Source organism: Vigna umbellata, chromosome 7, assembly GCF_029865625.1.
Source record: "Vigna umbellata cultivar VRB3 chromosome 7, Vumbellata_1.0, whole genome shotgun sequence".
In the NCBI taxonomy this organism is placed as follows: Eukaryota; Viridiplantae; Streptophyta; class Magnoliopsida; order Fabales; family Fabaceae; genus Vigna; species Vigna umbellata.
The window spans coordinates 5900939-5973027 of record NC_142171.1 but is presented as its reverse complement, the minus strand read 5'-3'; the positions used below and the strand labels follow the sequence as shown (position 1 = coordinate 5973027).

Sequence of the window (72089 nt, the reverse complement as noted above, 5' to 3'; positions counted from 1 at the left end):
AAAAGCATCACTTATAAGAATTAGACTTTTATCAAAGGATGTCTTTATTTCATTATGTTGTAGAATGATGACGTCATGAATTGTATCCCAACACGAACAAAGATCTCCCATATTGCTTTACAATACCTTTTTTAGGCTCTAGTGAACAAACTCAACCCTAACATAAATCCCACGAACAAAATGATAAAATATCTAATGAAAACAACTAAATAAAATAAGATTAAAGCATACTTGTTTGATGTTGAATTTCCTAAATGCAGTACTTGACTTGTCCACTTTAAAAAATATTTCTTATACAAAATTATCCAAGACTCAATGAAATATTTAATGAATAAAGGCCATGAAATACAAGCATGATAAAGGCGATCAATACAATCAATCAACATTGACTCATGTTCACAATCCATGACGTTTTCTCATGCTTCCATGACCACATTTTATGCCTCAACAGAATTGACTAACATTTTGCAATTGGCTTGTACATTTTTCTGAATGTAGAAATGACATAGGAGATGATAAAATTCAAGGAATACACTATTAATGGCATTCATCAAAGTTAGATCTCTATCGCTAATGATAACATGTGGATTGTCCTCAGAAATAAAACATAATTCTTTTAGCCTTTTTGGAGCTCAAGTGAAATTATTTTTCGGTTTACTTAATAAGAATATCAATCTTGTTGATATGACCCAAACTATCTCAAGAAATGGCAACCAATATTTTTGTTGATTTTGTATGTGTAATTGATAAGTGTGATATTTACCTTATATTCACACTTAATTTAATCTCTTTTTCATGTGTTTGTGTAATTTGTCTCACGAAAAGATGTAAAAATTGTGTTTCATAGTTCATAAATTAGTTTAATTCTTTTTGTGTGTTTATTTTGCAGATGAATAAAGATTGGAGAAGATAAAAAAAAAACTCCATAAAAATTTCACTGTGCATTATTCATCCGTTGACCGGAACTATTCATCTGTTAACCAGGTACTGTTCACACCTTGACTTTACTGTTCACGTATTGACTTTTTTGCTTGAGCAAGAACTCGCTCCAACGAGTCCCAAAAGTCGCTCGAGCGAGTTGACTTATTGCAGAGCTCATTTAATAGCTCTCAAACGCAAACAGAAGGTAGTTTTGGAAGGGGAAATGCTCCCAAAACTCAAGGACAAAGGTGTGGAGGCACAATTTCACTACAGGAGCTCATGGAGGCCACTTGAAGCTTGTGGGAACATCTCTTTTCTCCTCCTTGGGTATCCTTCTTCTTTCATCCACCATGTTTGTAAGCTTATCGTTCTCCATGAAAGTGGAGTACTAGATTCATATTGTTAGGGATTGTTGTAGCCTATGAATTCTTGTGTAATGGATGATTAATTTGAATATATATATATATATATATATATATATATATATATATATATATATATATATATATTTGTGTGTGTATGTGTGTGTGTGTCTTTGCTATCAATTGCTAGTATTCTTGTTTCCAATCTTAAAGCTTGCATGTAATAGAAATATTTAATGGCGTGATCTGTTATTCATGGGTATGGAAACATATTTTGCATGATCTAGAACTAAATCAGGAGTCCTTGTTAGATTGTCCAAGAAATTAGGGTTTAATAGGAAAAAGCACTTTTACCTAAGAAATTGGAGATTGAGTAAATTTGTGGGTTGACTTTAGATAATTGATGGAAAGAAGATGAAATTGTGTAAGCACAAGAGTGAAATAGGTGAAAAATAACCTTAACAATGTCATTTCATATAATTTCTAGTCTATGTCATATCTATATGCCTTAAATACCAAAGTTCAATCATGTAATTATGTATAATTTTATCTTTCTACACTTATTTGTAAATTGATGTTATGTTCTTGAGTCTAGATGATTTGTTAATCGCACAATTCTTTAGTATTACGAGTCTTTTGGGAAAACCATACTTGGTTTTACCATTTTATATTACTTGAAATGATTCGGTACACTTGCCGATTCTATTGTATCATCCCAACAGTAATCCATGAGGAAAATAATATTACATGCATTCAACAATTTTTATTGCATTAAGATGTCATTAAAAGAGGTCACTACCACCTCAAACTCATCAACACATATACTTTAATAGATGTATTTATCACGTTTAAACATCATTATTTATCACTGTAATTCAGTTCCTGAAGCTCTTAATGATCATCTGTAATGTATCTTGCACTATATACTTGCTTGAATGTTGTCACATTACAGTCATTATTTTCTTTAAGGGTATGAAAATTGGATTACGAATTCGAGAGCCAGTTACGTTTAGGGAAGGTATTAGCACCCTACAACGTTTGTCAAATGGCAGTACCTTTAATCAAATGCGCAAAGTTGATGTGATTTTCGAAATGATTATTTTTCCGAAAAAAAAACAATACAATATAATTGAGATTTTATGATTTTTTTTAGTATTTTTGAATTACGTAAAAAAAGTGTCATGACATAAACAATAAGCTAGATACGAAACAAGTGAAAGATAAAATTATTTTTGTGATTTTTGAAGAGTTTTGTATTTTTTATGATCTTTGACTTGATTATGAAAACTTAAGATGACAAAAGACAATCACACAAATATTTTACACTTATTTGCAAGATAATTATCTTTTCACTTTTTTATTTAATTATCAAGTAAATCCGAGACTTGACATGATAATCAACATTTTTAATTATTATAAAAAAAATCAATTATCAAGCAAATCCGAGACTTTACATGACACTCAAAATAATTATAAATTATGTAATTATCAAGCAAGTCCGAGATTTGACATGACAATCAAAATTATTATTATGAAACAAATTCAATTATCAAGCAAATCTGATATTTTATATGACAATCGAAATTATTGTGATTTTTTATTAAAAATAATAAAATGGGCTATAAGTGAAAATGTAGAATAGAATACAGTAAAACAATTAAGAAAATGTAGAAGTATAAAAAACAAAATTTAACAAGATAATTCAATATTAAGAAAAATAAAAGTGGGGGAATAAAATCTTGGATGGAGAAAACAAAAATAGTCCAAGTGAGATGTAGGTGAAAAATAGAAGCTTTAAGATATGAAGATGGTGATATGGAGGGGAAGAGATGTGTTGAAGTGTTTGATGATTGTGGAGTATGAAGAAGGAAAAGAGGAATGAGGATAATATGGTAAGAGTGATGAAAGTAAGGTGAGAATAGAAGATAATAATGGTGTGAAGGAAAAGGGATATGTTGTTGAAGAATGATGGAGTGGGAGAAAAACGATGTATGTGAAGATATGATGTGTGTAAAAATGGAGTGAAGAGTATATGTGTATTTATATAGTTATGGATAGAGAAAGTGGATGAATAAAAATAATATAATAAGTGGGTGGAAAAATTAGATGAAGTAAAATATAATAAAAAAGTTAATAGTAAAAGTTAGTGTGGAAAATGAGTGAAAGAAATAATATAAAAAGTGAATGGAAAAATGAGATGAAATAAAATATAATAAAAAAAGTTAATAGTAAAAGTTAGTGTGGAAAATGAGTGAAAGAATTAATATAAAAAGTGAGTGAAGAAATTAGATGAAGAAAGTGGATGAAGGAAATAATAAAAAATGTTAATGGAGAAATTAGGTGGAGAAAGTTGGTGAAGGAAAATAATATAAAATGTGAGTGGAAATAGTAGAGTAAGAACAAAGATGAAGGAAAAAATAAAAAAAATGTTGGTGGAGAATATGGTGGATAAAATATGATTTAGAAAAGTGAATGAAATAAAAAAAAAAAGTTAGTGTGAGAAATTAATATAAAAGTGGGATGAAAAAGTAGATGGAAAAAGTGGGTGAAGGAAATTATAAAAAAGATTGGTGGAGAATGTGATGAATAAAATATAATTTAAAAAGTTAAATGGAATAAATAAAAGTTAATAAGAAAAATTAATATAAAATTGGAGTAAGAAGAGTAGATGGCATGGAAGGTGATATGAAAAGTGGGGTGTGAGAAGAAAAATAGGATGGCGAGAAAGTAAAAAACTGTTAGATTATTTTGGATAATTGGACTAAGGCTAAAAAAATGGAATTTGGTGGTATAAACAGTAAAACAAAGTATTTTTTATTTTTACTTTTATTTTTATCTATTTATTTGTGTGATGTATTTTATTTATTTATACAAAATTGGGTGTTCAGAAAGTTCGAAGAAATTATTTAAACAAAACTGGTAAAACAATTTAAAAAAAAAAGTAAAAATTAAAAATATAAGAAAGAAAAAAAATAATAAAAAAATCAATACTGGGCTTCGAAATCCAGAATAAATAAACATTAAATTTTGAAATAAAAAGAATCTTCACTGAATTTTAAAATTCAGTAAGTTTTCAAAATAGATTTCGATATCCGATGAATTTCCTAAATCAAACTTCAAAATCCAATTAATATAAAATATAATAAAAATAAATATAAACTTTTTAAATGAAATAAATATAAAATTTCAAACCAAACTAAAAAAACGCAGATAAAATAAAAGCAAAATGAAGTAAGACTCTTAAACGAAGAAAAAAAACCGAAAAAGACGATAGACAAGAAAAAATGCGTTCAAAAATGACTTGGGGATGAATGGTGGTTTAGTAAACATAGACACCACAATAAATATATTTGATATGAAATAATTACTATTTATCTAATTTATTTTTTATTTTATATATGTATATTTACAAAAGTTAAATTTATCTTCACGGTAAAACTTGAAGGTAAAAGAAAGTCCTTATTTTTTCTTAAATTGATAAGCAATAAAAGTCCATTTTTATTTTGTAATGGTTGTTGAACTCCTTTGGGCTTTGTGATTGTGATGTTCATTTTTTTGTCTAAATACTTTGTTCATAGCTTAAGCCTTTCATCTGTGAAATTGTTAGTCATAATAAAATAATTTGATGAATCTTTAAAACGTTGGAATGACATGTTTGGTAGTTACTTATTGATTTTTTAGTCATGTTCTTTGATTATGTAAAACTAATAAATTATGTGTTTTTCTTCCCTTCTACCTTCATTTCTTTCATGTGATTAAGAGAGTTCATGTGTTAATTAATTTTACGTGAATTACTTTAGTAAAATTTTACCCTAAACTTAAGCAGCGTAAGATGGTATGAATTACATGAAATTGAAGAATCTATAGAAGCACTCATGAAATTTATCTTACCAGATAACAGGTTGGTGGAATAGCATTTCAGATTTTGTCTCACAATACGATCCTATTACAAAAATAAATATATGTCTAAATTGAAAAATATAAAACAGAAAACATCACACATAGATAAAGGAATATTCAAAAAATATTATGTAAATGATAATGTTTAACTTCTATATTTATCCTCATTGAAAAATATAACTTCTAAATTTATATTATTAAGGGATAAACTAATAATTTTAAAAATTTCAATGTAATATAATGAAAAATCATTTTCTATATTATCTCAGAATTGAATCTAAGGAAAAAAGATTGACTGCATGTTGAAAAAGTATAATATGAATTATACAAAAAGTAAATTAATTTAGTCACATTATATGAGCCATATACCATGCAATCAATAAGAATACATTTATCGTTCTTCAATCCACATTTTCAAAACAGGACGGACCAGTCTGATCTAATGTCATTCCTATTTCTCAGATGGTCTTATTAAACAAATATAGTAATTATTTATCCATATATATTTTTTCCCTAATCTTATCATAACTTTAGAATGATAGTGAGGTTATTATAATCTAAAAAATACAAATTGTGCAAAAAAAACTTAATTGTTAGATTTAACCAAGGTACAACTACACTTTACACTCATCTAGATTTAACCAAGCTACTAAAAGTTTTTTTTAAAAAACACTTCAGAACTAATGACTATACCATTCCATATATTTCTTTAAAAGAGTTTCAAAGACGACCTTTAACCAAATGGCAAGTCAAATCATCACCTATAACCCCATTTGTTCACGCTATAGAAGCAATTATAGCAAAGAGACATGACAATTAACACATGGGTAAGTAAAAGAAAATTTTGAGAAATTATAAAATTAAATGAGTTCAATCATAATATAATCAAGCACATATTTTGTACTTTAAGTCACATTCATACATAGATAACTTTAGACTCAATTTGTTTAGATCTATGCATTGACTTAGACAAAAAAGTCTTGTTATAAGTGGATTAATGCAAAGGCCCTCACTCTACTTGGCCTAACCAATCATAAATCAATTTCCTTTGGACATGGTAAGTTACTTATGGCATTTCCAGATTAGTGGTCTCACCCCTAATCTTGCCATAAGAACCTTCTTTAACTCTCACCAACACTTATCTCTAGTTAATGCATAACACTACACTATAAATGTTTGTACCTCTTCCTTAGAACCACATCCCTCAAACAAACATACAATTCCATTAACTTTCATTTCTCCAAAACATTGAATCCCTTTGATACTCTTAAACATGTCACATTTCTATAAATCACAATTCTCATCATCAAACATTTCAATTCCATTCAAAGATTTCAAAAACCAAAAATTGCTCAGCTTATACTCTCTAAAGCCAAGCAACACCGCGCAACGAAATCATGGCAAAAGCCCCCTAGGAGAAAGTTCAAACTTGTGACTAGCGGTTTGAAGCTTCTGCCCAACGGTGAGCTTTTGTGCTTAGCTTCCCAAGCCCTAGAGCTCTCTAAAATTTAAATTCTAGAATAGCGCCCAACAGTGCTAGTGACGTCCAACACACTGGTCATTGGAGCTCTCTGACTTGACTCTATTAAAGGTGGCACCCAAGGGTATCTACTTGACGCTTAGTGTCATACTAGTTCAAAAAAAATGTGATGATTGGTTTGCACTATGACTCAATCTTTTTTTTTTTTTGTAATTTATTCTAATTAAATTTAACCACTTTAAGACTTGCTTATGAACCAATTGCTTAACCCAATTACCAAATTATCAACAATCCACAAATAAATATCAACTCAAATTAATTATCATGTTTATACACAATTTACGACAACCCTCAATTTCAAACAATTGAATTCACCAGTTCCAATCATCTCAATCCACAATCACAATTATACAAGAGAGAATTTTCAAATTCTCAGATAAGTTTGCATTCTAAAATCAATCAACACTTATGAAATAGAATTATAGAAATTATAAGATAGTTAAATCAACTTCCCTCACCTATAAATGAGACCTTAAATTCTTCCACACTTTTCCACAACTTCAACTCATAAGAAAACCTAACTACACCCACAAAAGATCAAATTAATGATCTAAGGACTACACTGAAATGATCTACATGGAAGAACTGAATTGGTATGGAATTAGACTACATGCAACTCAAAACACCCAAGGAAAAAAAATTACAATTTGACTCTAGAAGAAGAGGTAGAAGAGAAACTTACTTTGTTTTAAGTTTCGATTGGTGGGTTTCGTAGAGTTCTTCGTAATGATTTCATTAACACCCTTGCAAATTACTGAAGAAATGTATCTTATTGATCTAAAGGAGTGCAAAAATCATTTATATAGGCGTATTTTCCTAACAAAAATAAATAAATCTCTAATGCATTTACATCTTTGTAAGAATCTTGTCAGAAACATTTGGATAAATGCAAAACAATTCCTCTTCACAAAATATTTTATGAATTTGTTTTCTCTTTCTTTGAAGATATAGAATTGTTTTAGTAGTTGAAGTTTGAAATTTGTTTCTAAGAATCCTTATGATGGAAACTACTCCCAGCTGGACTCACGCAAGCAGAAGCTCCAAACCAGAGTAGTACAACAATGAAGGTAGGTGCAGCGGAATAGTGAAGATAATGAGGTGTTTGAAGTGTTTAAGGTGAAGAGAAGTGTGTGGGTGAGGCTTCGTAGCTCAGAGGGCCTTCCTATGGAGGAAGGAAGCTAGAGGAAGGGTGAAGAAGTCAAAATTCAAGAGTGACTTAAGAGCAATAGGCCTAGAAAACAATTTCAGCAGCATATCACTAAGCTCAAAAGTGAAGTTTTACATAGGCATGGCTCTCTTATTTATAGGTGAAGATGAGCCATGTTTCTGACCAAAATTCCCTCCTAAATTCAAATTATTTCGTGTAGAAGGCACTCTCTATTCGAACAAGCAAGATCCATGACGCATTCCAAGTCAGCCAAGTCACATGGAAGAAAACCACTCGTAGATGATGGGCCACACAGGGTTTGGGTTGGGCACGAGCTTCAATCCAGAAGCCAAAAAGCTTTGTGTTTCCATTTCGGAAGCTAAACTATCCAATCCGTAAGCAACTTCATTTTCTCCCTTTTTTAGCTCCTTTACTTTCCTTGGCTTATTTAGCTTCTTGGATGGCTCAACCATGGTCTCCAAGCTTTATTTAGACCCTACAAAACAACATATGAACATATTAAAAGATAATCCTTCTAAGACTTATAGAAAGAAAATCAAGAAAGCCTTTAAGAGTTCTTTTTCAACTTCCCTTTCTTGGTCTTAGCTTGAGTTGCTACTTCTTTGAATGGCTTCCCTAGTTAGGTTTCCATCATACCCTCCCTCTTGAAAAATGATTTGTCCTCAAATCGGAAGGTATAAAGAAGCACAACTTAGGAGCTATTTCTTCCCTCCTATATCAAAAGTATATCTACAATAAACAAAGATGAATATTATTAAAAGGATGTATGCAAGGAAAATAATATAGAATGAAGGCCTTTTATCTTTGAAAAAGACTTTCTTATAAGCATCTTTGGCCTTTATTTTATTTTTTTGTCACTTTGTTTTGAGCATTCCCCTTCATTATATGATGAAACAAAGTGATTTTTTTGAGAAGAAGATTCAAGGTATTTACCTTTGTTGGAAGAATTTAAAAGATGCATACATTCTTCTCCTTTCTCTTTTCTCCTTTAGAAGGTTGCTTATCCAACCTTTCTTCTTCTTTTCTTTATTTTTCAATTTTCATTTTTATTTTTATTTCATCCTCTTTCACTTGTTGAGGTGTAAGAGGAATCAAAGTTATTTTATTTCCTTTGTGGAGAAAAGTTATCTTATTGTTGTAGCCATCATGAGTGGAGTTATGATCATATTGTCATGGCCTACCTAGTAGAACATGCCCAACATCCATTGGCACAACATCACATAAAATTGTTTCTTCATTGTCAACACTCAATTTTGTCCGAGTTGTAAAAAATGGATTTTTATTGGTTTTTTATTTTATTTTACCTTTTTTTGTTTTATTTTTTTTATGTATTTAGATTCTTGCTTTTAATTCAATTTTTATTTCTTATCTTCAATTTGTTTGAGTAGAGTTAATTAATCAAAATAATTAAAAAATTGAAAAATAAAATTAAAACTAAAATTAAAAATAAAATAAAAAAATTAAAATAAAAATTAAAAGAAAAAAGGAAATAAAAAACGTGTGGAGGGGTATGCGAGAGGCGTGTTGGAGGAGGGGGGACCAGGTGGTTAGAAGGGGATTTTGCCAAGATTTTGGGGAGCAGAATTTGGTTGGATCAGAGAGAGAAAAAAAGAAAAGAGGGTGCACACGAGAAACCATCATCTGGGATCATCACCCAGAATCATCATCGGCACTGGCACTGGCAAGAGGAGGTCACCGGATACGCAGCTAGCAGTAGCAGCAGCCATAGCAGCAGGTAGGTCTTTGTTCACTTGTACATTCAGATTCATCATATATGCTTACTGCATAAGCTCCATTCACCCTATCTCGCCAGCCCATACACCATTATCACTGAATCATCTATCCCACTCATTCTCATATGCACACTACACACTCATCGTTTCCAAAACCAAATGGACAAGGTTCAACCAACATTAAACCAATCAGTAAACATTAAAAAATTAGGGGAGGTAGAGAAGGAAAATTGGTGTTGCAGGGGAGCATTCGGCATTCGAGAAAATCCTCGAATGGGGAGGAAGAGAGTGGCTGATTATTTCGTGGTTGGCGGTTTGGAAGTAGTAGTCTGCTGTGTGGTGGTGGCAGTGGCATCGCTAAGGTTGTCCTGGTAGGTGGTGATGACCGTGTAGGTGGCCGAGGAGGTGGACGAGTATAGGCACGGGGAGGGACATTATCGTGACAGTGATCGTGTTCGTCGTGGAGGTTTTAGCAATGGTGAAGTTGATGTTGATGGATGATGATAGCACGAGCGGATCGGAGATGAAGACGGAGGAAAACCATCCCTGAGAATCTCTGGTTTTCGAAGAGAGAGAAGTGGAGACGGTGGTGTCTTGGCTGACGGTGGTTCTGGTGGTGCGAGGGGTAGCCGGAGAGGCCAAGGCGCGTTCTGTTTGAGGTGACGGTGGCCGGCTAAGGCAGAGGTGGTGATCAGTTGTGGTGCTGAACAAGAAACCTTGAATCTCTGGAGAAGGTGCGAACTGGCGTGAAGGAGTGGGAATGAGGATGAACCTTCTGAACCCCTAGAAAATTCTAGGTTAGAAATCATTCCACTGGGCCTGGCCCAGAAATGAGCGTACGTCCGGGAGCCTTGGGCCTCTTTTGGAACGCTCGTTATATAGCGTCCGTTCGCCATCTCCCCAACACGAACGCTCGTTATCAAAATGAACGAGCGCTCGTTAAACTTAAGCCTTTTCGACCGTCCGCTCATCCTTCTCCCTAACGAACGTTCATTATCCAAACGAATGAGCGCTCGTTAGCTAAAGGAATGAGCGTTCGTTAACCTTAAGCCTTTACGTCCGTTCGCCATTTCAATAACGAACGTTCGTCCTTAAGCTTCCATTTTTGAACGTCCGTTCGTCATGTCAATAACGAACGTTCGTCCTTAAGCTTCCATTTTTGAACGTCCGTTCGTCGTTTCAAACAACGAGTGTTCGTCCTTAAGCTTCCATATCTGAACGTCCGTTCGTCATGTCAATAACGAACGTTCGTCCTTAAGCTTCCATTTTGAACGTCCGTTCGTCGTTTCAAACAACGAGCGTTCGTCCTTAAGCTTCCATATCTGAACGTCCGTTCGTCATGTCAATAACGAACGTTCGTCCTTAAGCTTCCATTTTTGAACGTCCGTTCGTCGTTTCAAACAACGAACGTTCGTCCTTAAGCTTCCATATCTGAACGTCCGTTCGTCATGTCAATAACGAACGTTCGTCCTTAAGCTTCCATTTTTGAACGTCCGTTCGTCGTTTCAAACAACGAGCGTTCGTCCTTAAGCTTCCATATCTGAACGTCAGTTCGTCATGTCAATAACGAACGTTCGTCCTTAAGCTTCCATTTTTGAACGACCGTTCATCATGTCAATAACTAACGTTCGTCCTTAGGCTCCCATTTTTTTGAACGTCCGTTCGTCTTTTCAAATAACGAGCGTTCGTCATTAAGCTTCATTTTTGAACGTCCGTTCGTTATTTCAATAACGAACGTTCGTCCTTAAGCTTCAATTTTTCAACGTTCGTTCGTCATCTCTTCAACGAGCGTTCGTCATTCAGCCTTCGCTCTCAACGTCCGTTCGTCATATCTCTTGACGAACGCTCGTCATTCAGCTCACATTTCTAAACGTCCGTCTGTTATATTCCACAACGGACGTTCGTCCTCTCCCCAACGAACGTTCGTTCTCTACCTAACGAACGCTCATTATTCTGAATCTCTTCCCAACATCCGTTCGGCAGTTCCATTTCTTTTGTTTGTTCATTTTATTGTCTAATTTTATTTTGTTTTATCTATTTATTTTAGACATTTACTTATCCTAAATATATATTTAATAATACAATATTGATAGTTTAAATAAAAAGAATTTACAAGAAAAGTTTTAAAGGTTTAAGCGCACGTGTGACCGCTCGCGTCGTCCTTGTGCTAAAAAACCTTTTCTTCTTCCTTAAATAAAATTTCAAAAATACGTTTTGAAGGTTAAGCACACGTGTGACCGCTCGCGTCGTCCTTGTGCTAAAAACCTTTTCTTCTCCTTAAATAAATTTACAAAAATATGTTTTAAAGGTTTAAGCACACGTGTGACCGCTCGCGTCGTCCTTGTGCTAAAAACCTTTTTCTTCTTCCTTAAATAAATTTACATAAAAAATACGTTTTGAAGGTTAAGTACACGTGTGACCGCTCGCGTCGTCCTTGTGCTAAAAACCTTTTTTCTTCTTTTCTTAAATAAAATTTCAAAAATACGTTTAAAGGTTGAACACTCGTGTGATCGTTCGCATCGTCCTAGTGTTCAATACTTTTTCTCTCTTATTTACGTAATATTAAACGAGGATATGAGTGCTCGTGCGATCGTCCGCATCAGCCTAGCACTCAATACTCTTAAGTTTTCCTAAATAAGTAAATAATGGTATGTGTGCTCGTGCGATCATCCGCATCAGCCTAGCACTCAATACTCTCAGGTCTTCCTAAATAAGTAAATAACGATATGAGTGCTCGTGTGATCGTCCGCATCGTCCTAGTGCTTAATATCGTTATTTCTCTTTTTTAAAAAAAGATGATTAAAAATATTTAAATATCATTTTAAAGGTATGAGTACTCGTGCGACCGTTCGCGTTGGCCTAGTACTCAATACCTTCTTTTTCTCAAAAATATTAAAAAACATAAAATCTCCAAAAATTAAAAACATCTGCTTTTCCAAACAACAAACAATCTCTTAACTAGAACTACGTAACCCTGATTTCTCATTTTGAATGAGAATACGTAGGAGCAAGGTCAATCCTTGTCGGGTCCAAAAAACTAAAAAAATATGTTTTGTTTATTTAGAATTTTATTTTAGGGGTAATTAAACATTTTGAAAAACCACATCATATTCGTGCATTTAGTTAAAGGTACTGCCTTAGGGCAGGTGTTGTGGGGTGCTAACACCTTCCCCACGCGTAACCGACTCCCGAACCCAATCTTTGGTTTTCGTGGACCGTGCTTTATCGTTTTGAGGTTTTTCCATAGTTTTCCATAATAAACTATGGTGGCGACTCCAAATCTCTTTTTAAAACCCGTTTCTTATTTGGATCGTCGTCCCGTCGCGATTCCGGTTGCGACATTCATAGTTTCCAATGGAGATAAGTATGTTTACTTGTGTTTTGACTACTATTTCTTCATCCTCTTTTATCCATTGAAGCTTGTAAGGCTTGGGATGCGGAGTAGTAGTTAAGGCTAACTTTTCCATCATTCTAGAACTACAACAATTACAAGAAGACCCACTATCCACAATCAATGAACAAGTATTTTCAAAAACTTTGCATCTTGTGCATAATAGATTCTCCCTTTGTGATTGTTATAGTTCTATATGTTGACTTCCAAGAAGTCTTCTTACCAATAACAACTCTCCTTCACAAGGTAAGGCTTCTTCCTCAGATATGGAAGTATTTGAATCATTAGAAGAATCTTCATCTTCATTTTGATGTTCTAGGATATAAGTAGACATTTTATTAGGACACTCAGAAGCATAGTTCCCTTTGTAACCACATCTAAAACACTTGGTCTCTTTTACCCTATCATTTTTAGAAGATTCTTTAGAGGGATATTTTTCCTTTTCCTTTTCCCTAGGTCCCTCTTCTTTTGATTTAGAGGGTTCACACTCCCTCTTGGAATCTTTCCTAGGGTAAGAAGAATCAGAGTAGTCTCTTTTAGAGGAAGTTTTCCTCTTCAATTGTTGCTCTACTCTAACACAAAGTTGAACTAACTCATTGAGATCATTATAAGGTAAAAGTTCTACCTTATCTCTTATGTCATAGTTGAGTTCACTTTGGAACCTAATGATTGTTATGATTGGCTTTTCTCTTATACCAGCTCTCAACATGAGTAATTCCATTTTTTGCCTATATTCCTCAAAACTCATGTTTTTCTGTTGGAGTTTATGGAGTTTGTCCATTAACTCCCTATCATAATATGCTGGTACATGCCTTCTTCTTAAGGCATACCTCAACTCATTCCAATACCTAATGAAAGGTAGGTGTCTCAATCTCAGGTCTTTTACCAAGGCAGTCCACCAATATAAGGCATAGCCTTGAAAGCTCAAAGAGGCCATTGTTACTCTCCTCTCATCATCTATTTGGTGACACTCAAACAACTGCTCAACTTTCATCTCCCATTCCAAAATATTCTTCAATATCATCTTTACCATGGAAGGGAGGAAGATCTATTCTAGTTTCCCTTGGGTAATGTTCTCTCTCTCTATGATTTCTCCTAGGAGGAATTTTATAGTGGTAATCATTGTGATGACGACTATATTGTTCATGCTCACTAGGTGGAGAGGATGTATCTCCATGATATTCTATTCTTCTATGTGAAGTCCCTTCTTTCTTTTTACCTTTGTTTTGATTGACCAAAAGTTGACCAATCATTTCTTTGAGCTCACTAATCTCTTTATCCCTTTGTTGGAACTTTTTGCTCAAATTCCTCTCTTAGTTGTGAGCTCTCATTGTTGGGTTTCATACTCCCTTGGACACTAGATTGACTCATCTTTGTCAAGTATGGAGAAAAGGTTTTCATAAGGTTTTCAAAAATTTGACAAGTAATGAGTGAAAAGATTTTCACAAACTTTCTATGTTTTTGGTGAAAGATTTCTAAAGAGATTCTAGAGGCAAAAAATGTTTCCAAGTAGCTCCTAGGAAGAAGAGGTGAGTCACAATTGGACAAGCTTAAAAACCAAGTTCCTCCAAGTCAGAGTTTCCTTAGATTTATCTTTTACCTTAGTTTCTAGGTAGAAATCTTTCAAAATATTTTCAAATGTTAATGAAATGCTCCTAAAAACCAAAAGAAGGTTTAGCTAGATGTTATGTTATCCTATATACCACAGAGACTTAAAACAAAAAGATCAAACAAGCAATTTAAAGAAAGCAATAAAGATGCAAAATGTAAATGCTAGACGGTCCTAAGTGAAAGTGAAAGTGACACTTCGAGCTCCTTGACACACTTTCACACTAAGGAAACGAAATTACACTATTAAGAGGTTCAAATGTGATCTTGGAATTGCTTCAAGCGCATTTTCCCAAGTCACTTAACCAAAAACCAAAAATCAACTTTAAATAGCAAAGATTCCGTGATATGTGACTTAAACAAGCTTAAAATAATGTCTAAAACTAATGAAACTTCAATCTTTGGCTGTTGTTGTTTGCCACTCCAAATCAGGTTGCAAAGTAAGCTTTTCTGGTGTATTTTAGCTGCTGGAACAGCTGCTCAAAAGCAACTTTTCTTTTTCCACTTCAGCCCCCTTTCCACTTCCTAAGATGCTACCTCAGTAGGTGAAGGTTTCTGCTTCTGGATGCCTCACAATAGCTAACACAACACTTCAAGATTCAACTCAAAACACACCAAACAGAATTAGCAAACTGCACCAGAATTTCAAACTAGTTTTCTGGATTTTTTTGACAACTTGGAAGCTAATAATGAGGAAATCAAATGGAAACAAGGATGGAATAACAACAAGCACTCAATAGGAACCTAATAATGGAATTAGAACAGATTAAGAAAGCAATAAAAAATGAAATCGTAGATCACAAACTCATTCAGACCAAACTGTTTGATATTTTACCAAAGTGTTTGATTAAATGCCCCAACGAATTTCAGATTTTGGGATTTTGAGTTTTTGAGTTTTTGGGCTTCTAATCTGGATTGCAAGGTTCTATATGCTCTTTATCATTGGATTTTACTTCTTTTGATCATTTAATATCATTTTTAAACATTGAACCAGCTTTTTCCACAATACAGAAATGACTTTGAACAAAAAAAAAATACCAAAACAGTGGTTGGAAAATGTTTTCTGCACGAGAAAAAGTGGACTGAAATGGTGGTTTTAAACCCAAAAATGAGTGGAAGTGATTCAACAGCTCATGTGAATGACCAAACAACTTTGCTAAATGATTTTAAGCATGTTCAAACTCTTAAACAACTCAAAAACTGTTTACAACTCAAAATCACTGGTTCACTTCCCTTTTAACACAAAAAGTGATGGTTTAAAGACCAAATATGCATATAGGCTAAAATTTGACCAAATGAACAGTACTAGAAACTTTCAAACATCAATTTAAACTTGTTCAAGCTTTCCAAAAGCATAGAAACAACAAGATTTGAAAATCACCCTTGTTATAACCAATTTATGCAGGAAAATACACCATTATACCACCAAAAATTAGTTTTCAAAGAATCAAAAGGCTGGACAACAATTAAAATGACTCAAGAAGATGTAAGTCTACTGAACTAAGCTAAAATTGAGATGCTTAGCATGACCAAACTCAGATTACACAATTCAAATAAATTGAGCACAGTGAAAAGCCAGAATTCAAATCTGAAACAATGAATTGCTAAGGATTTTGAGCAACCAAGCTATGCATATTGCATTTCATTGCTTATTGTGGTTTGTCACACCTTAAGACACATCAACAACACTAAACAATGTTGTACCAAGCTTCAGAATCAAACGAAAACCAACTGAAACAGATTTAAGGATTTAAACCAAAATTGAATTTCTTGAGCAAATTTGAAACCAGAATCAGTTTCTAGTGCTTTTGCTTATATCACCAAGGCTATAACATGTTCTTATTGCCTTATTTGGTTGATTGAAAGCTTTTCCAGCACTCCAAACTCAAGCAAACCGAAAAACACAGCAGAACAGATTAATATTGGAATAAAAAGAATTAAAACTGCATCAGAATGTGCACGTGACCTATGACAAACTTGAAATTAAAAAATAAGGCTGAAAATGACTCAAGCAAAGAAGATTCACCGTTTAAAATGAAAGATAAACATGATTACACAATGGAAACAAAACAATAGTGATTGGAAATAGCAAAATAGACTAAAAAGAAATTCAAAACAGAAGCTGGAAATTTGAAATAGAAAGCATAACAGAATGCAGAAATGAAATAGAAAATGGAGGAAATAGCTTAGCTCCTTGTGCGTCGACGACCTAAGCTCTGATACCACTTGATGGAAACTACTCCCGGCTGGATTCACGCAAGCAAAAGCTCCAATCCAGAGTAGTACAACAATGGAGGTAGGTGCAGTGGAATAGTGAAGATAATAAGGTGTTTGAAGTGTTTAAGGTGAAGAGAATTGTGTGGGTGATGCCTCACAGCTCAGAGGGCCTTCCTACGGAGGAAGGAAGCTAGAGGAAGGGTGAAGAAGTTGAAAATCAAGAGTGACTTAAGAGCAATAGGGCTGGAAAACAATTTCAGCAACATATCACTAAGCTCAAAAGTGAAGTTTTACATAGGCATGACTCTCTTATTTATAGGTGAAGATGAGTCATGTTTCTGACCCAAATTCCCTTCTAAATTCAAATTATTTAGTGTAGAAAGCGCTCTCTATTCGAACAAGCAAGATCCATGCTGCATTCCAAGTCAGCCAAGTCACATGGAAGAAACCCACTTGCTGACACTGGGCCACGTAGGGTTTGGGTTTGATGCGAGCTTCAATCTAGAAGCCAAACAGCTTTGTGTTTCCATTCCGGAAGCTAAACTGTCCAATCCATAAGCAACTTCATTTTCTCCCTTTTTTAGCTCCTTTGCTTTCCTTGACTTATTTAGCTTCTTGGATGGCTCAACCATGGTCTCCAAGCTTTATTTAGACCCTACAAAACAACATATGAACATATTAAAAGATAATCCTTCTAAGACTTATAGAAAGAAAATCAAGAAAGCCTTTAAAGTCTTTTTTCAACTTCTCTTTCCTGGCCTTAACTTGAGTTGCTACTTCTTTGAATGACTTCCCTAGTTAGGTTTTCATCACTTTAGTGTTTTTATTTTAAAATTATTTTAACGTAAACAAATTTATCAATCAAATTAAAATTGTAAAAAAAAATACAAAAACACAAGGAATAATTCAAAGATTTTAGATTTAAATTTGTTTATGTCTCAAAGTATATTCAAAGTTTTCTTTTAATCCTTACTTTATATTTCTAATTTTTATTTTCAGTTCATCTTGCTTGTTAGATTAACTTTGTTGACTTGAAATATCCATATAAGAGCAAACATGTTTTATGTGATAAAGAATTTCATGAACAAAAATAAAGTTTTTAAATATTTTAATAAAAAATCCATAAATATTTTAGAAATAACTTAGCAAAAAAACATATAAAAAATAATTTAAATAAAATTTCAGAAAATAAGTGATTTTTTTAGTAGAGACCAAGTGAAAATCATAACGTTGAAGATGAAAAAAAAATCTAAAACCAAAATTCGTATAGACGTAACACGCAAATACTTTTTATATTAATATATTATAACGATCGTTGTTGATTTTCAAGATATTATTTAGCTAAAATAAATAAATGAATAAAAAATATCGAATGTTAACATGGCATTCACCGTTTATTATCATATTTCTTAAGAGAATAACAATTATACCTAGATTCATTGTTTTAATAGATAAAAAAATCCTATTAAAAGAGTAAGGATATAATTGTAAATTACAACATTTTGAATTGAGATGCTAATAAATAAGAATATTACTAAGATAATAATTAATGTCTAAGAATAGTAAAACAATTAAAAATCTTTGGTATATTTTTTTTTCAGTCTCTTCTTGTTTTTGTTCATCGCCTCCCATTTTGGCTCATCTCTCAAAATCTGGATTATGATTGTGAAGTAGCATGTGGAAAAGTAGAAATGTGGTTGAAAGGGTAGCAATGTAGAAAGGAAATCAAAGAACAGAGCAGACAGAACTGAGGAAGGTTTTTCTACACATTTATTTTCTTTTAAAACAAATTATTTTTTGTGCATTTTTATTTTGTAATGGGTTCTTATTGATGATATGGATTTGTTCCTTTCTGTCTTGATCTATTCTATGTAATTAAAAGGGTTCATATGTTAATTAATTTAATGTGAATTATTTTAGTAAAACTTTACCTCAAATAGGAGTAAAGTGGTTTCAATTACATGAAAGTGAGAATAGATTATAAGTGAAAAATTTATAAAAGAAACCCCTTGAATTTATTTTATCATTTGTTAAATAATCAATATCAACTATTAAATTTCTTAATTCATTTTACTGTTAAAGTTATATTCAAATTTTAATTTCATAAATTCATCTGCAATTTTTAATATCATTCCAATGAGGTGTCAAATTTTCTCCTCAATAAATAATATTTTATTGCCATCGCAATTTATTCGTCATACTCACAATGGATCGAAATTTATCCAATAAAAGAATGACTTAATGGACTATTATTTTGACTTTTTTTATGTTTTAATATATATATATATATATATATATATATATAATACAAGAAGCAAACTTAACCATATAAACATATTTTAAGTTTTTAACAAGTTAACTAAAGTTTCCAATTTGATAAACCGAGAAAATTACTAATATTATATGTTAAATTGTTTAATTAAAACTTATTATCTATGTATTTCTAATCAAAATTATATTTTTATTATATATTGATATCTTTCAAATAATTCAATATAAAATTTCAACTTTTAATTAATTTTCATTTTAATTTAATTATAAAAATGTTATAACAAACCAAAAATAAACTAAATATTAATTGAAGAAAAGTGGACATAAAATAATGGTTTAATACCTATTTTGGTCCCTCTTTTGGGAGGGTTTGTTCAAAGTGGTCCTTCCTTTTTTCAAAAATTCACTTTAGTCCTACCTTTCGCAAAAACTGTTCAAGTTGGTCCTTTTTGGTAACGGCGTTAAGTTCACTAACGGTAGAACTGCCAGGTGTGCAATGTTTGATGACTTGGAACCTTTTATATGTGTTGGCAGTGTCACTTCATTATATGGGTTAAAAAAATTAATTTCTCAACCAGAAACCCTAGGGAGAGTTTGCTTCCCACTGCCTCTCACTGATTTGCCGCTGCAACAGGCCTCCACCCAACCAGCCACCGCGAGTTGTGGCACAAGGCGTCGCCGGCGCTGACGTTCGTTGCCGATCGAGGTGAGAGTTCCCCTCTTCCGCCGCTCGTCGCACGATCGCTGCCACAATCTCTGCTGGCCACCGCACCAAGGTGCCTCTTCCTTCTCCTCTTCGCGCGAGGTTCTCCCTGCGCCTCGTCTTAAGATGTTGATGCCAGAAAGGGTCGCCACTCCAATGCCGGCGATAAAACTCCTCTTCCTCTGTTATGCGAAGTCGAAGGTGAAATAAATCGTCATGGTTGCACCGCTTCTACTCGGAATTCACACCCGCCATCGGCAATCACCTTCTTGTTTGTACTGTATTGTGTTGGGCGTGAGTCTTGGGGCGTGAAAAATTGATTTTCTGATTGGTGTAGTGAATGTTTTCTGTTAAGCATTGGGTTGGGGAAAAAATGGGTTTATGTTTGGGTTGAAAATCTGGAGATGAAGGAGAGGGTGTTCAGAATTCTCAGGTTGTGATGGTAAGGCGTTTTGCTTCAGAAATTGATTTGTTGTTTGATTTTCTTTCGGCGGTGGTTGATTTGGGTGATGGTGGAAGATGAGGGATATGAGTTGTTTCAAAAGATAAGCTTTAAACCTATCGGCATGGGATTTGTGATTTGGGTCTGTTCATTCTGGAAATGCATTTGATTCTGCTACCATTTTCTATAGTGTTTTCTGGGTGCAAGCAGAGGAGTATCGAAGCCTTGATGCTGGTGGAATATACACTATTTTTTTATTTTACCCTATTTACACGTCATTATTAATTATTTTTTAAAACAAATTATAATGCCACATGATCAAACATTGCACACCTGGCAGTTCTACCGTTAGTGAACTTAACGCCGTTACCAAAAAGGACCAACTTGAACAGTTTTTGCGAAAGGTAGGACTAAAGTGAATTTTTGAAAAAAGGAAGGACCACTTTGAACAAACCCTCCCAAAAGAGGGACCAAAATAGGTATTAAACCTAAAATAATAAAGCCACTTCAAGAAGGTCATGCTCCCAAGACTCTGTGGAGCTTCTTCCTAAGACAAATTTGAGAACAAATCTTTTTTTTAAGAAAGTATAATGGAATCCTACAGGTACCTTATTCAGTGTTATTTTTATATTCTATTGTATATGCATTTTAGCTTTCTTGGAACATAAATTACTATAAATATCCATTTCATTAATATATTTAGGACTTTTGAGTTTAATAAAAATTTAATTTTTTGACTTTTAGAATTAATTGAAGAGACTTCCTTTGGCCACCTTCTAAACACACTGACAGTTTCATTTTCCATTATGCTTCTGTCTCATCATACACCGTCACCATTACTCCAATCCACTTCAGCACAGTGGCGTCAACACTTCTTGTCCACGCGTCCTCCTTTGTCTCGCGCACCGTTCCCCCACATCTTCGTTTGGTTTCTCCATAAACCACATCTCATTCCTCCTTCGCGCAACCGAGAGCATTTCTCTCTAGAGCGCCTCGTCGCCAGCCAATGTCCATCACAGATCTGTCATTCTCCTCGTCTCCAACCGTTCTTCCTCCTAGGTTTGCATCATTATCATTCGTTTCATCCTTGCTACCCACTCGATCTCGCGTTTCTCCTCACATCTTCCATCCTTTGCCTTTTCCTTTGAATTTCACTCATTAAAACCTTATTTTCACCATTAGAAACCTTTTCCACCGAATTCAACTTTGATTTACACCGGTCAATCGGTCCAGAATAGGATTCCTTCTTCTTCTAGGGTTTCTATCGAGTTGATTCTCTGTTTCGAGCTTTTCTCTCGGTTTCCTTCAAATTAGTCTTCGATCTCGTGTTCTCGTCGTTATTTTCATCATTCCGCTGCGTCTTTCTTCGTCGAGGAATCTTCGAGGAGTAGGCATCGCGCCTTCAATCACTTCTCGGAGCCGCTCTTCCATCATATTTACCAATTGGTTGATATAACTAGCTTTTCATTTCGGTACTCTGGATCCTTGGTATTCATCAAATGGTAAGATATTGCATATACTAAATTTTCTTCAATATAATTGTCGAGTACGATAGTATCTGAATGGCAGATTGCGTTCAAGTCATCACATTCAATGCCATTTGCTGCTAGTACTTTAGCAATGTGGTTTCTGTTATCTTGGAACTGAATAGCTTTCATATCCTCTTCCAGTGATCCTTTCCAATTGCCAGAATGAGTTTCATCTTCAGGAGCTTTGATTTCAATGTTGTAGGGGAATAGCGTAGTGAGCCTTTCATCAACTTCTTTGCAATCGTCATCTGAATCTAATATCTGGGACCCAAGTATGAACACCGAGCCTGATAGTTTTATTTATCATTTTTTTGAAGTAAATTATATAACCTTGATTGAAGAACGAGCTTCTCAACATCCCTTATGTATAAATTGATGGAACTAGTTTCTGTGATAGAAACCAAAAGCTGAAAAAAGGAAAGCGATCTTGTTATTAGAGTGAAAACTCTGTAATGAAAATTCGTAATATATGACTATCGTCTTATGGAAATGTTGCCTATAAAGGTTGTCACTAGACATAGTTTTAAAATGAACTTTCAGTAATTAAATCATCTTGTAAAGTGCTTGCACAAAGAGCATTCATAACATGGATATTCATATATCATATTAGTTCTTGTTAGCACTCATTCAAAACTTCTATAAACATCCTTGGAAATAGTATCTGCACCCTTCCTCTTCGCAGATGAACAAACAGATTGACAGGTTGATTTACTATATACAGTAGTGTGTTAAAAAGAAGCTTACGGATTACACAACTGAATTCAAAGTAGATATTCACATTAATCGTTTAGCTGGATTAGCATCTTCATTATTGTTTATTAAGGTAATCTATATTTCTAAAGTATAACCTGGAAGTGTTGGACCACCCTGGGAAGTAGTGCTACTTATATCAGATGTAGCAGAAGTATTCCTCCTAAGCTTTGGAGGATTGAAACTTTCAGCAGCACTGCTTTGTTGACGCACAATTCCTTCAAAAGAAAGTACCAATCAAAATCAATGATGCAATAGTTATATATATTAAGTTAGCAACATAAATATTACAGCCAATACAGGTATCTAAAAAAATGAGAAGAGATAATATGGAGTATTCGGTTTTTGCACGAAAATGGGCAAATTTGCCTATAATATTACCAAAATGGGCAAATTCAACCAAAATTACGAAAATGGGGAAGTCGTGGGGGGCCCAGACGACTTCAAATGAAGAAGTCGTGCCCCCCTGCACGACTTCATACTGTACATAAGTACAGTGATGAAGTCGTGCACCCTAAAAACGACTTCTGATGACCGTAATCGATTACAATGTAATGGTAATCGATTACAGAGTGTTGAAATCGTGACCACCCTGCACGACTTCAAATAAGTATGGCAAAAACGCACTGGTAATCGATTACAACAGTTGTGTAATCGATTACCAGGTTGTTTTTGGTGCAAGATTCATTCTGGTAAGCGATTACAGGGTTGTGGTAATCGATTACCAGTGTGTTTTTGGTTGGTTTTTGAAATTTAGTATTGTAATTGTGGTGGATATTTTGAAGTTTATTAAGTGTGTTGATATGAATTTGTGTAAGCACGCATTGTTATTGATTACATTGTGATGTATTGTTTTGTATAGGAAGTGTATATGATTTTATGTAATAGAAATAAGAGAATATCATAAGATGAAATGAGAAACGAAAATTGTAGTATTTTATTGAATTAAAAGTGCATTACACAAGGAACAACCTAAAATTAAAAGAAAATGACACTACAAATTGAAAGGCATCTAGGAAGATGATCCACCGAGTGGACAAAAATGACGACGCAGATACTGAATGTCGTGCTCCACATTCTCAACTCGAGCATCAATAGTATCGAAGCGGTCACCCATATTCAGCTCCAATTGTTCAAATCTTGCATTCATCGTTTCATTAAGTGTATTGAAGCTGTCCCTAACAAATGTTCGGAGATCGTTTATCCCCCTCATGACGTCATCAAATCTACTAGTTTGTTGTTGACGAACTGGTGGTAGTTGTAGTTGACTCCTCCTGATATTACCCAATGCCTAGTTGGTGAGACCGATATTTCATCCTCAAGTGGAACTTGAAAATGTTCCAAGATGCAGGTGACCAATGTTGGATATGGTAGTGGAGCACCGTCCCTCAAAGCCTTCTTCATCCTATGTCGGATGAGATGGGTCCAGTTGATCTGCTTTGCCGTCATTATAATCCACATTATCAGAAGATCTTCCTCGGTTGCCTGTGCAAAGTTAGAAACACGAGGAAACAAAACACGACATATAGTATAATGTAATACTCTAGCCTCAGCTGTCATATTCCCTGCTAGAATTCTACTGGTAGGGCGATTGTGTGGCAAACAAATTAATTGTCTGGCTACGTTCATATTGTAATCATTGGCCCAATCCCCAAATAATTTCCCCTCAAAGGGCAACCCAACAGAGGGAAGATCGGCTATAGAAGCAAAAATGCTGGGTTTGATAATAATTTGGACATTGTTCACCTCAGTTTTCATTGTGTCATTTTCAGAAAATTTGAGGTTACTATAAAATAGACGTACCAAATGAGGATAATATGGAGTAAAATCGCAGCAAAATTCATCCAATCCCAAATTTTTGAGCATGCCAAAAAATTCAAAACTATGGCTCTCAAAATAATCGTCATCTAGATATTTTGGCTCAATGATTGGGCGGTCTTTGTATAGGGAGAAATACCTTTGGGCTAGTGCAGGAGTTGAAAACTGAAGATTGTGGTGTTGAGCGGTGGGTGACGATGGTGGTGAGGGTGGCGGAGAGTTTTCTGCCGGTGAAGGTTGACGGCAGCGACGTCCTTACTCTTTGCCTTTTTGAAGAAGATTCCGCCATTTCAAAATCCAATCAGTGTAAAGTGAAGAGAATTGAGAGGGGAGTGAAATTATGGTGTTTTGAAGTCAAAATGGTGGAAGGAAAGATGATTTTTGGAGGTTGGAGAGGGTGGAAAACGTTGGGTGTCGTTGCTGCTGGAGTGGGAGTGGTGTTGGTGCGTGAAGAGAGAGAAAAAGTTGAATTTATAGAGTAGGGTTGGGCTGGTAATCGATTACAAGTTTTCTGTAATTGATTACAACAGCGCACTGGTAATCGATTACAGAAACCCTGTAATCGATTACCAGTGTATTTGTTTATGAATCACAGAAAGTGCTGTACAGCCCTGACAGTAAGGTCCTGGTAATCGATTACCAAAACGATGTAATCGATTACCAGCAGTCTGGGAATGCACAGTTCAATAAATCCTGTAAGTCCTATCAGTGGTTATCTGGTAATCGATTACGGAGAGCATGTAATCGATTACCAGTCAGTTTGGTAATGCACAGTTCAATAAATCCTGTAAGTCCTAACAGTGGTTATCTGGTAATCGATTACGGACAGCATGTAATCGATTACCAGTCAGTCTGGGCAGTGGATTACACCAATTTTTGACCTCTTACCTTAAAAATCCGAATTGAATGCATTATGTATTAAAATTCATTTGTATATAAAGTTTAATGCAATAATGTAATATGAGGATAAAAGCTTATGATGATATAAATGTTTTTCATTAATTAAAAATTGTAAACAAATTACATATTTTTAAATAAAGAAGGCAAGCAGTCTATCTATGTCCTCCAGTCCCACACGGTGGTCGTCGTCGTCGTCGTTGGCCTCGCCTTTGTGATTGTTGTTGTAGTGTGGGACTCTACGTGTGTTGGTCTTCATCCGTCGGATCAATTTCATTGCACTGTTGAAGGCTTTGAAAGACATATGGCGGTCGATACACGTTATGTGAGGATGAAGCGTGTACGTATGACGATGGTGGAGTCATTGTGGTGGTTCCAAAATAATTGGAAGGACCTCCACTGAACGGTGTTGATGGTGGAAAGGCAAAATAAGCGCTCTCAACCCCAGGATATGTTGATGTCGGTGGAATGTTTTGTTGAAACCTTGAATTTACAACTGGATGTTGATAGTTGCCATGGTCAGAGGCAGACCTTTGTGGCTCATGATATGAAGAAGATGCACAGTGTTAAGATGGCGGGTGGAACTGTTCGTCGTGGTCCATGTCATACTGCCAAACACAATGTGTGATGTGAAGAACACAAGATATTAACACTATCATAATTTTTATGGAGGGAATATTGTAGTACCTCATCGTCCGTTGAATCTTGTATTATACCAATGTAGCGGATGGTATGAGTTATATACCACTGCATATACTCCGATTCATCTCGCAAGTGACCATTTTTCTGGAAATGAATCTCGTTGAACACACGATTATGCCGGTCATTCCACAATGCAATCCACTGGTGATGGTGTTCATGCCAATTCCAATCAGCGCGTCCTCTCATATCTTGTTTATGTTCCTCATCTAGATTCATCGGTGGATGGGGAACATTTTGTCTAAAACCAAATTGTCGCATGACACGGTCTGATTGTTGGTATTCTACCACAGAGAAACATATAAGTGGCACAACTGCCCGACATGTCGGGGGCACTTCTACTTGAATGAGATGAGAAATTTCAGGACGTCTGTACGGTGTCTATAGCAACTGCAGTATTGAAGTTTTTGGTTTAGGGTGTTAGTAATTAAGCCATCAAATGTTAAATAATTTTATAACACAAATGTTAAATAATTTTATCTCCATACTTGATGCTTGCAAAATATGGATAAAACCTGCTCCATGTAAAATATTCTTTATTCTTTCATCAATTTCGTGGACATGCTTTGCTAACCAAATTGCATGTCTTCGAGGGCAAATGACACGTTCATTGTCTTCCCAAATAGAATTGACGATGTGTTTATCTTGTAGACGTAGAAGGGACATATCAACGGGAAGTTGATGGGCAGAAGCCATATTAAATTTTGTGGGTGAAAGTGGGTTATTCAAGCAATGACAAAGGAGAAGTACTTTGGGTATTGGAACTCACAATTGAAATGGGTAGACTACTGGGATATGGAAGCAAAGACCATGCTTAAGGGGTTTGGCTATTGGAACTCAGAACACGTTGGGAGAAATGAAATGCACCCTCCACCAATTTAACTTGAAGCATTGATGGCCAAGAATCTTCAAAGTCACGGGAGAGAGGATATGGAAATGACAATTCATATAACTTGTAATGAGTGCTCTTCAAAGATTCTTCAAACCTGCAAAAAATAAGAGAGCCATGTGAATAAGTAGAGTAGCATTGAAGGTGATCTATTCAGCACATGTAGGCATGCAAATGAATACGAAGATGAATAGGAAAGTTGGTGAGCAAAATTCCATACCATTATTGGTGGTCAGAGGCAAATGTGGACCATGCATGTGTACTATCTCTTGTCCCGTAGCACATACTATTCATGCATCCATAAATATCATTTACAAATTTATAATTAATATTATTAAATTTATGTAATAAATTTTTATGAATTGTAAAAATAATACACAATATTAAAGCAATTTAGTACAGTGCAGAAAATTTTTTTCAAATTGCAAAATTGATACAAATAGTATTTTCAAAAAAAAAAAAAAAAAAGGAAGTTGTGGGGGGGGGGCACGACTTCAATAGGTGAAGTCGTGTACCCCCTACAAGACTTCAACCATTGAAGTCGTGTAGGGGGTGCACGACTTCACCTATTGAAGTCGTGTCCCACCCCCACAACTTCCCTTTTTTTATTTTTTTTTCAAAAGTCCTATTTCTATAATTTATGTATTTCAAATTTAATTAATTTATAAACTATATTATTATTATAATTTTAAATTCTACTTTAATATTTCTTAACAAAAATTAAAGTAAATATTTTATAAATCACTACTTAAAAAAGGAGGGGAAATATAAATATGACAGTGCTATAGTCACAGTCATATTCAAATCACTTTATACGAAAAGCCAATAAATGTAATACTATATGTACCTTATAATTGCATCCAAGTCTATGTATATATATGACAGTGTCCAGTGCTATATTGACAGTGCTATATTATTGTTTAGTACTTCCTATTTTAGACCATAACACCCACTATATTCATGAATGTATTATACGCTCTATAAGAACTCCATCTTCACATCCAAACTCCACGTCCAAGAGCTCTCCTACTACACCAATCTTACAAACTCTTCCGAACATTTATTCAAAAATGGCATCATGGAACTTACCAACATCTTCATCATCGCAGTTGATCGATGAACAACCTTTAATATTGGATAACGTTGATGCCTTCAGCACCGATGATGAATTAGACAACATACTCGAAGATGACAACAACGACGACGACCACATCACACAATCATCTGCACATCTCGTTCCAGAGTTGAATCAAGGTATGCAATTCCAGTCAAAGGAGGAAACGATTCTTGCAATCAAACATTATCACATAACGAACGGTTACAAATATACCGTCGTTGAGTCCAAACCCAACATTTATGTTATTCGTTGTCTGGAATATAACAACGGTTGTCAATGGCGTTTGAGGGCAGCTTATAGCAAAGTCCGTAAATATTGGGAAATCAAAAATATAGACGAACAACATTCGTGTTTCTCAACAATACTATCTCAAGATCATACAAATCTTGATAGTACTCACATTGCCACGATCATATCCAATTCAATCCGGACAAACCCATCCATTCCAATCAAGAGTTTGATTGCAGATACTAAGGGTCGATTCGGATATTCTGTGTCGTACAGAAAAGCTTGGATCGCTAAACAGAAGGCCCTTGCTATGGAGTTTGGAGACTGGGAAGACTCTTATAACCACATGTCGAGGTGGTTGCATGCCGTCAAGAAAGCAAACCCAGGTACAATTTTACAATGCACTGGTTCTCCTGTGCATATTGATGGACAAACCGACAATAATTGCTATATTATGGAAAGAGTTTTCTGGTCTTTCGGTCCTTGCATAGAAGGATTCAAATACTGTAAACCCATTCTCCAAGTTGATGGTACATTTCTAACGGGTAAATATCATTGAACTTTGCTAACCGCCATAGGTCAAGATGACAATAGAAATATTTTCCCACTAGCCTTTGCCATTGTAGAAGGTGAGACAAAGGAGGCCTTGATATGGCTTTTTCAACTACTTCGAGAACATGTTTGCCATCAACAAAATATTTGCATCATCATTGACAGAGGAAAGGGTATACTATCCGCCTTAAGATCAGATGAAGTTGGTTGAGAACAAGATGGTTTGAACTCTGTTTATTGCATACGTCATCTAGCATCCAACTTCAACAACAAATTCAAAAATCACGACTTAAAAAAATAATTCATCAATTTAGGTACTCATACAAAAATTCTTCTAACACTTATACTTTTATAATTTTGTTAACATTATTATTCTTTAATTTATTTATTTTTATTACCTTATTACAGCTTACGAGGTCAAGCAACCAACTGTCACGGCAAAACTTGCTGCATTGAGAAACCAATACCCACAACAAGTTCAATGGATAGATAAAATTCCATTACAAAAATGGTATCAGGCTTTTGATGGAGGGAGAAGATATAGACATATGACGACTAATCTTGCTGAGTGCACCAACTCCATTTTAAAGGGAGCACGTTCATTACCAATATGTGCTCTCATTAGAACAACATTTGAGAGGACACAATCATGGTTTGTTGAACGCGGATTAAAGGCAAACTGTATGCTACAAGCAGGACACCAATATCCTGAACAAATCGTCGACATCATTAGGAAAAATCAACAACAATCCGCATATTGTCATGTTCATCGCTACAACCGTGAAAATTCTGAATTTGATGTTCAAGAAATTTCAACACCTCACCACTACCGCCATGTTCCACTTTCCTACAAGGTCAGCCTAAATGAATGGTGGTGTGATTGTGGACACTTCCAGGCTACTCGTCTCCCATGTCATCATGTCATTGTTGTTTGTGCATTTTCGCATATCCCACTAACCCAAGTAATCGATCCAGTATACAGTCTTAACAACATTTTCAAGGCATACGAAGTACAATTTCACCGAATCCAAAATCAAGACTATTGGTCTCTGTATACAGGTCCAAACTGCATACCAGATCCTAAAATGTGACACAAGGCATCAGAAAGACCATCTACAAATAGGCTTCAAAATGAAATGGATCAATCCAATCCAGATAAGCCAAAAAAATGCTCTTACTACCGCAACGAAGGTCATCATAGGGGAAATTGTCCTTTTCGCCATTAGTTATTTCTTAATCTTACCAAATTGTAATCAAATCCATGATTGATATATTACTATTAATATTTTCTATTTATATTTATTTTCTCTTTTCCTATAACATAACCAATACATAACATATGTCAAATGCAAAATCATTTTCATAAACCAAACAAAAACACACTGGTAATCGATTACCCAAGCCCTGTAATCGATTACCAGAGTGCTTCTTGCTACACAACCAACTTGATAATCGATTACCCACATGGCGTAATCGATTACCAGTACGTTTTCTGTCTACACATTTCAAGTCCTGCAGGGTCTCCATTTCAAGACTCTGTAATCGATTACCATATCATTGTAATTGATCATAGGACCCAGAAGTCGTTTTTGGGGTGCACGACTTCAACACTCTAGCTATGCACAGTGTGAAGTCGTGCAGGGGGCACAACTTCTTCCTTTGAAGTCGTTTTCACCCCCACGACTTCACTTTTGGTCAAATTTTGCCTATTTCGGTAATAAATAGGACATTTTTGTCTACTTTGGTGCAAAAACCGGAGTATTCATATCCGTTTGCAATGTCTGAACTATGATCACTGTTCGTTATAATAACGTTAAAAACAAAACCTATTACCATATGTCAAAGCAATACATGCATTGTAAAATCTTTCATATCTTGAATCTTTAACTACTAAACTCTATAAAAGGTAATTATAAAATAAAACAAATTATACTTTGAACATTGACTTTTATTTCCTTAGTACTTGTTTCGGGTTTACGTGGAGAATCTTCACAAATCACACTTTTACACTTTTCTCCAAGTCATTTTAGGTTGTTATGAATGCTCTTGACTAAAATCCTTCTTTGTTCACGTTCCAAATTGTCCTGGTGCAACTGTCAAAAACACTCGGATGCTCAAGTTAGTTAATCAGGTCGAAGGTGACAGTAAAATCTTAAACTTGTAATAAATGTAATCACCTACCTTTTTATCTTTGACCTTTTTTTATAGGTTTTGAGATGATTTTGTGATTAGTAGAATCCTAATTACAATCTAATCACGGTCCATTTCATGTTAAGTAATTCTTACGCGTAATCTTCGTTAGGAGCAATTTTTAGGGGTTCGTATTGATGGAGGTCGCCTGGCCTCTTTGACTCCCATTTTCATGGCAATGCGGTCTATTAATATTGATAGGACAGTGTCTAATGGTATTGTCCGCAGCTCATTCTAGTTGGTCATTCTATGAATCTGTATTGCCATATACTTCTTGTTTCTCCTTGTGAAGAAAGCACAGGAAAGGAACTAAACAAACCTGACATTCGCTCCAAGTTGCCTCAGATATGGACCTTTTCAAAGACTATAATAACATAAGCAAATAAGTCAAGAAAATATCACCATGTACTGAAAAGTACATTAATATAAAATGAACCTTGCAGAAGTTGCAATTTCATCATGTCAAGAATGACAGAGAATTAAGCATGGTGAACTCACCAGTATCTTTCGGGAACATCCAAATTTATTTTGCAACTGTTCAAGGAAAAAACATATAAAATAAGAATATATGTAAAATGACCAGCTAAAGCAAATATGAGAAGCAATGAAAAATTACCTTCACAGAGAAGTCAGTAATATCTAATAACAGCAACTTTGATTCAGAGTAATGAGCTAAAGCTCTGGTAAGGGCTTGCTCGTAAGATTCTTCAAAAATTTATACATAAATAGCCTTAGTCAAACCAATCTGGAATTAAAAAACAAAATTCAGCAGAACAACGTTAATGTTAAATTCTATCATACTATACCTGCTGGACCAGATAGTAAAATAGACCTGCTTGCTGGTGAGAGGTTCCTGGTGTGCTTGGAAAAGTGAAGATGCTTTAAATGAATATATGCAGCACTTGTCAACAAAGCACGAATTCTTTCACTGCATTGTCACATTATATGCATGCGTAAGATATGGTGCTATAAGGAAAAAGGTATTACTATATCAAATTCCTCCATTGGTAGATCAAATCCACCTGGAACAAGAACAGGGCATGAACTTCACAATAAATACAGACAATACATAGGGAATCAATTCTTTTACAAAACCCGTTTTGTTCTATAGATGGGAAACCCATCTAGAAACTAGAGGCGTGATACGATTGCCTCATTTAACGTAGCATGTAATTATTTGAATATAAAATCAGAAGGCAAAAAGTTAGAACATGAATGCAGGTAAGTCCAAGATGCGTAATCAACAAAGGAATTCAATTTCTATATGACATTCCCATGTCTAAGTTTTCATTGTTACTAGTTTTCGTAGTTATACTATTTTTCATTTTACAGGAATTTAAAAGAAGATAGTTAAAAGGACGAAGATAGTTAAAAGGACCAAGATAAAGTAATCATATTCTTATTTCCAAACTCAATTTTGCAAAATCGAAAACTATCTTTCCCATGATCATGTTTGATCAATTAAGGTATTTTCCATAAATTTGAACAATACCCATTTTTATATATATATATGAGTTAATTTGTCCTCTCTGACTAAATAGAGTTATATAGTACCAAAAGACACATACCATAACTTTACCAAAATAAACGTTACCGTTTGTATCTTTTTTTTCTATAATCTGGAATATTCTTACGACAGGAGAAAATTCTAATGTCGAGTAGATTAGAAGTTTAATTTTTTGTTGTTTTTTTTATATATATTTTCCATACTTACACCAAAATAATTTTACTATTATAAACTTATTTGGTAGTGTTGAGAGTATTCATAGATTTTCAATACAGTAATGAAAAGAAAAAACTAAAGGGAAGAGAAAAGAGAAGAGAGAAGCCAGAGAAAAGGTGGCGAAACCGAAGTCTATCAAAACGCGGTGGTATTTTTGTAGTTTAGTCGAACTTATACGCCTCAGTTCAAAACCTTTCTTCCTCCATTCTCGCACTCTTCTTCCTCCAATACTCTCTCTCTCTGTCGCCTGCATAAGGCTTCTTCCTCTACTCTCACTCTTCCAAACAATACCGCTAGTGCGACAGTTCTCTCTCTGGTTCTACCCCTCTCATCCACCGCCGCCGGGAGCCACCACTACCTCGTCATGTGCGACGGCTTCGAGTGCGACTTCCATCTCGCCTACGAGTGCGTCACCTCTGGAATGAAGATAAAGCGGTGGCCGTTGGGAGTGAAGCTCCTAGGGTTCTAATCCAGATCCCCATCCCCAATTTATAATTTGTTATCCCCTTTCTCAGATCTACAATTCTTCAGCTCTTATCCCCTTTCTCTTCCTCTTTTTTTTGTTTCTCAGATCATCTGGGTCTTTTTGTGGACCGCCTGGTGCGGCCCGTGCCGTGGTGGAGCCGCTGCGGTGGGACCGTCCGACTCTGCTTCGGAGGCCGAGGACGACAACGTCGACGCGAACGCGCTGCTGCCCCTTTGCGATTTTCAGAGTCTGACCAGCATTCGGTTGGCTGAAGAGATTGATTCGGGTTTTAGCATGATTGAAAAGGTGATTCCTTGAACTGGAAAATGGGGGAGAAGGAAGGAGTTGTGTTGTTTGTGGAAGAGGTTTTGAGGCACAGCGACGGTGCGGCGAGGGCGTAGCCGGTGGATCTGCTTTTGGTTCTATTTCTTTGCCTTGGGTGTTTGCTTCTGTTTCTCTGCAGGTGCGGTTTGGATTGGCCTCTTGAATTTGGGGTACTGCTTCTTAGTTTTCTCTGCCTCTTCTGATTGCTCGCTGGGAAAGCTTTTATGGTGGATGGTGATGATTGGGGTTGAAAATCTAGAAAGGTTTTTGTTAGTGCAGGTTGGGGTTGAGGTTGAAAATCTGGGAAAGAAATTATGGTTCAGAACATAGAAAAGAGAAAGGAAAAGAACATGATACAACAAAACGAAGAACAGACGACGAATCAAGAAGAGATTTTGATTGAGATTAAAAAAATTAAAAACACTCTACTGCCTCGGTTGTATGTGAACTGAGGCAGAATTCGAACACTTTTGACTCGGTTCAAAATCCGAGTCATAAAACCTATATTTTTTAAATCGTCTAAATATGCTCCGGTTCTATAACCGGTGCCTATAAACTAAAAGAACCGATGTCATTTTCCTTATTTGTACTAGTGTAGATAAAAAAGAGAAGTTTATTGATGATCATCAAAACGGTACAAGTGAAGAAATATATAGAGAATGAGACAATAACAGAATAACAGAAAAAATAGAATAACAAAAAAAGCAGGTCAATTAATAGACTAAACGGTATAGTTAGGGGAGACCAAGTAGAGTACAGTGACTTGTATACTGAATCAATACAACCAATCGATTCACTTTAGCTAGACCGAATGGTGTAGAGAATCAACACAAGATGGAACGATCCGTCAAGTGACTTGTGAACTGAATCAATACAACCAATCAGTTCACGTTAGCTAGACCGAACGGTGTAGAGAATCAACACAAGATGGAACGATCGATCAAGTGACTTGTGAACTGAATTAATACAACCGAGCGGTACAAGTTAGTGAGACCGAACAATATAACTATTATCATCCTCCTCAAGCTGGGCGTAAATGTTTTGAAGACCAAGCATGGAACGAAGAAGTTGAAAACAAGGAGGAGGTAACAATTTTGTTAATATGTCAGCTATTTGCATGGTTGTGGAGATGGGAAATAACTTGATCAGTCCTGCAGCAACCTTTTCACGAACAATGTGATAATCAATATCAATATGCTTTATGCATTCATGGAAAACTTGATAGAAGCAATTTGTATTGCAGATTGATTATCACAATAGATGAGAGCGGGAGACGTGTAAGGAACGACTAGATCATGAAGAAGATAAGTAAGCTACTGAAGTTCACACACAGTGGTGGCTAGCGAACGCTATTCAGCCTCAGAAGAACTTCGAGAAACAGTCGGTTGCTTCTTGGAACGCCATGAAATTAGAGAGTTTCCAAGGTAGACAGTGAATCCAGTGACCAAACAACAAGTATCAGGGCAAGTAGCCCAATCAGAGTCACAAAAAGCTTTAAGTTGAACAGTAGAGTTGTGTGGAAGATGAAGGAGCAGACATCAACTGACTAAGGTATCGTAGGATACAAGTAGTAGCTTGTTGATGGGCAGATGTAGGAGCAGACATGAACTGACTGAGGTGATTGACAACAAAGGTAATTTCCGGACGAGTAGTGGTAAGGTAGATGGTTTTTCCACTGAGACGACGATAGGAGGCAGCGGCAACATCATCCAAAGACTAAACGATATTTGTAGGAGATTGTTTGGGAACCATGGGAGTAGGGACAGGGGAGCTATCCACCATGCCGGTTTCAGCAAGTAGATCCTGAACATACTTATGTTGGCTAAGGTGTATCCCTTTGGAGTTACGTGCGACCTCAAGACCAAGGAAATAAGTTAGATCACCAAGATTCTTTATGCGGAATGTGGAATGAAGAAGATCAGTGATGTGTTGAATTTCTCCATCATCGTTACCGGTGATGATGATGTCATCAACATAAATGAGAAGTGTCGCAGTGTGATAGTCATCATGTTTCAGAAAAAGACAATTGTCAGAAGTGGAACAAGTGTAATCGTGTGAAGGTAAAAAATGATGGAGTTTAGCATACCATTGTCGGCCAGCCTGTTTAAGACCATATAAAGAGCATTGGAGTTTACAAACCTGATTTTTGGTTGAAGTAGTAAGTCCAGGAGGGACTTTCATATAAACATTTGCATGAAGATCACTATGTAAGAAAGCATTATTAACATCCAATTGTTTGAGTGACCAACATTGAGATGCAGTTATGGCAAAAAGAAGCCGAACGATAGTGAGTTTGGCGACGGGTGCGAAGGTATCTAAATAATCCAGTCCTTCAATCTGGTTATATCCTTTGGCGACCAAACGAGCTTTGTAGCGTTCCACAGATCCATCACAATTGTATTTGATTTTGTAAACCCAACGACAACCAAAAGTTGTTTTGTTAGGGGGTAGAGTCGTAAGCTCCCAAGTGTTGTTAGCCTGTAGGGCATCAAGCTCGGCACGCATGGCTGTAACCCATTGGGGTTGTTTGGAAGCAGCAAAATAATATGTTGGTTCAACATTGGACGAAATAGATAAAATAGTATGCTTGAAATGAGTACAAAATCGATCATATCTAAGGTAATCTGTAATGGGATACCGAACAACGTTGTTAGTTTGAAAATCTTTTAAATAAGCAGGGATCTTACAAGATCTAGAGGATCGTCTTATACTAGCAGAGGTATCACTAGTAGTGTCATCTACTTGAGTGATATCTGTGGATGTGCTATGAAGAGTATCATTAGTGTAAGGAATGATCGGCGAAGTATTAGTATTGGTAGAATCGAACGGTTAAAGATCATCATAATTATTTGTGTAATGAATTGGCAATGGTAAAGATAAAAAGTTGTCGGTTTTAAGAGTATGATGATAGGGAAAAACATTTTCATGAAAAACAACATTACGGGATATGTCAACCTTGTGATTTTTCAGATTTGGAAATAGGTAACCTTTTGTGTGTTGTTTAAAACCTAAGAAAATGCCAAGGACAACACGATCATCAAACTTCTTTCTGTGAGCAGTAATGGTGTTGGCATAGCAAAGACAACCAAAAACATGTAACATTGAGAGATCACAAGGAGATCCATTAAGTCGTTCATGAGGTGTATCATTCTGTAGGACAGGTGTAGGCATCTGATTTATCAAAAAAACAACATGTTGAGCTGCATAACATCAGAAAGCAATTTGTAGATGTGAGTGAAAAAGTAATGCACGAGTAATATTTAAGATGTGTTGATGTTTACGTTCAACCACTCCATTCTGTTCAGGGGTTTCCATACAAGTAGTTTGATGATTAATGCCTTTGCTTGAGAAAAGATCATGCATAATGAATTCAACACCATTGTCAGTGCGTATAGTTTAAACCTTTTTATTGAATTGATTTTCTATATAGCAAAGGAAATTGAGTATGTGGGTTTTGACAGAAGATTTATCTAACATAGGTACAATCCAAGTATAACGAGAAAAATCATCATTGATAATTAGCATGTATTTAAAACCATTCATGGAAGCAGTAGTAGGTCCCCATATGTCAATGTGCAATAAATCAAAAGAACTTAGTGAATGAGATGTACTAGTAGTATAAGGAAGTTTCTTTTGTTTGGCCCTATGGCAAGCATCACAAGGAATTTAAGTATCATCATTTTTTATGTAAGCATGTTTGGTTTGCAAAAATTGTAACCTAGCATATGATATATGTCCAAGATGAGCATGCCATAAATTTGGATGCTGAACAGAGCAAATTACAGGACTACAATTAGTGTTATTTGTACAAGCAGATGAGTCAAAGAGATATAAGCCATTGTGATGTCTAATAAAACCAATCTTCTCTTGATTTTGTATGTCCTGAACAATGCAGCTAGAAGGGGAAAAAATTAGTTGACAGTTTAGTTTTGCTATAAGTTGTGAAACAGAGATAAGGTTGAATGAAAAATCAGGAACATATAGCACATTAGAAAGATTGATTTTAGTGTTTAACCGAACGGTACCCTTGTAATGAGCATGTGTAACTTTTCCATTAGGTAAAGTTATTAGAATGGGAGTAATCTTTTGATAAGAAGTAAAAGATTTTAAAGAAATACAAATGTGATCAGTGGCACCAGAATCAAGTAGCCAGATATTACCATAGTGCACTTGAAAAATCGAAACAATATTACCTGGAGAAGTGTTTGTAGAAACTGTTCCAACTTGGTTAATGTGCACATTAGAAATGTTAGACTCAGATTGTTTGAACAACTGAGCAAGAACTTGATATTATTGAGGCGTGAGTTGAACGGTATCGGCAGAAGGGCGTTCTTGGTCCAAGTCGTTTGGCAGAAGAGGGTTCGGTTGACTATCAGCATAAGAAGATGAAATAGCATTGTGAATTTGGCCGGGTCTGTTGTTGGAAAACTTGTGACCAGGAGGATAACTGTGTTTCTTGAAGCAAACATCTATGGTATGTCCAGTTTTGTGGCAATATGTGTAGACCTTTCGAGTGTTGTTATTTGTGGTTTTGACATTTCGGTTATCATGACTATGGAAACCATGTTTTTTAAAACAAGTATTTTCTTGGTGGCCGACCCGATTGCAATAGGTGCAAGTGACAGAAGTAGAAGCATTCGTTGAAGAAGAGAAATTAGACAAAGAAGTAGCTTTAACAGATGTAGTAATATGATCAATCATTAATTGGCGTTCTTGTTGAATAACAAGAGAAAAAAATTTTGAAATGGGAGGAATAGGGTCAAGAAGAAGAACATGAGATTGTATATTAGTATAATGATCATTTACACCTCGTAAAAGTTGCATGGCATGATCTTCATGTTTTGGCTGGGAAAGAATTGAAGAAACTGCACAAGAACATTTGGGCTTGCAAGTACAGACAGGATCTGGGCGGAAGCTATCTATCTCATCCCAGAGAACTCTAAGTTTCGTGAAAAATTCTGTAACAGAAAGCTCGCCTTGGGACAATGTAGCGGCTTCCAGTTGTATAATGGATATCCTGGCAAGATCACCTTGAGCAAAGCGGTTCTTTAGATCATTCCATATATCGAGAGCGTGATCCATCCAAATAATGCTTTCACGAATGTCAGTAGAGACAGAATGCAGAAGCCAGGAAACTACCATGTTGTTGCACCGAAACCAGGCCGGAAATGAAACATTAGTCTTGGTAGGTTGAGGGGCTAATCCAAGAACAAATTCTACCTTGTTCTTTGCAGAAAGAGCTGTGACAAAAGATTTGCTCCATGAATGATAGTTTGTGGTGTTAAGAACGGGAGAAACAAGGGATATGGTTGGGTTTTCATTTGGATGAAGATAAAGATATGAATGTTGAGGGTCAGAGATAGGTGGATGTGTGTCAATGGTAGCCATTACAGGGAAAAGAAACAAGAATAGTGGTGCAGAAATCAGAAAGCAACAGAAATTTCTTCTAATACCATCATAGATTTTCAATACAGTAATGAAAAGAAAAAGCTGAAGGGAAGAGAAAAGAGAATAGAGAAGCCAGAGAAAAGGTGGTAGAGAAAAAAGAGAAGTTTATTGATGATCATCAAAACGGTACAAGTGAAGAAATATATAGAGAATGAGACAATAACAGAATAATAGAGAAAACAGAATAATTGAAAAAGCAGGTCAAACAATAGACCGAACGGTCTAGTTAGGAGAGACCGAGCAGAGTATAGTGACTTGTATACCGAATCAATACAACCGATCGATTCACGTTAGCTAGACCGAATGATGTAGAGAATCAGCACAAGATGGAATGATCAGTCAAGTGACTTGTGAACTGAATCAATACAACCGATTGGTTCACGTTAGCTAGACCGAACAGTGTAGAGAATCAGCACAAGATGGAACGATCGGTCAAGTGACTTGTGAACTGAATCAATACAACCGATCAGTTCATGTTAGCTAGACCAAACGGTGTAGAGAATCAGCACAAGATGGAACGATCGGTCAAATGACTTGTGAATTAAATTAATACAACCGATCGGTTCACGTTAGCTAGACCGAACGGTGTAGAGAATCAGCACAAGATGGAACGATCTGTCAAGTGACTTGTAAACTAAATCAATACAACTGAGCGGTATAGGTTAGTGAGACCGAACGGTATAGTATAAAGAAAACAATTAAATCAAAGAAATCAATAAGGCAATTGTTAGGCAAAAGGTGAAAAATAGATGTTTTAGGATCGATAAGAGAAATCGACCAAATGACTTTCTTAAGACATGAGAAAAGTTTGATCAAGATAAAAAGACATTAAAAGAGGCTCTAAATCAAGGCAGAGAAACATGGAGAGAAGGACAATCCAAGAAAAGGTTAAGGCTGCTTCGAGAACGACGTTATATACATTAATTATTGCAGAACATGAAATCAACTAGGATATTTGACACTATATGGACATTTTAAAACAGTTACTTCAATTTATGTGATTTTTATTTTATTTTGTTTTGTCGATACACTTTCAAAGAGTGTGATAACATTGTGAACATAAAAAATAGATAATTCAGTTTTGGTTGTAATAATTTAGATTGCCTACATTTATTTTCTTCATTAGTTTTTGTTAAGGAAATATTTGATGGGTTATTTTTTATATAAAATTGTTGTTTAATCTAAAAATTCCAAGTTCGTGTAAGTTACTTTTCTTTTTCACAAGTCTTGGGATAAGTCCATCGATTGGAATAGAATTATTGCCCTAAAACTTTTCTCACGATTTGATTTATTCTACAAATACCAAATTTGTGTTCATACTATAACACGGATAACATTTCATTTAATTTAAATTTCATTGTTGATGCCATGTAATTTGTAGTTTATTTTATGCATTACATAAATTAAGTTATTACTTTATGTAAATTGAATAGATATTGTAATTTAAAAAAAAACATCAATCCACAATAAATTTTATCCGAGTTTTGCTGTTTACCAGTTTTAAATATTATATAGGAGTTGGAGTGACATTTAGGGTGAGGACTTGGAAAATTGTAAAGTAAACCCATCACATAAGTATGATATGACAAACAATGAAAAGTATTTGTGTATAATGACCCTCACATTTATATGACTACAAAAAAGAAAAACACTGTCATTTGAACGGGAAATATAACACTTATAAACTAAAATATTCAAATATAATGTAAAAATAGTTAAAATTAAAAATATACCATCCCGTGTTTAATTAGCAAGTTTACATACATAAAACAAATGATGAAAATAAAATAGAGAATGTCTAGAAATATCACTTTTAAATCATTGTTACAAACTCACAAGATTTACAAATTTTCATATTTGAAAAAGTAACAAAGAATTGTTGTTGTTGTCTTAAATATTAATTAATTTATATTTTGTTGTCTTAGAAGTAAGGAAGTTTCCTTTTTTTTTATTGGTCAATATTTTTTTATAATTTGTAACTATGACAATTTAGCATATATGGATTTTTATTATTAAAATACTTTTTTTACGAAGAACTTAAAATATTTATAAAAAAATTAAAAAAATAATTCCACAAAATTTTATGAAAAATCACACAATATAAAATTTTCGAATGGTATTTGTTTTATTTCTACATAGAAATAAATAACGTTATTTTGTTACTCATATGTAAACTGTTGGACTGTGTTAATTTGAACTCTTTGTATGTCAAATTAACCATCTTGCTATTCATAAAAGAAGCTATTGCAAATATTACAACTTCTTAAAAAACAATTGCCTTGTGAAATGCATTTCTAGAGTACTATTTTTATTTTATTATCTTTCGAATATTGGCTTTTAATTCTATCACTATTTTTTAAGGAAACATTTGGTTGATTATTTTTTATATAAAATTGTCGTTTAATCTAAAATTCCAAGTTCGTGTAAGTTACCTTTCTTTTCACAAGTCTTCCAATAAGTCAATTGATTGGAATGAAATTATTGTCCAAAAAATTTCCCACCATTGATATAATGAGGAAAGTGACAAACGGGGAAATGTGGAGGGACTTATTGTAACGATGCCTCCAATAATTCTGAAATAGAACATGGTTATTGACTTAGACTTTGACAAGCATGGTCTTTTATGATTTGCGATTATTTATATTATATTTAATTATTGATGATTTAAACTTTATTGTGATGAATTATGTTTATTGTGACTTAGTCAAAAATACTCAATTAGTGATACTTGATATTTTCATTGTATTTGGGATGCTTTATCAATATATGATTTACTTTTGGGTACTTTTAGAATAAAAAAGTATATATTTATATAGTAATTGAGTGTTATGATCACTGTTTGCAAAGATGAAACTTTGTTTACATTAACCTCTTTATTTGCTACTCGCTTAATTGAAGTATAATTGATATTGGCCTTATTTAATTTACAATTGAACCTTGCTTAGTTGGAATAATAGTTTTGATTCAATTTTATTAATTTCCCTTATCATTTTATTTGAAGTTTCCTTTTTCTTTGTAATATTTTTTACATTTTGTTCAATTACCCCAAACTCATTCACTGTAACAAAGTAATTTGCTAATAATATGCATTGGAGAAGTTATATGATACCCGTTATTTTCAATAATAAATACCGGTTTTACAATCAAAAAATATTAAGACAAGAAAAAAGAGAAGAATTGTTTGTCTTAATTATAAACCGAAACAAAAGTATCTACATTTTGCTTCGGTTAAAAAAACTAAAGCATTAAACCAAATATTGAAAAAAAAATGAGTTTTTGGCAATGGTTGTGAAAATAACAAAGGGCATAGACCCTATCTTATTTAAAACAATTAATTAATTTAAAAGACTTTATGTCTCAATTGCGATGAAAACCAGTGTCATATACTCTTTTCTTCTTCGGTTATGAAAATAACCAAGATCAAAAGTTGTTTTTTTTTCAATATTTTTTTCCTGAAATAATATTTAGCTTCTTCATTTATGATATGAACCGAAGTCGGATATTTCTTTCTGCTTCAATTTTGACTATAACCGAAAGCCTAAAGGTGTTGTGTTTTTTTATATATATTTTTCTTGTTTCTATTTCATCCCACAATAATTATCTTAAATTGTCCAACCAAACAATTCAAGATTCGATACCTATAAATTATTAGTATTGCCTCCTCTTATATTAATTTCTTTTAAAAATACATTTATTCAAAAATCTTGGAGACATTAAATAATTTTTGTATTGAAACTCAAACGAAAAACTAAAGTTGACTTAATACAACAATATATTTAACCATATAATTAATCATGTATCCAACATACAAAAAAGTAAACAACGTATCCAAAAATTATAGGCTCATATTAAAAATAAATTTTCAAGATAATAATATGAACCTCAGAGCATGGAAGGGGAGCAACAATGGAGAATGATGGACACCATGTTTTTGGATAAATATTAATAATCCCACCACGATGCTATGAACACAAATATTAACAATATATTAATCTAAGAAACAAACTCAATATATTAACAATATATTTAACTCTAAGCAGACATATGACAACAATTATTTGTAAAATCGATGCTTAAAGGATTTTAATAAAATAAAAGTAATTATAAATTTCAGTGACAATTTTAAAATTTTGATCAACATTTGGTCTTGGTTGTTCAGGGAACCACAACAGAAAGTAGATATGACATTAGTTGTCCAAATAATCAAGACCATATGTTCTTCTGAGAAAAAAATAAAAATAAAAACAATTGGATATTTTTAAATTTTGATCAAATTTTGTTGTCTTAGTTGTTCAGTCGTAGAAAGTGAGCATGACAATGATTGTTCAAATAATCAAAGTTACGGTCTTGTTTAGAAAAAACAAATAAAAAATTACATAAAATTTAAGAAATTTTGAAAAATTTGGTGCACATTCTCAGTTCTTTGTCAACCGATGACATATGTGCTTGTTAGATAAATAAATAAATAAAAAAAACGTGATCTTTTATAAAATTTTGAAAATTTTGATATATTTAGACCTTGATTGTCGATTAATCGATACTAAAAGTGATATATGTTTCAATTATTTTACAACCAACACCTATAAATTAACAAAATTTTAAAAAATGTCACCGTATGATTATATATGTTTCGGTTTCTTTAAAACCATAACCCATTATGCAAGTTAACACGTTAAATCTGCACTGATGAGGTGACAATATTATAGAAACAAGATAAAAATGGTAACATAACCTTTCACTATTAAATATTTTCTTAATATTTAGTTGGACTTACAAATTGTTTAAAATATCATTAAAGAAAAATATCTATGAATTTTATAAAAAAAAAACCACTAACGATATACGAATTGCTAATTGTGTTTATTTGCATACAATATTTTGTCCCTCACTAGTACAATAAGAAGAAAAGACACCGGTTATTTTTTATTATTGGCATCGGTCATGGACTGAGATAAAACTAGATAGGAATATGCCTCGGTTCTTAGATAACCGAGGCATTATCCTTTCTTTTTTTCACATGCAACATGTTTTTCAGTACGCAACCAGAAATTGTTTCAGTACGCAACCAGAAACGAAGTGGTGCAAGTCATTGTTTTTCATGCAACCGAAAAATCCCCATCCGAGATCAAAACAAACCTAACATTTCCCAATTTCAGAAACCCAAAGTGCTTGTGATTATGAGTCTTCACTGGCCTGGGCTTAAGAACAATGTCAAAATCTACAAAATTTCACAGATCTAACACTGTTAAACTTCATCTTTATTGCAGATGAACATCTTCTGCAATGAACCAGGAAGCTCCCTTAGGGTTTCCAATCACACAGGGCTTCAAAGGCTGGAGGAAGATTGCCGGTCTAGGGTGGTGGCGACATTCCATTAAGGGGTGAGAGGGTAGCGGCGACTCGCGGTGGATCTGGAGCGGTAGATGAAGATGAAGATACAGAGGGGAAGAATGGCGGAGGCAGCAACGACGGAGGGCTCGCCGATCTGGAGCGCCTTTGCCATCTAGAGTGGCTTGGCGATGGCGATCTGGAGCGGTGGATCTAGAGCGGCGGAGGCAGCAGTGGCAGAGGCAGCAACGACGGAGGGCTCGCCGATCTAGAGCGGCTTGGCGATGGCGATCTAGAGCGGTGGATCTAAAGTGGCAAAGGCAGCAACGGAGGAGGCAACAATGGCGGAGGCAGCAACGACGGAGGGCTCGCCGATCTGGAGTGGCTTGGCGATGGCGATCTGGAGCGGTGGATCTAGAGCGGCGGAGGCAGTAGTGGCGGAGGCAACAGTGGCGGAGGAGGTACAACGGCGGAGGCTACAATAGCGAGAGAGGGGAAGAATGGGAGAGAATAGAGAGGAAGAATGGAAGAGCACGAATAGAGAAGAAGTGAGAGCACGAGAGAAGAAGATGTTGGGCTGTGGAAATGAAAAAGATCAAAGAAATGAAGAGTTAGTAGGACTACATCATGCCTCGGTTTTCATCAGAACCGAGTTAGTAGCAATTGGCAGGTCTAGGTGGCAGGAGTTGTATGCCTCAGTTTTGCCTAGAACCGAGTTAGTAGTGCCCTTAAATCGAAGCGTGTATTGCGCTTTCTAATCCCTTTTTTTTACTAGTGTCTATATAAGAATAAATATTATAAAACTATTAAATTGTAATAATTTGGACTTTTTCTATGCGTTAAGAAAAATTAACCATCTTGCATGCATTAATTGATTTATTGAAAAATTATTCGAAGTTAATTGATATTATTGAAATCTTGCATGCTATTGGGACTAAATAATCAGTTTATTTAGTTAAGCTAGGTTTTACTATTTTTCCCCTTTCACATTAACTCTATAAATAGAATTTCCCTTTCTTTTCAGAATGTAATACAGAACAATAATTCATAACAGAATAATAAAAGCTTGAGTTTTCTCTCTTACCTTTGCCGAAGACCTTATCCAAATTTGTTTCCTTTATCTCTTTCTGAAACCATGGATGTGCACCGCAAGTGAGCTTCGGGCTCCTTCTTTCCAGCGTCCAGAAGACTCTTTTTACTTTCTCTCTCTTTGCTGTCAAATGTTGCCTCGAGGTCGTAGCTTTTACATGAGATATTTTTATCTCTCAAGCCTTGCGTTTTGGACTTGGGTTATAAGGCTTTGGCCTTATCTTAATATGGTATCAAGAGCACAACGTATTTCTTGAACCCTTGTTTTTCGCTGCCCAGAATTCATTCCTGATTGTTTTTAGTGTGTTTCTTGGACTCTTCTTGCTTCTTGCTACAATGGATCACATGGATCAATCCACCAATCCGGCTAGTCCTTTTTATCTACATTTTGGGGAAAATCCAGGTCTCACTCTCATCTCTCAAATCCTAAGTGACACTAATTACTCTTCTTGGAGCAGAAGCATGAGAAGGGCTCTTCTTCTAAGAAAAAAATCAAGTTCATTGATGGGTCAATCAAGAAACCATAAAGAAGTGAAGTTTTATTAGATGCATGGGAAAGATGCAACATGATGGTTCTTTCCTAGATTATAAAAACAATTTCTCCACAGATTGCAGAAAGTGTGATATATGTTGAAGAGACTAAAGAATTATGGGATGAATTGAAGGAAAGATTCTCTAAAGGTGCCTACTTTAAAATTTCTGATTTACGTCAAGACATTCATTCAATCAAACAGGAAGAAAGGAGTGTTAGTCAATTTTTTACAAATTTAAAGATTCTCTGAGAAGAATTGGAATCCCTTAGACCCATACCTAGTTGTACATGTGACATCCCTTGCAATTGTGAGCTCTCAAAAGTTTCTCTGAAATACAGAGAAATATAACATGTTATATGTTTTGTAAAGGGGCTGAATGATACCTATACCACTGTAAGAACTCAAATCCTCTTAATGGATCCCCTTCCCAACATCAATCGTGTTTTCTCCCTCATCATACATCAAGAGAGACAAGAAAGACAAGATATTGGCACTGTAACCTAGCACAAATCTGCTGAAATCAAAATTCTAGCCAATGCTGCTGACAAAAACAGCAATTGGAGACTTGACCAGACCTGGAAAACCAAGGACGTGGTGCTGGATCACGTGGCCAAGGGAGAGGAAGAGGAAGGAATCCTAACTATGGAAAAATAGTGCTCCTACTCCAACAAAATGAATCACATTGTGGATGAGTGCTATTCCAAACACGGTTACCCACCTTGGTACAAGAAAAATGACAATAATCAAGACAAAAAGGGTGACTAGAATTCAGCCAGTGTCTGCCAGAGCAGTTCTGGCCCAGAGAGTGTTCATTCCACTTCACCAAGGCAACATCAATGCTGCCTTCAACTCCTTTATCCAGAACAGATGCAAAAGCTTCTCAGAATGATAGAAAAAGTTGATGAACCCGCTCATAAGGTCAACCAGATGTAGAGAAATAGCACAGAAGACAAACAAGGTACCCTTTCTCGGATTATTGACACTGGGGCCACTGATCATGTGCCCATGAGAAAAGGAACTTTGTCACCTTTTATAAAATTAAGCCCATTTCTGTTAGACTTCCAAATAACTCTGTTATCACTGCTGAACATGCAGGCACTGTCCAATTCTTTAAAGATTTTGTTATTTTTAATGTCCTATATATTCTTGATTTTTCTTTTAATCTAATTTCTGTCCAAAGTCGTATAAAAGACTTAAACTTACAGTCTAACTTTTTCTTCTGAGGTTTGTCAGATAAGGGAGAATTCTACATTGAAGATGATTGGGTGTGCTAATCCCTACAAAGGCCTATATTACCTACAAGCTTTTCCAAATTCGAACCAAGATTTTGTCTCAAATTCTATTTTTTCTTATAAACGTGTTGATGTAAATTTGTGGCACTATAGGTTAGGCCATCCTGGACACAAGACTATAAAATAGATATGTGAAAATTTCCCTTATGTGCAAATGAGTCCTGATGTTGTTTGTGATACTTGCCACTATGCTAAACAACATAAATTGCCTTTTCCTAAAAGTGTTTCTTTATCCACTGAATGTTTTGAAATGCTTCACTGTGATATATGGGGTCCCCTCTCAATTTCTTCTATTCATGGCCATAAATATTTTCTTACTATAGTTGATGACTATAGCAAACATACCTGGGTATTTTTAATTTACAATAAAGGGAAAGCTAGAGACCTATTGCAGAATTTTATTGTGAAAGTTAAAAACCAATTTGATAAAATGATTAAAACTGTTAGGTCAGATAATGGACCTGAAGTTCAATTGTGTGAACTTGTATGATTTATATGGCATCAACCACCAAACAAGTTGTGTTGAAACTCCTGAACAAAATTCTATTATAAAGCGCAAACTATCAACACATCCTTAATGTGACCCTGCAGCTTCTGTTTCAATCTAATGTGCCCAATGCCTATTGGTCTTATGCTATCTAGTCACGCTGTCTACCTAATAAACAGGTTACCTTCCCCATTCTTAATAATATAATTCCCCATGACCTTGTTTATAATATTCCTCCCACTTATTTGAATTTAAAAACCTTTAGGGTGCCTATGCTTTGCTTCCACTCTTGAAAATAGTAGAAATAAGCTTGACCCAAGAGCTAGAAAAGGAATTTTCCTTGGTTACAAGAGTGGTATCAAGGGCTACATTGTTCTTGACATCAACACTAGAGAATTGTTCGTAAGTAGAAATGTTGTCTTTTATGAAGACATTTTCCCTTGCAAAGACCAACAAAACAACAAAGAAGTTAATGACCAAGAAGCAAACAAAACTACTTTTCTCAATGATCTCCTAGACGGCTATAACTTTGTTGATGATGAGAGACTTGTTGAAATGGAAGCCAATAATCAAGGGAAGACACAATAGGCTACCACTGACACGGATAACAATGATAGCGCTGCTGATAGTGAAGAAAGCCATAGTTGCAGGAGATCTAACAGAGTTAGAAGGGCTCCAAGGTATCTAAGTGACTATGTAATCAGGTGAATCAATTCCTATCTATAAAAACAACCTCAAAACCCCTTATCCCATTTCTGATCTATTGTCTTATGATTCTTTGTCAGAAAACCACTTGAAGTACACTATGGCCATCAATGCAAATACTGAACCTCACTCTTACAATGAAGCCAAAAACATGAGTGAGTGGGCAGAGGCTATGCAAAGAGAGATCAAAGCATTACAGGAAAATAATACCTGGTTTCTAACACAACTACCTCCAAGAAAAACCCCCATTGGTTGTAGATGGGTATACAAGACTAAATACAAGGTTGATGGCACTATAGAAAGATATAAGGCTCGCCTAGTAGCAAAAGGCTATACCCAACAAGAAGGGATAGACTATTTGGACACTTTTTCTCCTGTTGCCAAGCTAACTACTGTTAGATTACTCATTGCTCTTGCAGCCTCAAATAACTGGTTTCTACATCAACTTGATGTGGATAATGCCTTCCTACATGGAGATCTAAATGAAGAAGTTTACATGGAGCCACCACCTGGCCTTAATGTCCATAAAAAGGGTCATGTTTGCAGGCTTACTAAGTCACTATATGGTCTAAAACAAGCCAGCAGGCATGTTGAAAAATTATCCACCTTTCTTACTTCTGTCAATTATATTCAATCAAAATCTGACCACTCACTTTTTATCAAAAGGACACCTACAAATTTCACAGTCGTACTGTCTATGTAGATGACATTATATTGGCAGGAAATTCCATGACAGAAATCAATCACATAAAGGGTCTTTTGCATAACAGATTCCAAATAAAGAATCTGGGGGAACTTAAATACTTCCTAGGTTTGGAGGTGGCCAGATATAAGAAAGGAATTCATTTGTGTAAGAGGAAATATGCTATAGACATCCTTGAGGAAATAGGAATGTTAGGATCCAAACCATGTTCTACCCCATTTTTGAGTGATACAAGCTCACTATACAAAATGGAAAGCTAGTTGGACGATCCTAGCTCCTATCGAAGACTGATAGGGAAGTTGCTTTATCTTACCAACACTAGACCTGATTTATGTTTTTCTATTAATTTATTAAGTCAATTTATGCAATCTCCCACTAACTATCATTATCGGGCTGCACAACATGTTCTTAGGTACATAAAATCTAAGCCTTCGGAGAGATTATTCTTTGCAGCCGATTCTCCAATGCACTTAAAAGCCTTCCGTGACTCTGATTGCGCAACATGCCCCAATACTAGAAGGTCTACTACAGGTTTTTGTATTTTCCTTGGTTCATCACTCATCTCATGGAAATCTAAGAAGTAGAGACGGTCTCCAGATCTTCTACCAAAGCAGAATATCGTGCTCTTGCAACCACTGTATGCGAAATACAATGGATTCACTATCTTCTTAAGATCTTCAAGTTCAAGAAGTTGGAACTCCTGCTCTCTTCTACGACAACAAATCAGCAAGACACATAGCTCATAACTAGAGCTTTCATGAAAGGACAAAACACATAGAACTCGACTGCCATGTTGTTCGAGAGAAGATACAGGCTAATCTTCTACGTCTCCTTCCAGTTCGTTCCGATGAACAGTTAGCTGACATCTTTACGAAGTTTCCTCATCGTGTTCGGTTCCGATCCATCATTCCCAAGTTTGGACTAGTGAATATACACAATCCAGCTTGAGAGGAGGCTACTGGACTAAATAATCAGTTTATTTAGTTAAGCTAGGTTTTACTATTTTTCTCCTTTTTTTTCATGAACTCTATAAATAGAGTTCTCCTTTCTTTTCAGAATGTAATACATAACAATAATTCATAACAGAATAATAAAAGCTTGAGCTTTCTCTCTTAACTTTGCCGAAGACCTTGTCCCACTTTGTTTCTTTTATCTCTTTCTGAAACCATGGATGTGCACCGTAAGTGAGCTTCGGACTCCTTCTTTCCAACTTTCCAGAAGACTCTTTTTACTTTCTCTCTCTTTGGTGTCAAATGTTGCCTCGAGGTTGTAGCTTTTACATGAGATATTTTTATCTCTCAGCCTTGCGTTCTGGACTTGGGTTATAAGGCTTTGGGCCTTATCTTAATACATGCATTAATAACAATGGATTATAAAGTTGAAATGAAATGTCATTAATTTTTTTTATTATGGTTTAATGTCTCGGTAGATCCCTATTTTCGTCCAAAATCTCAAATAGATCTCTTTCTTTCTCGGCGTCTCAATTGAGTCCTTGTTTTTGTAAAATTGAAGCAATTAGAGGCTTGCCGTCAAATTGCGCAAACGGTCGTTTAACTTTGGGTTACGTGGCATGGTTCAGTGTGTGGATTAATCAAACGGCCATTTGCGCAATTTGAGGGCAAGCCTCTAATTGCTTCAATTTTACAAAAATAAGGACCCAATTGAGACGCCGAAAAAAAAAGGGATCTATTTGAGATTTTGGACGAAAATAGGGATCTACCGAGACATTAAACCTTTTTATTATTTAAACAGAAAAACAAAATAAACTGAATTGCCAAAGTAACTTAGTGAGTCATACTTATAAATAAAATAAGGGTTGTTTTACTACATTATTTATGGACCACAAAAATTAGTTGATATGATGAATAAAAGAAATGGAAACAGACAAACACGACGACAACGACTTAGAATAAAGTAAGGGAAAGACAGAGTGAAAGGATAGGTAATTAAAGAGTTGGTGAGTATAAATGAGGGTATTGGGAGTGCTTAATTCAGAACACATATCAATCTAATTCTATACTATTCACTCTCTCGACTGCAGTATCTTGATCTCAGTCGCAATTCTTTTGAAGGATACATTCCTTCCCAACTAGGAAACCTTTCAAATTTGCATAAACTCTATCTTGGAGGATACGATAGTGCTCTCAAAATTGTCAGCAGTGATCAATGGTTATCTAATCTTAATTCTTTAACCCATCTTTCCTTCAATTCCATATCTAATTTTTACAGTTCTCCTAGCTACCTTCGAACCATTGCCAAGCTACCAAAATTAAGAGAACTTAATTTAATTGATTGTGGCCTTTCCGATCATTTCCTTCTCTCATTCAACCCTTCCAACTTCAATTTTTCTACTTCCCTTTCTGTCCTTTATCTTTCTGGAAACTCCTTCACACAACCGATGATATTCCAGTGGCTGTCAAACACCACTTCCAACCTTGTTGAGCTTGACCTTAATGGTAACCTCTTGAAGGGTTCGACATCAAATCATTTTGGCTTGGCCATGAATTCGCTTGAGCACCTTGACCTCTCCTATAATGTGTTCAAGGGTGAAGATTTGAAATCATTCATGAATATATGCACCCTACGTTCATTATACATGTTTGAAAACAATATGACCGAAGACCTTTCGTCAATTCTTCATAATTTGTCTAGTGGTTGTGTTAGATACTCATTACAACAATTGTGTTTGAGAAACAATCAAATCAGAGGCTCTGTACCTGACCTTTCAGCATTTTCAAATTTAAAAAAGTTGGATTTTCTTATAATCTATTGAGTGGGAAGATACCTGAAGACACTAGATTGCCATCTCATTTGGAGCAGTTGTTAATTGTGTCTAACTCTTTAGAAGGTGGTGTTCCAAAATCATTTGGGAGCACATGTACTTTGGAGTTATTGCATTTATCTTTCAACAAGTTGAGTGAAGATCTCACAGTGATATTTAATCATTTGTCTGGATGTTCTAGATACTCATTACGAGAAATATATCTTGGTCAAAATAAAGTCAATGGCACATTACCTGATTTCTCAATATTTGCAAAGTTGGAAACGTTGGATCTCAGTATCAATCAAATTAGCGGTACTTTGCCTAACACCCTCAAATTGTTGCCATCATTAAAAAGATTGTACCTTGATAATAACATGCTAAATGGGACAATTTCTGAACATCTTCGATTTCCATCGGAACTTGAGGAATTATCCTTGATGTCAAACTCTTTGAAAGGTGTGTTAACTGACTCTCATTTTTATAATATGACAAAGTTAAAGATATTGATATTGTCAAATAACTCGTTGACGTTAGAATTTAGTCAAAATTGGACTCCGCCTTTTCAATTGCATCATATTAAATTGAGGTCTTGCAAGCTTGGTTCATTATTTCCCAAATGGTTAGAAAAACAAAACGAATTTGGATACCTTGACATTTCAAATAATGGAATATGAGGTACTGTTCCAAAATGGTTTTGGACCAAATTTCGATTGTCAAATTGGAGGAGTTTTGATATTTCATCCAATAATTTACAAGATACAATTCCAAATTTGCCAATAGAGAATCATTATTATTCTTTTTGGCTTAATCTTGCATCAAATCAATTTGAAGGTCCTGTTCCGTCATTTTTACGAGGCTCAGTGATTCTTGATCTATCAAACAATAAATTCTCAAATTTTTTTTCGTTTTTATGCTCTAGTGGTGTAGCTGAATCATTATACCAATTGGACCTATCAAATAATATGTTTTCTGGACAAATTCCAGACTGTTGGACCCATTTCAAATCATTGACTTACTTAAATATGAGTCAGAACAAATTTATAGGAGATATTCCCTCTTCAATGGGATCACTCCTTGAACTTCAAGTTTTGTTATTGAGAAACAATAACTTAACCGGTAAAATCCCTTCCATCTTGAAAAATTGCACACAATTAGTGATGATAGACATAGCAGAAAATAGATAATCAGGATCTATCCCAAATTGGATAGGAAACAAATTATCGCAGTTGCAATTTTTAATCTTAAGAAGCAACTATTTCCGTGGGAGTTTACCGTTACAAATTTGTTATCTAAAAAGCATTCAACTCTTAGATCTCTCACAAAACAACCTATCCGGAGAAATTCCTAAATGCATAAAAAACTTTTCCTCAATGGCTCAAACGACTTCTTTGAGAGATTATCAAGTTCATCAAGTCAACACTCAACATATCTTAGGTAACTATTCATATGATTTGAATGCAATCTTGATGTGGAAAGGTTCTGAGCTAATGTTCACAAACATAGGATTATCACTTTTAAGAAGCATTGATCTCTCAAAAAATCAATTATCAGGAGAAATTCCAAAAGAAATAGAGGGTTTATTTGGATTGGTGTCATTGAATTTATCAAGAAACCAATTGACAGGGAAAATTCCTTCAAATGTTGGAGAGTTAACATCACTTGAATTTCTTGATTTGTCACGGAACCAACTTGTTGGTTCTATTCCTTCTAGTCTTGCTCAAATTGATCGACTCACTGTGTTAGATGTGTCACATAATTACTTATCTGGAAAAATTCCAACTGGCACACAATTACAGAGTTTCGATGCATCGAAATATGAAGATAATGTTGATCTATGTGGACCACCATTAAAGAAATGATGTATTGATGTAATGGCAAGAGAAGAACCGATTGTTAAATTTCAAGAGGATGATAATTTGATTTTCAATCGTGAATATTATATAAGTATGACAATTGGATTTGTTATAAGCTTTTGGGGAGTGTTTGACTCAATCTTAATAATACGTTCTTGGCGTCATGCATATTTCCAATTCTTAAGTAATTTGTCATGACAGTGGTGAAAGTTTTGAAGAGATTACACACAACATATGAGGTAATATATTTTAACCTTATGTTACAAACTTAATATTTTTTCTTTATTACTATTATTATTTTAATAAACAATTTTAACGATATGTGATATTAAGATCAATATTGAAGGCATTTTTATGGTAAATTGCCGTTTTTTTAACTATCAATATATAAATAATTATCGATCATATTATTATTGTAAATAGAATCTTAAAAAGCACAAAAAAGTAACTAAAAGATTTTAAATTTAAAAATGTTTTTCTCTCCACGTGTATTCATCTATAATATTGCTTTTATCTTTGTTTTTCTTATTTTTTATTTCACGATGGTTATTAGTTAGTTTGCTAATTGACATATCACCGTTTAGTAGAAAAGATTTGCCAAAAAATAAATATCTTGAACATAAAGAAAATCCATAAATATTTCAGAAAATACTTAACCGAACAAGAAAATATATAAAAAAGAGATAGGAAACAAAAAGTAATTTTTTATTACATACCAAATAAAAATCAGAATGTATTTCAAATCTAAAAAAACACATTTAAAGCCAAAATTTGTATAAACATAAACGATTGTATATACAAATATGTTTTTATATTAATACATCATAATTATTGTTACTGATTATCAAGATATTATTTAGTTAAAAAAATCAATAACATCAAATTTTAATTTGTCATTCACTATTTATTATTATTTATGTTTTGTTGTTTTTACTTTTGGCGAAATTAATTATTTGTTTAATTTTTGGCAGAGGAAATCTGGATTATAGGTGTGAGAAGAAATGTTATTATTGTTTAAGATCGAAAGGGTTGTGATTTGGAGAACAGAGCTACTTCACTTGGATTTGGAGAAAGAGAATCGAAGAAGGTTTTATCACATTTATTTTCTTTAAAAGTTTCTTTCTTGTCTATTTTTATTTTGTAACGATTGTTGAACACCTTTGGGCTTGAGGAAGCCCATTGTGATTGAGACGTTATTTCCACATAACAGAATGATTCCTCTCAATTCAAAAGTGAGTGAGACTGGGTTGGTCTCCCAATCCCTTTTTAATATATATATATATATATATATATATATATATATATATATATATATATATATATATATATATATATATATATATATATATATATATATATAGTAAGATAGATTTAATTCTAAAAATATTCTTTTTTAAATTTTAGTTAATTAATATTTTTAATTTGATAATATGAGAAGATTATAACATTTATACATTAAATTAATAAATCAAAATTAAAAATTAGGATTTAATCTGTAAACTTTTTTCAATTAAATTATATATTATATCTATATCATTCAACTAACACAATGTAAAAATTTTAATCATTTACATCAGTTATTTTTATTTAAATTATAAAAATTGTATTCAATTTTCTTTATAAACACGCCCTTTTGCACAAACACGGTAATCCTGAGATAGCAAACAAACAAAAATTAAGACCAGAATAAATTTGATATAAATTGGCATCATTTTTTAAATTATGGTCATGAAAACTGTGAAATTCACAAACGGATAAGCTGATACCGTGAAGAATCACAATGCCAATGGCCTTATATATAACATACTCTATGGACTACAAACTTCTTTCAAGAACAAGGACTAGAACTTCTTTCTAGAATAAGTATGGTAAAATTGTTTTTGATGATGAACTCTGAAAATGTTCTTTCTTAAGTGCTTAAACTGCTAGATTAAAATTAAACTCATATAGGATAGAGTCTTGGATTCATAATTCATATATGATAGAGTCTTAGTTGCATGAGATAGCAAGAGTGCATAAATATGGTCAAATGCTTTTGTACTAATCAATTAAACAAAGTCCACAATTAAAGTGAGTCAGGACTGTACTGTTTGTTTTAATAACCTAATTGATTAAAACAGAGAATTGGGCCTAATCGATTAAGGAATTAACTTAATCGATTAAGTGCATCGATTTTTGTATATAGTATATATATGTGTTCTAACTTGTTTCAATAATGAAGTAGATTCTATTTTTCTGAAAAAAAAAGTGAAACAATAACAAAAAAACACATAAAAGAGTTGTGTTGAGACATTCTTGGAGCAATTAACTAAACATTTTGAAGGATCTCAAGATCTAGAAGGTTTCAAGAAAGAATAGTCAAGAGGGTTGTTGTGTTTTTCATCTATGAGATCTGCACACACTGGTGCACGCAAGTTTTGTATTTCTTGTATAAATTTCGTAGTTGCCTTAGCTAGAGAGGCAGGGCTGTGAAAGAGTGTGTTGAGCCTCTCTTGTTTGTATTTCTGTATATTAGAGTACGTGAGGATACAATTGAGAAATTCTTTATTTTCTTTGAAAATGACTGGATTTAGACTTAGATTAAGAATCAATCTAGTATAAAATAGTGGTGTGTTTCTGTTTAAGTTTCTGCATTTTTTTTGTTGGTTAAAATCATTTGTAAACAGATTTAAAAAACTTAAGTTTTTTTAAAGAATTATGAAAAACTGGTTTAAATCCAATTCACCCTACAGGGTTCCAATTTAACATTAATAATTCATCCCTTGATAAACTCTTTTATCTTTCATCACATCACCCGTAATTCCTTACTTTTTTCATTAAATAAAAGGCACAATGGTCATTTTTGTAATTTACTTTTATGTAATAAGATGAAATATATTTCTACTTCTATTTTATCAACTTCATTGAACTAATCGTGTTTTCAACATAATTTGAACATTTCTGAGTACTTATAAACGTGGGACTTTAAGATAAGTTAAATTTAAGTTTTGTTGAAGAAAAAGGTCTACCTTGATGATAAATGAACAATAACTCTCTACAAAAGCACTAAAATGGTGTAATTTTGTCTTTAAAATTACTGAAAAGTGGTGCAATTTTAAAAATGAAGAAATCATGTTAGCTTATTGTGATTTGATAGTTAAGAAGTTGTCAACTTGATATGATTTTGACTTATTAATGTGAAACAATTAATTATCTTTTTTAAAAAAATTATTTACAAAGTTAACTAAAGTTCACTTTATATTAAAATACATTGAAGTCGTTTCAAGCGCACGACTTCAATTAAAACAAAAATTACCATACATTAAAATGGTACCAATCTGATATGACTTCAATTTATATCATAATACATTAAAATTATACTAAATTAGCAACAACTTACTTTTTTAAATTTTTTTAAAACTTTACATTATTTTTGTGAATTTGAAAATAATTGGACCATTTTGGTACTTTTTCCCTCAATAGATACCTATTTTAAAATGGGGTTATACTATTCAATTATAATAAAATAATGATTTAAATATTTAGTTCCTATTTTTATTGAGTTTTTTCAATTCGGTGATAATATTTTTTGTTTCAATCAGATCTTAATTTTCATTAATTTCATACAATTTAATTTTTCTTCTTAACCTCGTTTACATAGTCAACAACATGGTGTATAGAGTGATAATTTGATTTTACATGGCCCGTTTTAATTAAGTGTTTTATTTCATTTGTTACTTTTAAATGAAAAAACTATAAAATAAGTTTTAGGGTTTAATTGGGGCTTTCTTTTATATTGGAGAATTTTTAAAACTGATGTCAAATACGACACGATGGTATTTTCATTAATATAAAAGAATATATTACATCCATTACGCAAAGAACAAATGTAATATTTATCTTTTCCAATACATTATTGTTTGGCACTGTCACTAGTTCCTCCCTCGGTGATCCTTTCGTAGTTCATGTTAATTTGTCTATTAAAACATTAGCAAATAAGCATTCGTTACTAACAATTTCCACAGTAATTCATTATTATTGCTTGTGTAAGTTATAATTCCTCTTTAATATTTTGGAAATTCAATCGGAGAAGCCTTCATGATTCGCAATAACGCTAATATGATAAGATTTATCTCACCATTTTGAAACTTTTAATTCTTTTGTTTGTTTATCTATCATCTACTTAATCTGCCCTTTCTATCACTTTAAGCATCGTATATTATGCTAGTTAAAAGGATTCATTTTCAGGTCACTCTTCAATATAAATTTATAGGTGCTAACGCTAAGAAAATGATTTTTAATTAATAAAATAAATAAAATGGTACGTATTGTTCAAACCAAGTTTCGATGAGTTTAATGGGTGAGAATTGTTTTATAATCTATGGATTATTTATTGCTATTATTAGTAAACATGGCATGGGTGCACCTATTGCAATAATTCATTGTTAAGAATCTTTGAATTTTTGGACATGATTTGAATTCACACAGTATGTGGAATAAGGCATTTATAGTAATTATTTCATTCAGAACCTCAAATTCGAGCTCAGAACTTGCTTTCGACTTTGATTTACTAATTTTTTTTGTTTGTGATAAATTAACCAAATTCCTTAAAGAACTTCTAGATTTTGGATTTTTTTGAATAAAGTTGACTGGAACAATTGCATGTAGTTATTGGAATATTATTTCTTTCGCTTTCTTTATTTTTATTATGATTATTATTATTGTGATATTGCAGATCAAGCGGTGGTGATAGTAAACGTGCTTCTTTTTTCTTCCTTTATCTTATTATCGGGTGTTGCTCCCTCCACCACCACAGCCTTCTCCCTCCACCTCTCCTTTACTATTTTGCCCCTCAGTAAAATTTTATTTTTAGAATTATTGTTTTTTAATTTTACTCATTTATAACATATTTCACTGATAACCTATTGTATGAGTAAAATATTTTTCTGCAAAGCTCAGTGATCGTGAAAAGAATTATCAAGCAATCTTCCTCTTGCTTTCGGTGCAGTACGTGGTGCAGTGCGTTTGTGGTGTAATGTGCTTGTCGTGGTTCCTCTCCTGGTACGTAGTCATAATCCTTCCAATAATCCTAAACCCTAAACCCTAAACCCTTCCAATAATCCTTCCAATAATCCTTCCAATAGTCTTTCCAATAATCCTTTAACCCTAAAACGTAAAATGAAAACGAAGCCTAAACGGATGAATTCCTTCAACGGATGTCAACATCCGTTTAAGGCAAAACGGATGTCGACATCCGTTTCGCCTTAAACGGATGTTGACATCTGTTGAAGGATGTCATCCGTTTAAGCTTTGTTTTAATTTTATGTTTCTGTTATTATTTTATTAGATATTTTAATATTTTGATTTATTATTTTTGAATATCTTTTTAATGTATTTTAATAATGTATATTTATATTAGTTTATATTTAAATATTAAAATATTAAAATAATAAAATAATAAAAATAAAAAATTTTAACTTTAAGGATATAATTGGAATTAAAGATAATTGGGGAGGTGGAGGGAGAAGGCTGTGGAGGTGGAGGGAGCAACACCCCTTATTATCTCACATATTGATTGTTTTGTTTATCATTTTATTTTTCCCGTTTCCTCCTCTATAACCTAAGTATTTTTCGTTTCCATTACCTTATCACTAGTACAAAAATAATTTTTTAAACCTGTTAAAAAAGATTTTTTATACTTATTTTTGAGTAGGTATAGAAGCAAGGGATATAAAAAGTTTACGATTTTTTATACCAACACTAGTAAAAGTTATGTTTTCTAACTCGTCCAATAGACTTCGGTTTAAGGAAAACCGAAGTCTATGAGAGAGCGGTGGCAATTTTGTAGTTTTGATGAATTTATATGCCTCGGTTTAGTAAGGACCGAAGTATATAAACTGTGTTTTGCGCTATTAACTCAGTTAAAAGTGAAACCGAGACTGTATTTTGACGTATTGACTCAGTTAAAGGTAGAACCGAGGCCTATTACCCGGTCAAATCAGTCACACCACACCTGACCCGCTTTTTCATTTTACACGGTTCTTTCCTCTGACACTCTCATCTCCCCTCTCGTTCTTTCCTCTGGCACTCTCATCTCACTCTCATCTCACTTTCATCTGGCCGAAACAGAGAGGGCGCAATCTCTCTTCTCCTCTCCCACTTGACAGCCACGGTGCGAGGACAAGACGCGATGGTGGCCGGCGTCGAAAGCGGTGGGGAGGCGCAATGGTGGAGACGAGTACCGCGGCAGCGGTGATGGGAGGCTCGCCAATCTAAGACGTTTGGCGAGCAGAGAAGATGGTGCCTTGGAGATGATGGGAGGTTCACCGATCTAAGAGTTGAACGGAGTTCTTTGGCGAGGTGGCGGCGAGGTGGTGGCGAGGTCGCGACAAGGTTGCAGCGAGGTTGCGGCGAAGTCGCGGTGAGGTCAGGCGAGGTCGTGGCGAGGGCGTCTTGCAGCGGTGGCGTTGGCGAGCAACGAAGAGGTGCCAGCGAGGCGTCCTACAGCGGTGACGAGCAACCTCCCTTCTTCCCCAAATCTTTTCTTCTTCCCTAAATGCTCATTGTATCAAAATCCATACTTTTTTTTCTCTGTTGTTTTGGGAGCAATTTTGTTAAGGTTGGTGTAGTTGATTTTTTGTGTTATTATGATATTTGGTTCTATGTTCTGAGATTTGTTTTGTGAAAGGGAAAAAAATTCAATATCTCTTTGCTATTCTGATATTTGGTTCTGTGTATATCTTCTGATATTTGGTTATGTGTATATCTTCTGATATTTGGTTCTGTGAAAAGGGAAAAAAATTCAATAACCTTTGCTTGTCTAGACTGTGCAATGAAGAGGTAGAAGTGGATTGTTTTTTAAAAAAAATTACGCAATTGTCTTAGTTATCTAAGAACCGAGGCATCATCGTGTATCTTTTTAACCCGGTTCAGAACCGAGGCATAAAGCCACCCTCTTTTACATCGTCCGAATATGACTCGGTTGCAGAACCGAATCCTATTTACAAAATTAACCAATGCCCATTTGCTTATCCTGTACTAGTGCAACTCTTGAATCGGTGTAGAAAGTTTTACTTTTTATAACTGTGTTGTTCATAATAGGTATAAAAGTCTTATATTTACACCTGGTACTATGAGAACAGGTATAAAAAGTATTTTTTCGTTGCTAGAGTGAAAATTTCCTTTTTATACCTACTAGTGCTATAATAGGTGTAAAAAACAAGACTTTTTATACCTGATGTGACTTTGACCGGTGTAAAAAGTGATGTTTCTTTTAATATTTGTATGTATTACTATCCATATTCAGACCTGCATAAGATTCAATCCCAGAATACAGTTTAAATAATCAATAACAAGTAAAATAATCAATATTGTTTTCATTAACACATCAAAAAGTAATATTTACCTAATAAAGTTCCTAAATATATTTACCTAACATAAGTACTTAACATATTACACATAAAATAGTTCCTAAACTCAAAATGTAATATTGAAACATCCAATCATTTACAAATGGTTAAAAGAAATGCAACTTATTGCTCCCGAACATTCTTTATAACATGTTGTTCCATTGGAGACGTGTCATCAAATATCTATCTACACAATGAAGATTTATTGAAGATAAATATTGTCATGTGATGTCTTCTGTTAATCAGTAATTAAACCTTTGACAGAAGAATGTATTGAAATAATAATTATATTTTATGGATTAATTTAGAAAAGTTAAAAAAAAAAACAGTTTCCTTCAAACACTTATTTTATATAGTACAGTTTTTCCTCCTATTTATGGTAAAAAAAAGAAGGAAAGAAAGGTTTCATTATCTTCCTTGAAGAGGTGTAGAGATAGCCTAAAAAATTGAGGGATCCCAAAATGTCATTACTCTTTTATACTGGAAGTTCAAAGCCTAAGGTGGTTAAGGTAATATATATTTATTCATTTTTGTAGGTTTCTTTCAAACATTCAACGCATACAACAATTACAGAGGCATTTTATATTTTGGTATAAAATATTATTTTAAGCAATTTAAATAATATACTTCCATTGTTTTGAAGTTATAAAACTTGGTACATAACTAACTATCTTAAACCTAAACCTTGTTATATCTCTATTTCATCATGATGTAAGAGAACTTAGGCTTTGGAAATCAACTACATCTAAAAGGAGAGTCACATTTGTTACAACTAGATTGTCAGCTACTGTCTTAATCCTTTGTAAACAAAGTACATAGTGTAAAAATATGTTGATAAAATTAAGGTAACCAATTGATAGGAATGTTTAACTATTGACTTAGGTCTTTCTTTGCAATTGATAAATTGAGATTTTAATTTATTATCAAGATATTTTTAATCTTCTAACGTATGACTATTCTTTTATAGTAGTTTAAATTTTGGACTGGTATATTTGTTATTTAATTTTAATTTATTAATATATCAGTTTTAATTAGATGGTTATATCAAGAAAATAACATCTCTAACAACTAATAAAACTTTTGCATTTTCAAGTATTTCTTTGGCAAACGATAAGCAGTAGATTAATTCGACCAGATTTGGCATTATGTTTTAGATGAAACCAGAATATATGAAGGTACAAGCTAGCCACATTAAACTCAGAATTACCCTATAGAAGAATAAATAACCAGGAAATACACTCTGTAGTATCACCGAGTACTCATATATCAAAAGAAATATCACAACATAAAATATGAGCACATTGCTTACTAGGTAAGGAGAATGCTTGACCCTTGAGCTTGTGTTTTAACAGAAGCTTTCGAACATTTTCATCCGGTAAAGGTACGTATATTCTCTTTACCTAGTAAATTAACAGCGAACCCAAAAAGTGTAAGTAGAGAAGCAACATGTATGGTTCAAAGATATTAGTTTAAAATCAGCGTCCATCCATGGCATACAATCATGCACAAATTTCAATGGGAATAAATGGCATATCTCTTGAAAAATATAATTCAATATGTTATAACGATTCTTTTTTTGAAGACTAGTTTTCCACAAAACATTTCAGAAATGTTGTTGGAGGAATCTTAACAGAGAGCATAAGTCTGGGTTAAAGAAACAAATGAATGCCACATTGACATGCAAATAGAAACTCCCTACAAATATAAAACCAATTTCTAGAGTCTAACCTATGCCTCAAGGTACGTACAAGATAATACTGATTATTAGAACAGAAGTTTATCGTATACTAAATACAGACATGTTAATTAACAAAGGTATACAAGCAAAATAAAATTATCTATAAATGGGTTTCGATTTCATACAGAATTATATGATCACCTCATTTCTTAACTTATTACTAGGGCTGGGCACAGTTCAGTAAAAACTGTAAACTATAGTTAATCTATACTATTTGGTACTTAAAAAACTTAAACTATTTGTACTAAAAACCAATTATACTGTTTAACAGTTCAGTTTAAAAATATTGAATTTAGTGTAAAGTTAACTGTGAATTGTACAGTTAATTGTGAATTGTGATTTATGTCATTTTCTATCATAGTGGTTTAGGTCATTTTTATGATGGGTTTAGGAAACACCCTGCACTGATGCTCTGTTCCATGGAGAAACTTGATGCATGTTTTGGGTGGGTCAGCTTGGATGGGATAGTTCTGTGTTTATTGCGTACCATTGGTTGTTTAAGTACAATTTGGAGAAAGGACTTGTTCTGAGGGCTTTGGTTCTGCAACATCTTCTCTCTAGAGGATTGGTAAAGAAGGATGCTAGCATCTTCACACTATTACGCAGATGACATAATGTTTGTGTGGATAAATTATTTTATTATTTTTTGTTTATACTAAATTAATATTATTGTGGCGTATATTAATTAATTATGGGAATTTTACTATATCGTGTTTTATTTTCTTCTGTAGTTTATTGATTTATGTCTTTGGGAAGAGTTTAGTGTTGATGAGTTGTCATGAATTAATTGAATATGGAATATAGTTAATTAAATTGTAGTGTGAAACTAAAAACTAATTAACTGAACTATACTGCAGTATAATTGAACCAGAAAATAGTTCAGTTCAATTATTTTGAACTATTTTTTAGTTCAGTTCAGTTTTTCTGAACTGATTTATACTTAACTATAAATTTTTACAATACAGTACACTACAGTGCTCTTTGCCCACCCCTACCTGTTAGAAGGTATATAATATAAATCGGATCACCTTATTTTGCACCAGATCTTAACAGAACCATCTTTTGCTGCTGCAAAATAATGGCTCTGACACACCACTATTCTACAACAGACACACTAGCGTAGATGGAAAAAGTAAATACTTATATATATATATATATATATATATATATATATATATATATGTGTGTGTGTGTGTCTATTATATATCAAATATTTGGTTTTTATTTAAAATATGTATTTTTATGATGTATATACCAACACAAGTTTGTCTTGCAAAATAAGACTTTGGGATAAAATACCTCAAGTTTAGGAGCTAAATGTGCAGTCAACAATGCATAACATGACGTGTGACATCGGTACCCAACATAAGTAATGTTGTCTCTAATTAAAAAACCTTAAATTAGGATACACGGAATCTAAAGATACTATTTAGGAAAGTATGCAATCTGATATAATAATTGTAATAATTATTGTTTTTGTAAATATCGTTAACTTCAGAATGATTTTATAGGTTCTCTGTCAAGGATCAGCTACATTGGAGAATATATACTCTTACAGTTTAATTTTTTCTCCATGATCCGATTATCAGGGCAAGCTAACAATCTAAACTTTTAAGTATTAGTTTTAATTCTGAAAGTGAAATTGCATTGGTTTTAAATATGATTTGATGTTTAATTATGAGCTAATAGCAAGTGCATATCACATTAGCCATGAAATGCTTCAGCATAGTTTGGTTGCAACTCTGAAAACCTCAACATAATTCATTTTAGAAGGAAACCGCGAAAGAAAGAAGGTGAAGTATTATACATTGAAAGATAAATTCTACGAAATATCCATAGGGGAGTGACACTTTAGTAATTCCCTGACAAAATATACATAACAACTATTGGATTAAAACAAAAATGGGATCCATCCACATGCCAAAAAGAAGGGTCAATGTTTTCATATACCATATATTGAGGAAGAATGTCTTCCACCTTCACTAAAGCTCCATAAATTGCTCCAATGCACCAACCATGTTTCTTGTCCTTTCTTCCTTCATTCATTTTAAAATGAATGCAAAATGTGCAGCAAAACACAACTCACCAAGAATAAAAAAGGTGAAGAAATAATTCAAGAGGAGAAAGAGAGAAAGCCACGGGTACTACCGTGAAGAGAGAAACATCATTGAGAGGTGAAAGACACTGTGTAATAGAAACTGTGAGTGTGCAAAAGAAAGTGTTTTTGTATACCATCCGAGAGGATGAGATTTATTGAGAAATCCTCAGAGAGTCAGAGAAACACTGTAATTCTACTTTCATAGTGGAGATAATTTTCTGGACTAGGTCCCATGGTTTTTTCCGAGAGAATTTTCCACGTTAAAATTTTCGATGTTATTTTTCCCTACGCATACACTTTTATTTTTATGCTTCCGCATAGTGCCCATTTTGGGTTAGCAAAGGAGGGAACAAATACCGCTGTTTCCCAACAACAACCCATATATTAATGGTTAAGATGGGATGCTAGCATTCTGCTGAAACCAAATGCAACAAAAGGTTGCTCATTGTAAACTCCTAAAATATTAGCTTCTTTGCTTTTAACAAAGCCTTCCATAATGAACTATCATAATGCTAACTCTCCCAATATATAGAGGCCAAGAATGGATTTGTATTTCAGAGTGAAAACACAATGATGCTCACTAGGAATCTGAAAAAGATGATTATGAAGAAAATGGCTGGCTTAGAATTCAACAATAAAATGTACATGTGCTTGGAAAATGTGAATGGAAGTGGAATCTAGAAGTTTCCTAATCAAGTTTCCTGAACTTCCACGAGTATATTTGTTTTTGGCAACAACAAACCCTGTTCTTGAACCACCCATCATCACAGCCAACACTGTGTTGTCTCTTCTAGCATACTATTATCCCACCAGCAAACTTGCTTGCTATGTTTCTGATGATGGTTGTTCCCCTCTTACCTTCTATGCTCTTGTCGAAGCCTCCAAATTTGCTCAATTTTGGACAAAATTCAACTGAGAGTACCCTTCAGCTACTTCTCCAGCGCTGCCACCATCGACAATGAACACTCGCTAGAATTCAAGCAAGAATGGTCACGAATGAAGGTAACTACACAATATTGTTATTCCTCTTCAATCAATGAATGATGTCACTTCCATATCCTACTGTAACTGCAGGATATGTATGACAATCTTATCCTCAAAATTCAAGATGTCACAAGGAAACAAATTCCACTACAAATTGATGGAGAATTCCCAGTTTTCTCTAATACAGAACGAAGAAATCATCTAACCATAATTAAGGTAAATAACACATAGCAGTAAAACATATTCATGCATCTAACCAGATGGGATACATATGCTTTAAAACTCTCATGATACATGCTGTAAAATATATAATTATAACTCTACAAATCCAAATAGCTAAACATACATGGTATTTACTAAAATAAAAAAAAATGGTTTTCTATTATATACTAATAAGCATAATATTTTAATATATATCGTTGCTTTCTACAAATCATTCATATATATCTAGAAAATGTGAATGGAAGTGGATTCATATATTTGTAATCATGTTTACAGGGTAATCAAGGAAAGAAATATGCACAGAAGAATCCAATCACTAAACATCAAAGAATTTTAATTAGCCACAATTTTCAAATTAAAAGGAAAAGAATAACATCTAGGCAGTAGATGCAATAAACATATTTTCTCAGGAAAAAGTATAATTAATTAACCATAACATTAAAGCAACAATAACATAAAAAATACCTCTCTGAGTTGTAAGAGTTGTTCCCTGGTAGCACACGCTCATGACCACCTTCTAACCGTAAATTGAAGCGGCAAAAAGAAACTAAAATACAAAATGTTTGCCTCAGACCCTCAAGAGAACTTGTTTAATCGATGCAAAACCGTGAAGGAACCAAGGAACCCTAGAATGGACCGATTGATCCGTGAAAAAGGGGTTTTAAACGGTCGAAAGGGATTATAATTGGTAGAATGAGATTATAATCAGTGGAAGATGAGGAAGTGCGGGAGAAACCCTAACTTGAAATTGAGGAAGATGCTCTGTGATGGTGAAGGATGAGCTCTCGAGCCAATGAAAGTGAGGAAGACGACGCTGAGAAATGCTCTCTGATGTGTGAAAGAGAAAAAGACGACACTGAGAAATGTTGCTTTGCCCAAACGTGAACAACTTCAAACGCGAAAAAGAAGATGAGAAACGCATAGTGAATGAGAAACACGAGCAACTTCAAACGGGAACAAGATTTTTACCCAACCACCTCAACACGACTGAACAAACAACAATGGTAATCGAAATGAAGTTTTGCACAAAAAATAAAGTATTGCGGGAAAAACAAACTGAAAATGTAAAATAATCTATACCTGATATAATATTTAACCGGTGTAAATCAATAATTTATACCTCCTCTAAAATTAACGGCTATAAAGAAACTTTTTATATTTATTTTTATTGTAACCGGTGTAAAAAAGTGTTTTATTATATTAACAAAATTGCCATTATACCACTTTCTATAGCTGCTGAATTTTGATAAGTATAAAAGATAGTTATAAAATGTATATTTTCCACTAGTATGTTGTTTTAGTTTGCAGATAGATTGAATGTTGCGAACAATGGCTTCATTCAATGCCTTATAGAGTGTGTCTCTACTTGCATTGTCTTTCAATGCTTTGCTACTAGAAGACATACAGACCTGAGAACAACTCTGGTAATAGATACTTCCTATGCAACTGGAAGGCCAATTGGGCATATTCTTCGAGGTTAGTAAAACTAGTATTTAGCCGTTGTTATGAGAGTGTTCTTTTTAAATGAACTAGGTAAAACATGTGCTATTCATAAACGGTAAGAGATACACATGAAGGTAAATTATTTAATATCACAAAAACTATATATAACATTAATCTTTTTTGGATTGCATATATATATATATATATATATATATATATATGTTTCGGTAGATATTTTTGGGACTGATAGACTAACCTGCTGACGTGTCTAGGCCGCTCGCTCGCTTCTAAACTCCTGCTATTGGCCGATTGGTGTTGGCAAAAACCGATCGGTCTCCTTCTTGACGAGGGAGGATGTACCTGCAAAAGATACTCTGACGCTCAAGTTAGGCGTGTGATTTGAAGAGCCTCGGCTCTTAGTTGAATATTTAGTGAATGATTATCACTATTGAGTATTTGAGAGTAGCGTAGAGTGAATAATGCGTAAGTGGAAACCTACCTGACTTTCGGCCCTGGCTTTGTATTTATAATTTACCTCATGGATCCTAAGCTGATATAAGCCCAATAAAATATAAACAGAATAAGATATAAACAGATTACCTGAAAATCCGGTTGGTTGTTTATAAGCTTTATCAATATCTTTAATTAGATATTCTTTGATTATTTTATCATCTGCTGGACTGTTGACCCAACAATAGCTTAAATGCTAACCCAATTGCGGCCCAATCTTTGACTTGAGTGGATGGACCGACCGGTCTTAGTCACCAATGGCTCGGTTAATATTTTATACGATACAATATATATATATATATATATATATATAGATATTTTATTTATAATAAAAAGAATATAAGTTAAACTAAAATTACAAATAAAAAATAATAACAAATTAATTAAAAATTAAATATTTATATAAAATATCTAATAATCTAATAAATATAATATATATATATATATACACCACGAGATCTCTTTAAAGTTAATAATTATTTGTATTTAATTTATAATATGAATGTCAATTGAAAAACTATAACCGAGAGGGATTTACCGCTCGACCTTCGACCTTAACTGAGAAGGATTTACCGCTCGTCCTTCAACATGAACCGAGAGGGATTTACCACTCGGCCTTCAACATGAACCGAGAGGGATTTACCTCTCGTCCTTCAACATGAACCGAAAGGGATTTACCGCTCGTCCTTCAACATGAACCGAGAGGGATTTACCTCTCGTCCTTCAACATGAACCGAGAGCGTTTTACCGCTCGACCTTCAACATTAACCGAGAGGGATTTACCGCTCGTCCTTCAACATGAACCGAGAGGGATTTACCTCTCGTCCTTCAACATGAACCGAGAGGGATTTACCTCTCGTCCTTCAACATGAACCGAGAGGGATTTACCGCTCGGCCTTCAACATTAACCCAGAGCATTTTATCTCTCGACCTTTGACATTAATCGAGAGGGATTTACCGCTCGGCCTTCAACATGAACCGAGAGCGATTTACCTCTCGGTCTTTGATTTTGACCTAGAAGTTCTTCCTAGGGAACAGGCTTTACCGTTCGGCTTTGAGAGGGCTTTACCTCTCTGCTTTGAGCTAGGAGTGCTTCCTAGTGTATGGGCTTTACTGTTCGGCTTTGAGAGGGCTTTACCTCTCTCTCGAGAGGGATTTATCACTCGGTCTTTGACTTAGGAATGCTTCATAGGGAACAGGCTTTACCGTTTAGCTTTGAGAGGGCTTTACCTCTCTAGTTTGAGCTAGGAGTGCTTCCTAGTGAATGGGCTTTACCGTTCGGCTTTGAGAGGGCTTTACCTCTCTCCCGATAGGGATTTACCGCTTGGTATTTGACCTAGGAGTGCTTCCTAGGGAATGGGCTTTACCGTTCAGCTTTGAGAGGGCTTTACCTCTCTACTTTGAGCTAGGAGTGCTTCCTAGTGAACGGGATTTATCATTCATCTTTGAGAGGGCTTTACCTCTCTCCCGAGAGGGATTTACCGCTCGGTCTTTGATCTAGGATTGCTTCTTAGGGAACGGACTTTACCGTTCGGCTTTGAGAGGGTTTTACCTCTCTCCCGAGAGAATTTTACCTCTCTTCCGAGAGGGATTTACCGCTCGGTCTTGGACTTGATCGTTAATTATGAACTTTGCTCACGAAATTGGCAATCAGTGTTTGCAATAGGAGACTTCCCCTTTGTTAATTGAATTCCATGATACTTTAAGCATGAAGTCCGTTTATGACAAGATCTTAGTCTGCACTTGCATAGTTGATGTCGTGGATTTTGATATATATTTCTTCAACATGTTGTCTTGCTGAAATTCTCATGATCATATATATTATGGTATATAACCGTATAATAAATGATTCGGTTACCAGATATTATGAATTGCACCGAATAAATAACATATATAATAAACAAGGTATCAAAACCGTCTTGAGATTTTATAATATTGCGGTTGATAGTTATCTCTAACACAACAATTTCTTTGACTATTTTAATCATGCTAAAAAATGTTTCGATTATAATAATTAGATAACTATATTTATAGTTATATACTATATTATATATAATATATCATATATCTATATAAAATAGTTGTTATAATATCTATTATTAATTAGATATTTTATGAAATATTCATATTTCAAAACATACTTATCTTGTTGATGACGTCTCACATAGATAGGGATGGCAACGGGTCGGGCACGGATAATGCCTACCTGCAATCCGACCCGACAAAAAAAAATCCACCCGCTACCCGCATGGATATCCGCTTAAAAAATATCCGCAGATATTTTAAAACCCGCGGATATCCGTGGATACCCCACAAATATTTAAAAAAATATATTTTTATAAAATATTATAATAAAATTTAAATAAAATTACAAAAAATATATAAAATATAATATAATATATATATATATATATATATATATATATATATTAAATTATAATGAAAGATGATGGAATATGATGTAGAAGAAATGAGTATGGTTATGAACGAGTATTCCGGGGAGGAATATCTCATGAATGTATATTGGAATTGGTAAAGTATGAATGTGGGCATGCTAAGCTGATGGTTCATCCTGATATTCCGTGATTACTCGTTCTCACGTAAAGAAGGGTAAGTCATGTGTGGGAATGGCAGGAGGTCCTAGTCCTTATGGTTAATTTGGACATATAGGACTAATCTCGAGTGGCAGCTGTTGAGGGTATTCCAGGTACTACATCACCCGGGTGCACGAACGTCGTAGCTACACAGAGTTCATACAGTTCGGACAGTCAGAGTCTAGTATTAGGCTTTGCATGTATAAGTGAATGAACTAGCTCATTTAATTAAATTGTGTGAAATCTATGTTGATACTTGAATTGAATTACATAAGCTTACCCTATTTTCCTGTCTTGTCTGTTTTGTACGTTCGATCGTTTGTCCTGTTGCAATGATCATCTGTGTGGATGTGAGCAGAAGGAAATCTGGTCGAGGTGGAAGTTAAGACCGAACAGTAGAAGTGTTCGGTCAACTGTTGGTTTTCTTTGTATTACCGTTTGTACCTCTCTTGGCTACTTCTTTTGTAGAACTGTTCGGTCATTAGTTAGTTTAATTGTACAATGACCGTTCGATCATTTTTTACCCCTTTTTCTTTTGTAAACCGTTCGGCCTAGTTGTAGCTAGTGTGCAGTTTTAACTTCCCGTTATATTGTAAGGACGTTCGGCCATATCTCTATTGAATTTCTTTTGGAAGACTGAGTTGTAATATTATTAGATGTGATTATTCTATTGTATCGTTTTATACTGTATTTTGGGATGTTACAAATTCTATTACCTTTAAAAACTTTTTTTCATAATAACACAACGATAATAATATAATAGTTTCAATTGAAATTATTATGAAAAAAATAATAATTTAATTTCACATATAATTATATTGGTTTAAGAAAACAATTATAAACTCAGATTAAAATATTAAAAAATTAAAATGAAGTAAATTAAATTTAGATTTATTAAACACGGATATATGCACTAGTATTTGAACAAATCAAGGAATTGAAGGATAAAACAAAATACTAGGGATATCGAGTCCTAAATTAAGGAAATTAAATGTATATATGTACTTGATTACGGGGTTAATTAAGTAGAGAATGATTATAAATACATGGAATAAAAACATATAAAGCGAAATACTTCTTACAGTTAAGGTGTCTTAAAAGATAAAATACTTACATTTGTAAAATTTTGTATCACTAAAAAATTAGTCATTAGGTATAATAGTTCTTAGTCCGATTGTTAGTTTATATTAAAAAATAATCATTTCAAAAATGTTTTAAGGAAGGAAAAGATTTTTCCGAAAAGGTTATTTTTTCCAAATTTGGGTAAGTTTATTTTCAAAATTGAGGTTTTTATTTTTTATTTTTTTATCTAAGTTAATTTATCTTTATATATTATTATTATCATACTTTATATTTTTTTAAAATTAGTAAATGATAGAAAAAATACAATAATTGATCAGACATTATAATTTTTTTTTCTAACTGGTTTTAACGTTTTAGAAAATTGAGTCATCAATCACATGAAATGGAAA

The 72089-nt window shown here is 34.1% G+C and overlaps 2 protein-coding genes, 2 long non-coding RNA genes and 1 pseudogene across 4 annotated transcripts; 3 read left to right on the top strand and 2 right to left on the bottom strand.

The window, feature by feature from the left end:
- The first annotated feature begins 21076 nt into the window (after positions 1–21076).
- LOC148195006 (uncharacterized) lies at positions 21077–22336 on the top strand. Its single transcript, XR_015781019.1, has 2 exons — positions 21077–21758; positions 21927–22336. It is a non-coding gene; the product is annotated as an uncharacterized LOC148195006 (long non-coding RNA).
- Positions 22337–27908: 5572 nt separating this feature from the next.
- Positions 27909–29826, top strand: LOC148195005 (uncharacterized). The gene is made up of 2 exons (XM_088095053.1): positions 27909–28728; positions 29144–29826. The coding sequence occupies exons 1-2, from the start codon at positions 27909–27911 to the stop codon at positions 29824–29826; spliced, it is 1503 nt and encodes a 500-aa protein (XP_087951179.1).
- A 670-nt stretch (positions 29827–30496) lies between these two features.
- Positions 30497–32112, bottom strand: LOC148195004 (uncharacterized). Its single transcript, XR_015780629.1, has 3 exons — positions 31732–32112; positions 31542–31630; positions 30497–31459 (listed from the first exon to the last, which is right to left on the bottom strand). It is a non-coding gene; the product is annotated as an uncharacterized LOC148195004 (long non-coding RNA).
- A 5616-nt stretch (positions 32113–37728) lies between these two features.
- LOC148195003 (uncharacterized) lies at positions 37729–46835 on the bottom strand. The gene is made up of 5 exons (XM_088095052.1): positions 46799–46835; positions 46555–46688; positions 44573–44791; positions 44451–44520; positions 37729–38798 (listed from the first exon to the last, which is right to left on the bottom strand). Exons 1-5 carry the CDS (start codon positions 46833–46835, stop codon positions 37729–37731), a joined length of 1530 nt encoding a protein of 509 aa, XP_087951178.1.
- A 4784-nt stretch (positions 46836–51619) lies between these two features.
- On the top strand, positions 51620–53838 carry LOC148195002 (receptor-like protein EIX2; annotated as a pseudogene).
- The last annotated feature ends 18251 nt before the right edge of the window (positions 53839–72089 follow it).

What these genes read in the sequence shown, in the direction of transcription:
- LOC148195005 (XM_088095053.1), top strand. Translation starts at nt 27,909, where the DNA reads ATGGCATCATGGAACTTACCAACATCTTCATCATCGCAGTTGATCGAT. An exon ending in TGATGGTACATTTCTAACGG is followed by an intron (nt 28,729 to 29,143) that starts GTAAATATCATT and finishes ACCTTATTACAG; the next exon opens with CTTACGAGGTCAAGCAACCA.
- LOC148195003 (XM_088095052.1), bottom strand. Translation starts at nt 46,835, where the DNA reads ATGATCAGTGGCCCCAGTGTCAATAATCCGAGAAAGG. An exon ending in TGTCAATAATCCGAGAAAGG is followed by an intron (nt 46,689 to 46,798) that starts GTACCTTGTTTG and finishes TTCTGGATAAAG; the next exon opens with GAGTTGAAGGCAGCATTGAT. An exon ending in AGATCGGCGAGCCCTCCGTC is followed by an intron (nt 44,521 to 44,572) that starts GTTGCTGCCTCC and finishes TTGCCACTTTAG; the next exon opens with ATCCACCGCTCTAGATCGCC.